Below are 71,388 nucleotides of genomic sequence, written 5' to 3'. Positions count from 1 at the left end.
CACCTACCGTGAACCCCTCCAGTGAAAGTTTCTGTCCCCACTGTCTCACCAGGGCTTGGCACCAGAAAGGGATCATGGGAGCTAGGGTAGAGGAAGCCAATAGGCCTCAGGTACCCTGTCTGGAGGGTGTCTGCAGGGCACCCTGACATTCGAGTCCTCTGTGGGGGCAGAAGCAGGCAGAGCAGTGCCAAGTTCTGGGCCTCCCTTACGGACTCCACAGGGACCTTGACAATATAACCATTAAGTCAGGGAGTGAGATTCAGCCACGCAGAGCCTGTGACTATCATTTCTCTTTCCCCACAGTGATTTCTAAGCAGCTGTACTCACACACAAGAAAACTGATCTCTTCAGTGCCGTTTGAGAAGCCCAACAGGGTCACCGCACCCCACAAAACGTATAGCATTTCCACTATCCGCAATTCCCGCCCCCAGGGCCTTCTATACTCAGTCCGGTTCCCACTCTGGCTCTGACCATGTTGGTCTCTCTGCCCTGCAGTTTACCGCTTTCCACCACGGGAGTTGGTGGTTTCTCTACTGAGGAGCCCTTACAGTTGGGATGGTCCTTCTCTGATCAGGCCACTGTCTCGGCTTGCCAAAAGGGCTGTGGAGGAAATTTTTCCTGGCCAGATTCCCAGATCTGAGCAGGCACCTTCCCCACCCATAGACTCCTGAAGGGTACATTCATTGGCTGTCCCTCGTAGACCTGTCCCCTAGGGCAGGTGGTACCTACTTCTGGACTAGGGGTGACTCAGTGGGTCAGAGCTCGTGCTGCGCAACCATCAGGACCTGAATGCGGATCTCCAGCGCCCATGTAAAATCAGCTGTGGCCACGTGTTCTGTAATCCTGGCGCTGCGGGGCAGAGACAGGAAAGTTTCTGAAGATTTCTGGCCGCAGCCTCACTTAAAAACGTCAAGTTCCAGTCAGGTTCAGTGACTTGTGTCTCAAGGAAATGAGGTGGAGGGTGACAGATACCCAGAGTCCTCCTCTGGCTCTGCATGTATGAGCAGGGGTTCATGAACCTCACACACGTACAGAAAACACATGTGCGTGTGCATGCACGCACTTCATGGGTTCCCTGAGCTAGGCCTGCTCATCTTGTGGGCCAGTGGACAAAGTAAGCAGGCTGTCAGCTGAGCCTCCACCAGGGGCTCCTACTTGCCCAGACGGGAGGGAGATGCTATGAGATGACAACAGGGACAGAGATGATGGTGATGGGGGCCTGTTTCACTGCGCACCTGGCCACCGGTGGGCTACAGAGTGAACTGGAGCTTTCTGCAAAACATTGCATGTCAGAGCTGCACTGTCTCTGGAGGCTCCTCACCTCCTGTGCTTTCACCACCTCTGGGGACCCCTCACCCCCTGTGCCTGCACCAATTCTGGGGGCCCCTCACCCCTATGCCTGCACCTCTGGAGACCCTTCACCCCCTGTGCCTGTACCACCTCTGGGGGCTCCTCGTCTCTCTGTGCCTGCCTGTGGAATGGTTTGTCTTCAAGAAGGAAGTAAGGCCTCTGTGATCAAAGGAACTCTGTTCTGTGTTCTAAAAGTTAAACACTCAAGGGACAAAAGACGGTCCTGAATGCTTTGCCCCCCTCAGAGGCTCTCTGCTTTTGTCCTCAGGCTTCCTTCCTTCTCAGATGTATTTCTGAATTTCCTTTTAAATGCCTTCAGGTAATAGTATGTTTATTTTCAAGATAGGAATTCAGTGTGTTTTTCTTTCTTTTTTGATTTAACTATGGAATGTTTCCCATGTCTGTCTGCTGTCCTCTGCCGAGGCCAAGCTAATTTCTGTATTGTTCTGACTTGGTATGTGTGCAGCCAAGGCTTCCAATACAGCTTTTCACATGGGTAAAGCCCATTTGCTTGGAGTAAAGGCCTCCCTCCCTTGGGAATCCCAAAGCAGTCTCTGCAAAGCTGGTGAGAGTGGGCTCCTGGGTGAGACCCTGTTAAATGGGTGTGCTGAAGATGTGAGCAGAGAGCTCTCCGTGCCTGTGAATGCCACGGCTGTGCCTGTGTACAAGAGTCTTTCATCTCAGGATCCCTGTGTCTGGGGACTCTGTGGCAGGCCGGGGGCCAGCAGGTAGGAGAGAGAATCTTTCTTCATTGGCACTGTCTGGGAATGCCTTTCAGGTATTTATTTCCTCTCTCTCTACGTCACGTCACTTCACACAAGACAAGCCCAAAGCTGGAACACTAGCCATCCTGAGAAACAAAGATAAGACTGAGATGGAAGGGCTTGGGAGAACTCTGAACTCCAGAATCCTTGATCACTGTGGGAACCCATGTAGGAATGAACGGTGGTATTGTAAGACCCAGTGTTAACCTGTAAGCCCCGCCCAGGCATCTTCCTGGACTGCTGGGAGTTGCAGTTCTCAGAGAATAACAGCTAAGCCCCAACACCTGTCTGGGGCCACTCTGCTGGGAATTCCAGGAAGTGGACTTGGCCAGAGTCCATCTACCTGAACAGTATTTAATATTTGATAAAAAGCTTGCTTCAACCGGGAATGGTGGCACACCTATAATCCCAGCACTTGGGAGGCAGAGGCAGATGAATCTCTGAGTTCGAGGCCAGCTTGGTCTACAGAGTGAGTTCCAGGATAACCAGGGCTGTTGTATAGAGAAACCCCATCTCAAAGACAAAACAAAACACAAACAAACAAAAGCTTGCTTCAAATTTGGCTCATATGATGGAACTGGTTTTCCTCCAGCAAACCTCAGGACTACCAGCGTCTCACCATTTGGCCTTATATTGTCCACTTGATGCCTTTATACCATGGTTAATTTTCTTAATCATGTTAGTGGGTTCTAATCCAGAAACTTTTCTATATGGTGTGTATGTGTGTGTGTGCACGCACACACATACTCACACAGGTGCTTTGATAATAAGCATCAATTGAGAATCAACAGCTACCATCAAGACATTAATTCCCAAATCTTCCTCTTACCCCTTGTTAATTGCTCTTGTGGCCATGTGGCATTGCCTACTCCAGGGCAATATAGAGCTTTCTGTCACTATAGACGAGCACTGTTGTTGCCAAAGTCCAGGGAGACTGGTTTCTTATAACACCGAGGGAAGAGTGAAAACCAGGCAAGACGGCCATCCACAAGCCTAGGAGAGAGGCCTCTGGGGAAGCCACCCCGCCCTGAGGCTGTGAGGAAACACACATTTGCTGCTCAAGAAGCCTCCTGGGACGTTGTATTTGCTGTGGCCTGCAGGTGAAGGTCACCTACAGCCTCTGGCCTTCCTCTTTGGCCTGTCCTCACGCTGTCTTAGGCTGCCTCAGAACTGACAGCAGCAGGCATGTATGTGCACACTGGGCTTAGGGTTTCTCCAGCACTGACAGGCCAGAGTTCTGAGCAGAACTCTTCACCCAAGAGACACTGTCTGAGGGACCCCTGAATGTGCCGCTCTGTCGGGCTACCTTCCTGCCCTCAGTCCCGGGTGCTGCCATCCAGGTCCCTCTGTGGCTCCCTAGGCTCAGTGTGGGACATGCCTGGGTGCCCACCTGAGGTGCAGTGCAAGCTGGGGCTGCACCGAGGCTGTAACATTGGGTGCTGATCTGCCGCTCCCATTCCTGGTCGATGGCTTCTGTGCTTCAACTCTGCCGTGAGGAGAGCTCACCTTCCAGGGCTGCTGCTGCTGCGTGAGGCCACACATTCAAAGGTTGGGCAGAGCAGAGATGGTCAGCTTTCTTCTCTTCCCTGTTTTACCACATAAAACTAAACCTCAGAGACGGCGCAGGATCTGCCCCAGGTCACCCAGCTGTACAGAGGTCAGAATGAATCCAGAACATGAGGTTTCTGGGGCAGGGCAAATCCTGAGCTTGTCCCGACAGACACTTTCTGAGTTCTACAGCCAGTGGAGTCCCTGGCTTTTCTGCCTAAGAGCTGAAAGAACATTTGGAGCAGGCTGTGGTTCTTTTTGTTTTCCCCAATGTCACAAGCACTTCAGTAGCTTACTTATGAGAGCAAAATCTAGTTCACATCATTGTTATTAAAACTGTGATTTAACAAAGAGCTTTTATTACAGAAATAAATTTCACTAATAACCGCTCAGCCAGACGCTCGCCAATTAAAAATAACGCTCCGTGGTGAAGAGAACGCCATTTCACACCGTACTCTGTCGTTCTCGCTCCTCCTCCCGCCCGTGCTCAACAGTATTGTCACGGGATTGCATTGGCATTGGCATTAGTCTCTTTAATCCTGATCTGGGTTTCAAATAATTGGCCAATTCCATATTTTTAGCTCAGGACCAGTTCTGTCGGATAGATGTGTGTGTCTTTCAGTCCTCAACAATCACCTCTGCCAGGATCCGGCCACTCGGATGTGTCCGCTCAGTGCAGTGGCCGTGTTTGATCTTGTCACTGTTTAAGATGAAAGCCCACAGTGAGAGAATCTCATCGAGGTACTAGGCATGGCAGGCCGCCATGACCAAACACCACAAAGACGGAGTCGCCGAACAATAGACCTGTGTCTTTGCACTGTTCTGAAGGCTGGACGCCCAGGACCAGCATGGTTGGGCTCTGGTAAGGGACCTGGTTGAGGGATCTCTCTTAGGCTGCAGATGGCTGACTCTCAATATTTCCTAACTGGCAGAGAGGGGGAGGAAATGGGTGGAGAAAAGAGACAGAGACAGAGACAGAGAGAGACACAGAGAGAGACAGAGAGAGGAAACCGAGACTCTTTAGTTGGTTGCTTTTGGTTTTTTGAGACAGATTCTCACTAGGTAGCCCAGACTAGAACTCCCAATCCTCCTGCCTCAGCCTCTGAAGCACCAGATGACAGCTGTGCACCATCACTTTCTTCTTAGAAGAGGGAACCTCGCAGTTCCAGCCCTCGCGGCTTTATCTAAGTACCCCCAGAGGTCCCCATCTCCCAACACCTTCAGATTGGAGTTAGCGCTTCAGCAGTGGGTCGGGAGACAGTTCAAGCCCCTCAGTACCCGCAGCCTAAGCTTTCTGCCTGGCTATTCACATAGTACTTGAGTATAAACTTGCAATTGGGGCCGTATTCATAGGGCTTGTTTATTCTTTTGGGTCTACTATGGAAAAGGAAGGAGCTGTTTTCAAGTCCCATTAGTGAACAATGCGTGGAATAGCTGTTGTCAAAGCTCTTTGTAGCTACAGAGGACCCAATAGTGGCAGTAGGAGCTCCCCGGGGCCTCTAAAATTGCCCCTCATTATTGCCGTATTAGTTCCTCCTTGCAGCTCCCAGGTGAAAGAGCTTTTTAACAAGTGAAGAAATTAGTCAAATGCCTTTGGTTGTAAGTGTGGATAATACAAGCCCCACAGACTCTTTTGTGGGATTTTTCTATACATATTGACACAGCTAATCTTTGCTTCTGTGGCACGCACATAAATATTACCCAAGATGACTGGCATATGGTACAGTTATGTGTCTTTTAAAAAAATATCCAGCCAAATCCAGTATTTCCCATGTGGCACCTGATACGCTGTGGACGTGAGGTATTCATAGAGCGATGATAATAATATTTGGAATCTGTAATGTCTAAGGCTCCGTCTTTCCTGCAGATTCCATCGAGAAGGCTGCATTTTGCAGACCTAAGCTCTTGCCAGTCGTGTTTGTAGTCTGGGTTGCTAAGTGCTATCAGCTTCCCAAAATGGCTGTGCTAAGTATTACTTCCTCCGAGCCCTGTAGAGGGAAAGCCACCTCTTCTCAGTTGGTGGGAATCTCCCGCCGGCGAGGACCCCTGCATCACCTGGCTGTCTAACCTTGGTCTTTTGGCCTGAAATAGAATTAGGATTTTGATGTGTTCTTTTTCTTAACAGTCTTGGGAGACCTGCAGGCTCTTTGTGGTAATTCAGTCTCACTGTAGAGCAGCAGTCTTAGGGAGTTCCCTGAACCAGGAATGAACTTAGTTTCCATTTTGAACAAACTCTTCACCCTGCATGTGCTGGATAAGTTTTATGTCAGCTTGACACAAGCTCGGGTTGTCTGATAGGAGGAAGCCTCAATAGAGAAAATGTCTCCATAAGATCTTAATTGGTGATTAATGTGGGCTGCTGGACTTGAACAAGCCATGGTGAGCTCCTGCCTCCTGGTTCCTACCCTGTTCTGCCCTGTTTGAGATCCTGTCCTGACTTCCTTCAGTGATGTGGACATGGAAGCTGAATAAACCCTTTCCTCCCCAGCCTGTTTTGGGGGTCATGGAGTTTTATCACAGCAATAGAAACCTTAACTAAGACACTCCACACACAATTTTTTTTTTTGCCAGCGAGGATAGAGGAAGAACTGGGAACTTGGGGATTTTCTGTGTCTACCGCAGTGCTTGGTCTGCTCTTGGTTTATTTCTGTAACGAGTGCAATAGCTGGTCTTCTTGGATTCAGTCCTAACCTGTTTAAATTAGTTCATGCTACCAAGAGGCCCTCTGTATATAGCTCCACGTTCAAAGGTCTGCTCTACACAGTTTTTATCAGACTCCCAGAAGGTGGGCACAATCACTCTATTTTACACACAGGGAACCAAGGCCTAGCGAGGTCCGTTGTCTTGTCCAAAGACCCATAACATCTAAGTGATCAAGTCAGGGTTAGAACCTGCAACCATCTGACCCTGTATCCCAGGCTCCTGCCCTCAGTACTGGCGAGGAGAAGATGGAATCAGAGACTAGTTCTTCCATACAAACAGGAAGTGCCCTTCTGGGGCTGGGCTGGAATATGGGCACCAGGTACACATTGTAGCCCTCTTTGATCATGTGCCAAACCTACCTGGGACCAAAGGGTCTTGAGAACATTCTGGCTGTGCAGATATGTGAGCAAACAGCAGCACCATGTGATGCCAACTGGGCAGAAGGGCAATGAGAGGCTGTAATCTCAACTCTAGAGACGGAGCGTAGCTGCTCCCTGGGGAGGGGAGGAGGCACAGGAGCTGGTAGAGAAGATGGAGAAGCTTTGGGCAGCTGGGAGGCAGCCAGATCTTCCAGGCTGAGAGACCCCCATGTTTAGGAGAGGGCTCAAGGAAGCCGGGTGGCCAGTGTGGGATAGCAGATCGCAAAGCTCATGGAGGCACAGCTAAAGCCTGGGTAGAGCCCACCTAGGAGACTAGGGAATCCTGAGCATCACAGGAGGGGAGGAGATTCTGGTCCAAGACTGAGAACCAGTTCAAGGTAGAGGAAAGCCCTGGGGAGGAGGCACAGTAAGGCCACATGTTTATAGGGGCTGGTACAGAAATCTTGTCTGTCTGCGCCTGTGGTCTGATCAAGGATGGTTCAGCCATGGGGACAGAAGAGAACAGGAAGCCTCAGAGGGAGGGAGAGGAAGATGACAAGCCAGGTCAGGAGGGTGGCAAGGCTGGAGGCAGCTCAGCCAGGAACAGTTGACCAGCGGTGGAGAACTCCTGGAGACAGCAGGTACCAGGGGAAGATTGAATGGGGATGGAGATGTGAGATACAGGGCCTGGACCCTGTGGTCCCATCTGCCTGGAAGGATGGATGATGATGATGTGGCCGCAGCTGATCTAAAGGACTTGTGGCGGAGGGCAGGTATATGGGTCAGTCTCATCAAATTGGGGTTAAAGTCCCAGGGCTTTGCAGAGCAATGGGGGTAAAGGGAGGCCAGGGGAGCAAGGGGGTGTCCAACAGTGGTGTGGACTCAATAGGGCTAAGAGGTGGGCAAAGGCTGTTGCCCTGTCCTGTCCTGCACTGAGCTTGCAGATATTTGAGGAGATGGGGGTAGGGAACAGGTGTGCCCAGGAGTCTGAGCTGGATGAGGAAAGTGGGTGGAACACGTTTGCAGGCCATGAACTCAGGCAGGGCTTAAGAAGGTCACACGTGTGGCTCGTGATCTTCCAGTCCCCTAACAGTTTACTCAGCAACCTATCCCCAAGCTTCCTGGCCTTCTCAGCTACCAAGGCAACCCCAAGTGACCTGCTTTTAAAGGACGAACCCCCGTGGGAGCCTGTTCTCTGTGTGTTTGCCAGGCTCAAGGCCGCCCGACCATTTTCTCAGCAAGGCGGCTGTGCTGGTGGCATCAGGAGGAGTCCCAGGATGACAGCGTTCCTAGATGCCCACACCGGCACTCATGCAGGTTGGTGGCGGTGGGGAGGGAGGGGATGAGTGCTGGCCCTGGAGTCTGGGAATGTCATCCACAGCCCTAGGCTTAGCTTTGTTTTGTCTTCAACTTGACATAAGTTAGAGCCGTCTGGTAAGAGGGAACATCAATTGACTGCCTCCATTAGGCCGCCCTTCGGGCAAGCCTGTGGGGCATTTTCTTGATTGGGGGCAGGGACCCAGGCCATTGTGGGCAGTGCCAACCCCAGGCAGGTGGTCCTGAGTTGTATAAGGAAACAGGCTGAGCAGGCCATGGGGAGCAAGCCAGTAAGCAGCACTCCTCCATGCTTTCTGTTTCAGTTCTTGCCTCCAGGGTCCTGCCTTGAGTTCCTACCCTGGCTTCCCTCCATGGTGGACTAAGTCAAGCAAACCCTCTCCTCCCCCAAGCTGCTTTTGGTCGTAGTGTTTAGCATAGTGGCAGAGAGTAAGGTAGGACTCAGAGCCGTACATTCTCCGTCTGTAGTCACAGGCCACCTGTAGTCCCTTCTTTGACATCACCAGACTCACTCTGAAAGGGACATCACCAAGGAGAGGTCCTAAGAGAAGGTCCCTTGAAGGTGGGTGGGTTCAGCATCTCTCCAGTCAAGTAGAGTCTATACATAGTGTTATGAGCCTGGAGTTCACGGAAGGAAGTGGGAAAGTCTTCTTCCTTGGTGGGTCTCTGGATCCGATCTTCACTAGTCTCCCAAATGCCCCATGGCCTTTTAGATATAGTCACAAAGAGAACCCAGGTGCTGGTGTGAGCCATTCCCGCATTTAAAGTAAGCCCTGTGGGGCTGGCCAGATGGCTCCATGAGTAAAGGCAGGAAACCTGATGATCATCTCCAGGAACCACGCGGTGGAAGGAGAGAACGGACTCCCACAGTTATCTGCTGACCTCTGCGTGTGTGCTGTGGCGTGCTCTCACACACATGATAAATAAGTAAAAAGTAGCCTGGCTGCTCTTCCAGAGGACATGGGTTCAATTCTCTGCACCCGGTGGCAGCTCACAACTGTCTGTAACTCCAGTTCCAAAGGGTCCAACACCCTCACACAGGTGTGCATGCCATGTGCACAGGCAAAACACCAATGCAAGTAAAATAAAAATAGTGTTGGAAAATTCTGAAAAGTTGTTCATAACCACCTTTCAACTCTTCCTTTGTTTCAAAGGTTGTTATGACTACATTATGACCGCCTTGTAATCATGTCTTTGTTTAAGGAGGTCATTGGGACCAACTTATTCTGCTTATGTTTTGTTCCTGCAGCCCCATGTATCCCTCCCATTCGGAAATCCTCTACCCCTGAGCTACGAAAATCCTGTCTTTCTCAAGTCCAGTGCTGACCTCTTGAACCCCACCTTAGGGGGAGGCAGTCCATGTACACAAATACAAAAAGCTTGCTTTAACTAATTTGGGTGGGTGGTTCCTCTCCCCTCAAATCTTTGGAATTAACATTACATTCACTCATAGGCACACATCCACACATGTATACTTAATCTTAAAATGAAGTAGATTTTAACATTTTTTAAAAAGTGAATGTCATCATCCCACCCTACCAGGGGGACAGAAACCTGGAGGAATGGGAAAGCCTTCCTTGAAGGCTGGCCTGAAATCTGAATCTGAAACAGTCTGGCCCTGGATCCATGGCGCCAAGCAGGCAGCCCTGGATCCTTCAAAAACCCCAGCCAGACACAAAACTACCCCTGCTGCTACTATTGAGGGGCGTGGAGGTTCAGTGGATACACTAGTTGCAGCATTAGGCCCTGCCATAAAGCATGTTAGGTGTTCTTAGGATTGAACTTACCTACCCTGAAAGGACTTGCCGTCTGAGATGCACCCTGCTTCTCAGGCAGGAACTGAGAGGTTTTCAGAGAACTGAACTCATGGGGTGTAGACCCTAGAAAGGTGTGCCCCCAAAACAGCATAGGTCCAGCTTTTTAGCTGCTGATAGACTCTTCCTCCCTTCCCGCAGTGAAGAAACAGTCCCAATAGGAGCCCAGCTTTGGGCAGCATCTCTCTCCCGGGAGTCCTGGTGGAGGGAGCCCCCATGTCTGGGAAGAAATGCAGACTTCACAGTAGGGTTGCCTCCCCTCTGCCCACCAGCCTGTGCAGCGGGCATTCTTGGCCATCTGTGTCAGTGGCTTCGCCTCTCTCCTAATGCAGCCTGGCAGGTGCTTTGGCTGAGGGGCAGCAGGACGCAGGTCGGGAGGAAATGCCAGTCGCTTTCTGTGGCAGGAGATGTTGGCATGTGATGCATGTGCCCTGGCAGGCAGGCTGCAGGAAAGGACCAAGCTGCTGGGGACGGATTCAGTCACTCTGACTTAGGAAAAGGTGTTTTAAGGTTTGGATTCAGTCGCTCTGACTTAGGAAAAGGTGTTTTGAGGTTTTCTGTTCCTTTTTACATCACTCCTGAAATCTTAAGACTTCTCATTCAAAACAGGTTTATTTTCAAAACATTGCCCATGGCTGTTGTGGTTCTCATTCAGAGTTGAGTTTTGAGGGTTTGCCAGGTACTGCCTGGGAGACTTTAGTCTGCTGGAGAGGTAGCACGCCCCATACCAGGCATTGTGTCTTTAGAAGGATGAGTTCAATTCACAGCTATGCCTGCTACAATTATGGATAATTATCATGGCATACTGAGAAATTTCCATGGGGTCTGAGCTAAGCAGAAGACAACTAGCAGACTTGGTTCCCTCCTGCTTCGGAGAGTCCCAATCTAAATTGGCTTGCTTAGATTTCAGAGGTGGGTGGGACAGGAAGAATTTGCTCATGCTGTGCGTGCATGTGTGTCTGTGTGTGTGTGTGTGTGTGTGTGTGTGTGTGCACACGCATGCGTGTGTGCCTGTATGCACATCACTAAAACTAATTTGAAAGGAAAAAACCACTTTGCAACAGGGTAAATAGAAACGTGTACCCAGGAATTCCAAAGGAGGTGAGGAGAAGAGCGAACGGTTTTAAAAGGGACCTCAATTTAGGTTTCGTTATACTATGTTCACATAAACAACGCTGCCCTTGCCAGGGTGAAGGGCCATTTCTGGATCCTACTCTTTAGTTTGGCAAGTATTGATTATGTTCCCATGTATTAAGTTCCAGACATACCTGTCTTCATCTTAAAATTGTTAGTACATTTATTTATCGTATGTGTCAGTTACAGAGAAACCTGGGAAGGTTGGGTTTTTCCTCCTACCATGTGGGTCCCAGGGATCTCAAGTCCTCACACTCAGTGGAGACACCTTTACCCCCTGAGCCAACTCCCCAGTGTCCCACCCCCATCTTTCTTTAATTTTTAAATATTTCTTTTATGTATATGACTGTTCTTCCTGTATGTATATATGTTCACCATGTTCATACCTCATGCTCACATAGGTCAGGAGAAGGCACTGGATTCATAGACGGTTGTGAGCTACCTTGTGCCTGCTGGGACTTGAACCCAGATCCTCTGCAAGAGCAGTAAGTGCTCTAAACCAGGGACCATGACAAAGACAGCACTTAACATATAGGTAGGGAACTTTTCATGTACATGTTCTTGGTGAATGGCTGATGTGGGAGGGGCATTCTCTGTGGGCAGTGTGACCCCTGGGCCGGTGGTCCAGGGCTATGTGAGAAAGCAAGCTGGGCAAGCCAGTGAGCAGCGCTTACCCGCGGCCTCTGCTTCTGTCCTTGCCTCTGGGTTTGCCTTAGTGTCCCTGGATGAGGGACAGTCAGCTGTAAGATGAAACCAACCATTTTCCTCCCCAATAGGCTTTCATCAGTGTTTTATCCTGGCAACCGAAACCAAACTACTAGGATATTGTCTGTGTGTTTCCATGTGAGCTGCCTACTTTGGAAGACAGAGTAAAATCAGGGAGGGCCTGCAGAAACAGAACGAGAGGACTTGACAGGGATAGGAGCTGCCAGGAACACGCATGGGGCAAGGCCAATGGCTCCGGAATCAAACCCAAGTAGGCGCCTGACAAGGGAAGAGGTTCCAGGTAGGGGCACAGATGCAATGACTGGAGGTGAGAACTGTTGACGGGAGGTGAGATCTCCACGCAGTGCCCAGTGCTCTGCAGGCACTGGCCTCGCTCCTGTGTGAGCCTCTCTAGTGAAGACCTCTGTGTGACCTCAGCTTTGCTGCTCAGTTTCTTTGTGGCTCGGTTTCTGATGTATAGCCTTGCTGTGATAAGTCAAGCCATGAGATGAGGGGCTTCCAGGCTTGCTGAGAGGACTTGAGTTGACTCACTGAAGCGCCTGGCACGGCACTCGGTGTTGGGGTCCTGTCTTGCGGCACAGTGGGTACTTTCTAGCTCAGATCTCATCCACCTTTGTCGGTCCCAGTGGGAGACAAAGCAGAAAGGAGGCCTGTGATTTAAACCCGGGGAATAAGACCTGGGCTGAGCTCACCTCTAGAGCTGACTCCAAAGCTGCCGGCCTACCTCACCAGGATGAGCCGAGCTCTGGCGTGGGGCCTCCAGACTGTCCCTGTGGTGACTTCCCATAACTCATTGCGTCTCCTCCTTGAATCCCACTCACCCTGTTAATTCCGTTCTTCCTGCATTCACCAAAGCCTCACTGCTGGGTGAGAGCTGATCTGCACAGAACCAGGCTTTGATGCTCTTGTCAAACTCCGTTGTCCTGACAGACCAAAGAGAGAGGAAACACTCAGGTCTGCCACAAGACAGAGGGAGAACCTCAGAGCTGCCCAGCAAGATTCCCTAAAAGGGGCCATGGGGCATATTCCTGGAGGGTAAGACCTGAAGAAGCCATGTACAAGGTAGCTTTGAACCGGGAGATGGCAGGGGCAGTGAGGCAAGGGGCGGGGAAGGTGAACAAACATTTACCCAGAAACTTCAGACTTAATCCGCACCATCATTTTCTGCCAAGCGCTTGCCTTGTAGCGGGATGTGTTTATTAGCTTGTTGCAAATTACATGGTAAACACTGATCCCCCCGTTGAGGAAGTTACCAAGCCCCTTTGTTAGATTAATAAGATTACAAAATCTGGGCAGACTTTCAAGTGTTTATCTTCAGAGAGGGTAGGAGCAGCAAGAGGCTCCACTGGATTCCTGATCTCTCTTCTCTTCAGAGTGCGAAAGAAAGAAAAGGAATTCCGATCCCTGGCCTCAGACAGATTACAGTCATGAGTCGTGTCCCTGGCTTCCTAATCAATCTAATGTTTATGGTTGCCCCCACAAGGCCTTTTCAACCTTGTTCCAGATTATAAATGATTTTGACAGCTACCTTCGCGATGGCTGGCTTCCTGCACGACTCCGCAGCGTGTGGCCGAATGTCTGTCCTTTGGCATGGACCTGGAGTCACTTCATTCAGGCTTACTGAATGACATCCTGTAACCCAAAACACATCTTCTTGTTGGCTCAGTTATGTTATGTTTTAAACTGTGTACTCCCTAGCAAATACAAGCCACTTTCATATGAACTGGCTCTATTCACACCTGGAGGAGGGGTGGTAGCAGCAGGCTGGACTAAGGACCTGGGACCTAAGGGACAGTGTGAGATGTGGGAAGAGATTGGGAAGTGACCAAAGCCATTGGTCAGGAGGGCCCAGAGCAGGGCTCATGTTCTAGGGTTAAGGCACTTGGTTTTGTCTGAGTGGTTCCCATGTGGTTGGGGGTGGACACTGTAGAGGCTTAAGGTACTCTGGCTCAGTGGAGGAAGAAGCTGGAAGCAAGTTGACTGGTCACAAGTTATGATAGTTATCTGGTCAAGCCATAGGTGACTGAACATGAGTCATGAGTCATAGAATAGACATTTTTGTTGTTGTTGTTTTGTTTTGACACAGGGTTTCTCCTAGAACTTGCTTTGAAGACCAGGCTGGCCTTGAACTCATGAGATTCTCTTGCCTCTGCCTCCTGAGTGCTGGGATTAAAGGTGTGCAACACAACGCCCTGCTTGGATGAGAAATCTTAAAAGAAACTCCCTGCCCTCTATTTTTAGGCCAAAGAAATTTCTCAACTGGAAGAACTTCTCAGCCTTGGCTGCTCAGGCCCCCAGTCCTTCTTGCTCATTGTCTCCTCCATCTCCAGGGCTCCTTTCCGCACACCTACCCACCTATCGGGATTACATCTGCTCAGTTTCCAAATCTTTGTGAGCATCCAAGCATCTCTCCAGGGCTGCCAGTGTGGTAGACTGCCCGGCCACACCTGTGCGCACCTTCCACTACAGCAGCAGCAGCGCCAGGCTGTGCATCTGCCTCTTCTGGTAGACACTGAACTCCTCGATAACTGAGAATATTTTCATCTTTGTGTTCCTGCGCCGAAGGCAATCCCCAACACACAGCAAGCTGGAAGTCAAGTGAATGAATGCACGCATGAATAAATGCATAGATGAATGCATGCACGGACCAACGAAGGCACACATGAATGAGTACGTGAACAAATGTCCTTGTGAAGATGCTCGTTTTCTCTTTTCCAGCCACCGAGGGCATGGCAGCTTTATATTCGTTATCCTGGCTTTCAGATTGTGCGCTCTGTCCTGAGAATGCTTTTAAAGGAAGCTTCGTTTTTGGAAAAATTAATGAGCATCTCATTTGGCAAGGTGGCAAGTTTGAAACACCCCAAATGAGCAAAAAAAAATATTTGAGAGTAAGGGAAAGGAAAGAATAGGAAAAGGCATGTGACCTGGGGCTTGCAGCAGCTGGTCTCTTGAGTATAATTGTGGACAAAAATAATTCCAAGCCTTGGAGACCAGGGGCCCTGTCACAAATGACCTTGGAATACATTTTTATTTCACCTCCTCTCATGAGAGGAGCCAGTGAGGAAAGGCTTTGGAATTGGTAAGGAACAGCAGGAAAGAGACATACTATTATTCTGCCTGGATGATAAAATATTGCCTTGAGAATTCAGAGCTAGCTCCACCTGCGCTATTCTAATATGACGTGTGTTCCTTTCACGAAGTAAGGACTACATTAATTAGGAAACATTTTCCGAAATGCAAAATTAAGTCTCTGAGTAAGCACAATTCTTTGCAGGAAGTGGGAAGCACACGAGTCAAGCAGCCCCTACCCTCAGATGTGAAGCCATCTGTGATTTCAGAACAAGCGGTTTTGCTAGCTGGAGGTGGCACGTTGTCGTGAAATGCTAAATTAAATACCACGACACATTATTATGGCTTCAAAAAGTAGTTACAGGCTTCAATAAGCACACTTTTATCACAAGAACACACAACCTAAAGCCAAAATAGTTCAGTTTAGCTTGCCAAAAACCTGCTCACCCCATACATTGTTAGAAAGAGCAGTAGGGAAAGGCATCCGGAATTTGCTACCATTTCACTCGATGGTAGCCAACATCCCCTATCTTCTTTGGCAAGGAGGCCATTTTTTCTATGCTGTATTTTGCACACAGAAATCTGCATACGGCGATTTGCATACCAAAACCACATTTGTAAAAGAAATGGTTTGCAGGAAGCCAGAGGGAGATGGGGTTGCCATCATTGACTTCTGTGCCCAGCAACCCCGGGTAGCTTGCTTTTCATTCTCTTCTAGGCTGAATCCCCACAAAGGGTTATGTACTTTATGAGGCGTTAGAAATCAAGGCAAAAATATCCCGTGTATTTCCACAAACCTCCCTTACAGTAACAATGCAGGGGAATTGTTCCTGCCATCAGCCTGACCATTGCTTACTAAAAGGCTTCTAATGGTAGCTCTAAGCACCACAATACATTGAGATTTTATTATATATTATATTTTAAATAAAGTCTGCCTTCAGGACAGCTGCTGTAGTATCCTGTTTTACATAGGGGGAGACTGAGGCATTGTGAAATAAGGTACCTTGCCAAAACCATACACGCCAGGAGTAGTATAGCCAGGTTTGGAGGTCTGGTCTGAGTGCTCAGGCCCTTGTGGCCACACTTATCTCCGCTGTCAACCATTGCTCCCCAGCCGCACTTTAGCTGGTTCTACCAGTCTGAAGTGGGGCTCCATGCTGGGAGAAGGGTGCCGCTTTGCTTTCCCAGCAGGTTTTTTTTCTCCGGACCAGAGCCTGAAATTATAATTCCCAGACCCTAAGGCTCAGTGAGGGTGGCTCCTAAGTTAATGCAGGGACACACTGGGGTAAATGGACCAGTGACTTATGATGCTGACAACAGTGTCAAGGGGCCAGGATTGGTGACTGCACAGAGGCCACACTTGGCCACTGAGATGCGATGGAGGTCTTCTGCCCCGTGTACATGTGCTCCGTGCCAGCCCAGCTGTGTACTTGGAAACATAGCGTGGTCTGTGCGTGCTTCATTGAAATGCTCCTTACAGAGACCTTATCGGTAGCAAGTCAGACGCTCTGTGCTCTTCGTAAGGGACAATGTCAGCAGTAGCCCTTTAAACTGGCTTGTCTGATGAGTGCTTTGGACTTTTCCAGTACACAGCATTTGAAAGAAATTAGCCTTTTCTGGAATGAAAAGGCCATGGATGCTTGGGTAAAAGAGGATTATAAACTTTTGCTTTTTTAAAGATGTCCCTTTGCTCTTGTGCTTTTCTCTCTCAGTCTCCATTTTCAGGCATAAAACTAAAGTATTCCTTCCATCGTATCCATGTTTAATCAGGTCAGCACTGTCGGAGGGCTGCTGGTGCCGAGATCTTCCAACGCACTAGCTGCGGTTAGAGATCCATCTTCCTGATGCCTTCGGTATTAAAGTTCCATCCGATGCACTCTGGAACAGCGCAGCCTGTTGGCAAATTCCAGCCTGGACAAGGTAGCGGACTGAAGGGCTTCTGAAGCTGTCCCATCAGGAGAAGCTTGAGCGTGACCTTAGTTAATCTCGTAACCTCAGTTCCCTCATCTGTCAAGTAAGGTAACAGCACAGCTGACTCCGGTTGCCTGCCCAGTGACCATTTCTCTCTCGCTCCTGTTAAGAACGAGGATAAACAGAATCCTAGTTTTTTTCAGGTTGGCAGATGGGTGTCACACTGAGCTAGGGACTGACTCCTACTGGTGGTGGTGACGCTACAGGAAGTCATGTGACAATGGTTTCTTATTGTTCGTAGTAAAAAAAAAAAATCCAGTCCTAATTTAGATTTAGATGGACACCAACCTCACGTGATGATGGTTAAACTATGCTAAAGAACTGATCAAAAAAATGTCTAGCATAGCAAATAGCTGCAATAAATATCCGTAATGACATTCATTAGACATAGGCAATGATTTAAAAGGAAATTTCAAAACGTAACATAGGACCTAGTTTTAACTAGACTAATGGGACCTAGTTTTAATGACACGAAAGCTTTCTGTTCTTAGTGGAGGGGGAAGACACTGTGGCAGAGACCGTTACTGCAGAGACATATCATCCTTTGTGGGAAGACGTGAAACTGCAGCCAGGACACAAGGTGCCAAAAACGAAAAGACTATAGTCCTCTGCCACGTTTACACCCACACTCTCGCCAATCACACGACCACCAACAGCTTCCCCCCACCTCTCACCCTTCACACGACCACCACCAACAGTCTCCCACCCCCTCTCGCCAATCACACGACCACCATCAACAGCTTCCCCCCACCTCTCACCCTTCACACGACCACCACCAACAGTCTCCCACCCCCCTCTCGCCAATCACACGACCACCACCAACAGTCTCCCACTACCTCTCACCCTTCACACGACCACCACCAACAGTCTCCCACCCCCTCTCGCCAATCACACGACCACCACCAACAGCTTCCCCCCACCTCTCACCCTTCACACGACCACCACCAACAGCTTCCCCCCACCTCTCACCCTTCACACGACCACCACCAACAGTCTCCCACCCCCCTCTCGCCAATCACACGACCTCCCACCAACTGTTTTCCCCCCATCCTCCTCTTACCAATCACATGACCACCACTAACAGTCTCCCACCCATCAACAACCTCCACCCTCTCACCCTTCACATGACCACCCAGATTTGTAGCTTGCCAACCACCTGTGTGTACTATCAGCCTGCTGAGGTGCAGAGTTTGCCACCCAGAAATTAAGACTAGAGGAACAGGGTTGTGCTCGGTAGCTCATGCCAACAATCCCAGAACCCAGGAAACTGAGGCAGAAGGATTGCTGTGAGTTTGAAGTCAACCTCGGCTACACAGTAAGTTTCAGAGCAGCCCGGGGTACAGAGTGAGAACTTGTCTCAAAACACAAAGGAGGTGGGGAGACATCTCAGAGTGCTTGCTGTGTATGCATGGGGGGCTGGATTCTGCCTGCAGTACCACGTAAAAGGCCAGGTGTGGTGGCATGAATGTGGAAACCCAGTGCGGGGCATCAGAGACAGAATCTGTGGGGCTCACTGGCTACATAGACAGTAGGTGGGAGACTGTTGGTGGTGGTCGTGTGAAGGGTGAGAGGTGGGGGGAAGCTGTTGGTGGTGGAGGATATGTCCTGGCAAGACCTCTGTAATTCATGTGTATATGCACACACATACACACACACACACACACACGCTCTCTCTCTCACACACACACAGGTATGCACACGCATAAAGAAGGAAAAGTCTAAGAATGGGGGCATAACTCAGTGTTAAAACACGTGCTTAGCTTGTGAGAGGCTCTGAATTCAATCCTCAGTAACCGACTGGGGTAAAGGGGAGGAAAAGAAGAATGTAATTTACTTAGACATAGCCTACCATTGTGGACTACACTGGTGATTTACAAGACTCTGGATACATATGAAACACTGATGTTTTGTTTTCGAGGAAGGGTTTCTCTGTGTAACTCCTTCTGTAGACCAGGCTGGCCTCAAACTCACAGAAATCCACCTGCCTCTGCTTCCCGAGTGCCGGGATTAAAGGCATGCGCCCATCAAAACTCTGAGTCCACTCAGACACAAAGCAGAACACTGTAAGGTATCATGAGCTTTGCACAGCAGGGACAATGCCATAGAGTCAGTATATCAGCCGGTCTTTGCAGCTGTGATGAAACACCATGGCCAAAAGCAACCCATGGGAAAAGGGTTTCTCTTGCCCTTGGGTTCCAGAGGGAGAGTCCATAGTGGCAGGGCATGCAGTGGCCAGGGCAGGAAGCTGAGACCACAAACATTGAACAGAAGGGGAACTAGAAGTGGGGCAAGACTGTAACCCCCAAAGCCCACCCCGAGTGACATACTTCCTCCTGCAAGACTGCATCTCCTGAATTTACAAAATCCCCCAAACATGCCACCAAATGGGGATTAGATGTTCAAATGCTTGAGTATATGGGAGACATTCCTTATTTACACTTCCACAGCAGATTCTCAACAAATCATCTTAATGTAAACCAGACTTTTGTCTTCACTTTAGTGATGAGGCCAGTGACAAACCACTCTGAGTGCTAAGCGTACGAGCACACTCAATGTCTATGTCCACTCACGTCTAGGGGCAGCCAGATTAGGGTTAGGGTTAGCACATCCTGCTGTAGGAAAGCCTTGCATCTCCATGGCTACAGATCTATATGCTGAGCACTGGCTCTTGTGATAGCCTTGGGCCTTACCTATCTCTGAGTTAAGAGCCATAGTTAGCACATCTATTATTTAAAAAGAAGCGATACAAACGAACCAAGCACTGTGATAACAAACAAGGAGAACTTCTGGCTACCTTGTAGTCAACTGAACACACCACCAACTCTTAACACTTGGGTTAACTCATATTTTACTGTATTCTATCGGCACCCCTGCTTTGTTTCAAATTCATCTGCTTCTCTTTCCTCTTTTACAAAAAAAGGGAGAAATTAGTGGTAGCTTAAATTCCCACTGTGAAGTGATCCTCCAAACTGACGATCTCTGCAGAGTAGAGACATGACACCCTTCCTTCCCGAGAGACAATTCCCACCCTTACAGCATGTGCATTTTAAAGCTGATTGCGTGGCATTTAGTGCCACTCCGTCGCAGTCAGCAGTTAGCTTTGTGCAGCTGTGGGCTTAACTTGATTGAGGAACAGAGGTGAGAGTTGCAGTAGATTTCGCTACACCCACAACAGTTTGCATCATCAATTCCAGAACACTCTCATCCTCCCACCCCAAGAAACCCTGTGCCTACTGGCTGTCACCCTCCGTCCCTCCTTCCTTCCCTCCCTCCCTCCCTCCCTCCCTCCCTCCCACTCCTACCCCTCACGCCTGCTTCCCGAGCCATGTATTTTCCATCTCCATGGCTTTCCCTAGTCAGGATATTTGCCTTAAAAGGAATCAAGCAACACTCACTATGCCTTACTTAGCATAATGATTTTCAGGTCCACCCATGGGCTGGTAGGTGCTTTATTTATTTATATTTAAGAAGATAATGTTTTGTTTCTTCAACACTCCACTGTTTAATGGATTAGTTGGTAGATGTGTAGGTGTTCTTTGGGGATACTGTGAGCAAAGTGTCTTGTGGTATCTTAAGATGGTCATATTGAAGCGGACAAGTAAGGACACTGTATTCACAATGTCCTTCAAAGTACTGTCTTCTACGTTTGTCTCAGTCACTGTTCTGTTGCTGTGAAGGGACACCATGGCAAATCTTACAAAGGAAAATATTTAATTGGGGCTGTCTTATACTTCAGAGGCTTAGTCCACTGTCGTCATGGCAGGAAACATGGTGGCATGCGGGCAGACATGGTACTGGAGAAGTAGCTGAGAGTTCTATATCCAGCTCAACAGGCAGTAGGAAGAGAGGGACACTGAGTCTGGCTTAAACTTTTGAAGCCCCAGAGCCCAACCCCAGTAACACACTTCCTTCAACAAGGCCATGCCCACTCCAACAAGGCCACACCCACTCCAAGAAGGCCACACCCACTCCAACAAGGCCACACCTCCTACTCCTGTCAAGTATCACCACTCCCTAATGACCAAGTGTTCAAATAGATGAGCCTATGGGGGTGGGCATTCCTAGCCAAACCACCACAACTTTCAAAGGTTAAAAAAAATCACCTTGGCTATGGTGGCATATTCCTTCAATCCAAGTGCTCAGGGGGCAGAGGCAGACAGATATCTGATTTCTTAGTCAATCTGGTCTATATAGTGAGTCCAGGACAGCCAGGGCTACATAGTGAGATCCTGTCACATAAATAAATAAAAACTTTGGAATAATATCCCACGTCCATTAAACAATCTATCTCGGTGCCCCCAATCCCTGTTGCCTCTCTGGGTTTGCCGATTTCTTTATTCATCTCGTAGAAATAGTTATACAAAGTATAAGCTGGGCCTGGTGATGCAGACCTATAATCCAAGCTATGTGGGAGGCTAGGGCAGGAAGGTCACAAGTTCAAGACCTTCCAGAACAACTTAGTACTGACTTTCTCAAAATAGAAAGTAGACAGCGGGCTGGGGACGTGGCTCCATGACCTAACACCAAGGCCTAGTTCCCAGATTGGCAAGGGGGCGGGGCGTGACCTCTTTGACCGTTAGCATCTGGCTTCTCTTTTCTACAGGATGTTTCTTAGGTTCATCCACATCATGGTTTCAGTACATGGTTCCCTTTCATACATGAACATCTGGCTGTGTGTCTACTTCACGCTTAGTTTGCATGTTGACGGACAGGCAGCTTGGTTCTGTGTTTTGTTTCCTTGAAACTCTTTTTTTTTTTTTTATTTTCGAGATAGGGTTTCTCTGTGTAGTCCTGACTGTCCTGGAACTCTCTCTGAAGACCAGGCTGGCCTCAAACTCACAGAGATCCGCCTGCCTCTCCTCCCGAGTGCTGGGAATAGAGGTGTGGGTCACCACTGCCTGGTTCACAGCCACTTTTTCATCTGTTGTTTTGCTTTTGAACAAGGCCTTGCTCTGCAGCCCACTCTGGTCCGAAACGCACTGTGTGCCCGGGCCAGCCTAATAGCACAGTTGTCCTTCCTCAGCCTCTCGAGTGCTGGACTGACAGGCATGTGCCACCATGCTAGTGTCTTCTCACAGTAACCTGAATGTTTGTGAGCTTCTGTATTTACAGCCCTTGTCAGGGTCCGAGAGAAGCCCCCAAAGAAGACCATCAGCCACGTATGCAATAACAAGAGTGCTTTACTAATTCCAATGCTGGATGGCACTTGGCAACCCCCACAGAAGGCCACAAGCTCCTTTTAAGAGGAATTAGGGAGATTCCAGAGAGGAGGGGTTAATCTGGGGTTGACTGGTGGAGGAAAGATTAGTCTGTGAGCTGATGGATGAAAACTAACTAGTGGGTGGCCTAGTGGTTAGGTACTTTCCTGTGACAGGGTAGGGGAAGCTATTTTTAGCTTGTGGAAGTCTGGGGACGTCTACTGAGATAGCGGAGGGGCTTTGGGGGGCATCTTCTGAGCCAGTAGAAGAGCTCTGGGGGCCTGCTGAGCCAGCAGAAGGGCTTGTGGGGGTGCTTGCTGATGGTCACCCATAAGCTGTGGTTTTCCTGAGACCTGCTTTCTCTGCTCTGTTCCATTCTAGTGAACTCAAACTAAGGCTTAGCTTTTTGTCAGGCTACTAGGAGAGCTGGTCTGCTCCCCGCCCCCTCAGATCTCTCACCCTTTAGCGATTTTTCCCCCTTTAGTTCTAAGAGTATTCTGAGAAGTCTTAGAAAAAAAAACAAAACACCAAAACACCAAGCCTGGGACTCCTCCCGGGTACATTTCCCATCAATTTCCCATCATCCTCTCTGTGGTGTATCGGCTCAGCCACAGGCTCCTTGGGATTCTTGGGTTGTTTTCTCTCCCTTTAGGGCAGGTATCCCAGCTGCGGCCACTGTCACATCATCCCTGACAGTGGCATGCCTGTCCTCCTCTGTCTCATTGTAAGCATCACACGGGGCTGCAATCTTACAACACTTTATTTCTTTGCAGCACAATGCACAGCTTGCACATTGCAATGTTTTCCCCATATTCTATAAGAGCAAGGTCATGTATTATGTTCCTCACAAAAGCCCTTTAACCTAGCCAATGCTTGGCGTATAGATATTGGTCAGTGGTGTTGTAGATAGGACATGGGCATAACTACCAAAAGGATCCTAAAAATTTAAGGCTGTAATAGTTCTTGAGATACGGTAACCAAAGCAGTCATAAACACACACGCACACACATGCACACACACGCACACACATGCACACACACACACACAAACCTATACTCACATCGTTACCAACCTCCCTATGTACGCACCCACCACCCATATCACGGGAGTCAGGAAAAGTGAGTCTTCTAAATGCTATTACAGTTCGAATCTCCATCACACAGTTAGTTCTTTGCCTATAATGTAAAAAGGAACTGATCTTTAAGGCCACAAAAAAAACCCAAGCAAGTTGTAATCTAACGGTGGCGTGCAAAACATGGTCTTGACTGCGGTGATTATTCTTGGCTTTGAAAAAACTCCAAAGAAATGCTTTCTGAAGAGCCTCTTGTGCAAAGGAAAGATCTCCACACCACGAACACTTTGATCCATCCCAATTTTTACCATGTGGTATTAGAATATAAATATGGCCTTTGTTTTTGAGATTTTGCCTCCTCCTTTTATGTACTTCTCAAAGGATAGATCAGGGGGTGAGATTACAGCTTTCTATCATGAAATTAATTTTGTACACTTGAGAAAGAGACTTTAATCACCACCTGGGGGAAAGATAAATAGCAGAAGCCAGCTTCCCTAGATGTAAGAACCAAAGCCTAGCAGAGGAAAAAAAGAGAATGTGACAGAATAAAGCCTCTTGTGAAACTGTGCACGCACACACATATGCACATACACACACATGCACACACACACGCACACAGGCACTAAAAGTACTGTGTTTATTATCAGTCCCTTCAAAGTTAGGATTCAGGTACCAAACAGGCATGAAAATAAAAGTTACATTAAGTAGCTTGCAGTTTGATTACGTGTGTGTGAATGTGTGTGGTGTATGTGTGTGCACGCACACGCACACACTTGAATGCGCTAGGCAAGCACTCTACCCCTAAGCCTCCTCCCTCGCCCTCTTTCTATTTTCTGGAAGGATTTCATTACATCGCCCAGGCTGGCTTGAAATTCACTCTGGAGCCTATGCAGCGTTCACATTTGCAGTCTTCTTGCCTCCGCCTCCTAAGCAGCGCAGTTCGTCAGTGCGACCACTTCCATGTCATTTGTCCGTAGGCTTTCCAAACTTGGAGATCTTTCAGTTGGTACAAGATGAGGGAAGTCCCACACTGTACACAAATAGAAATCATTTTGAGACTGACATCTTATTTTCATTTGGGGTTGTGATAAACATTCAGACGCAGGGAGAATGGGGTTATCTCTGTGTTCAGTTTCTTCTTCTTCTTCTTCTTCTTCTTCTTCTTCTTCTTCTTCTTCTTCTTCTTCTTCTTCTTCTTCTCCTCCTCCTCCTCCTCCTCCTCCTCCTTCTCCTTCTCCTTCTCCTGTAGCCCAGGACCCCAACCCAGGGGATGATGCTGTTCGCTTTTAGGCTGGGTTCCCCACAGTGATTGACATGATCAAGATGATCCCTATAGTCATCCTCAAGCTAGGCTGTTGGAGAAGGGCTGCTCATTGGTTCCCAGCTGCCCAGCTAGCTTAGACCTGAAATCATCACACAGAAACTGTATTAATTAAATCACATCTTGGTCCATTAGTTTTAGCTTCTTATTGGCTAACCCTTATATTAATTTAAGTCATTTCTATTAATCTGTATATCTCCATGTGGCTGTGGCTTACCAGGTAAAGTTCCCAGCATCTGTCTCCAGCTGCTCCATGGCTTCTCTCTGACTCCATCCTTCTTTCTCCCAGCATTCATCTTAGTTTTCCCTGCCTAGCTAAGTTCTGCCCTGTTATAGGTCCAAAGCAGTTTTTTTTTATTCATTAATGGTAATCACAGCATACAGAGGGAAATCCCACATCACTAGGCTATCCCTCACTGTGAATCTCTTCTCCAGGGATTCTCAACCATGCCAAGTGGGCAGCGGAAACTGAGGAGAGGGCTCAGTGGGTGACGCGCTCGCCATGTATGTATGAAGAACCAGGTTTAGATCCCATGTACCTGTGCAAAAAGTCAGATGTGTTGACATGTGCTTAGAAACCCCGTGTTGGTGAAGTAGAAACAGGAAGATTGCTGGGGTATGTTGGCCAGCCAGTCTAACCAAAATAGCAACAGGTTCATTGACAGCTTTATCTCTAAAAAATAGAGGTTGAAATCCGGGCAGTGGTGCAAGCCTTTAATCCCAGCACTTGGGAGGCAGAGGCAGGTGCATCTGAGTTCAAGGCCAGCCTGGTCTACAGAGTGACTTTCGGGTCAGCCAGGGCTACACAGTGAAACCCTCTCTCGAAAAACAAAACAACACAAAAATGAGGTTGAAAGTAGTAGAGGAAGACACCCAACACACAAGCACTTGCACAAACATGTGTTTGCATAGAAACATATACACATGCACAAGTAAATAATTTTGGGTACGATAAAAATAAATTGTGTAAAGTATGCCATTGGTTATAATAATGTGATACATTAGAGTACTGAAGAAAATGTGGACTTCCACTTAGACTATGCCACCAAAAGCTACCCAGTCTTAGTTGTGTGCGAGTGTGTGTGTGTGCAAGGACTACTGTGAGAGTAGTTGTGTCCACACGAGGAAATAAATATCAACTCGTACCAAAACCATATGTATACTATGGCTGCTATAATCCAGTAATACACAACTTTTCAGAACGTGCAGTGGCCGGAATAGAAGAACAATTCCATAGGTTTTTAGTTGCGATGGTTATCTATCATAGGAAAAGCAGATTAAAATAAGCTGGGTCTGGTAACACAGCCCTGTAATCCCAGCTACACAGGAGGCTGAAGCAGAAAGCTTGCAAACTCAAGGCCTTCCTGGCTACAGGGTGAGAGCCAAGTAAGCCTGGGCACCTAAGAAAGATCTCGCCTCAAGATGAAAAGTACACAAAGAGCTGGAGATAGCTCGATGGTAGGACACTGAGTTGGTCCCCAGTGCTGGGGAAAGTGTAATTATTAACACATACATTCCAGGAGTTGGAGATAGCTCGACGGTAGGACACTGAGTCAGTCCCCAGTGCTGGGGAAAGTGTAATTATTAACACATACATTCCAGGAGCTGGAGATAGCTCGATGGTAGGACACTGAGTCGGTCCCCAGTGCTGGGGAAAGTGTAATTATTAACACATACATTCCAGGAGTTGGAGATAGCTTGATGGTAGGACACTGAGTCAGTCCCCAGTGCTGGGGAAAGAGGTAATTATTAACACATACATTCCAGGAGCTGGAGATAGCTCAATGGTAGGACACTGAGTCGGTCCCCAGTGCTGGGGAAAGAGTAATTATTAACACATACATTCCAGGAGCTGGAGAGATGGCTCAGCTGCTAAGAGCCCTGGCTGCTCTTCCAGAGGACCCAGGTTCAATTCCCAGCACCTGCATGGCAGCACACAACTGTCTGTAACTCCAGGTCCAGGGGAGCTGATGCTCCCACACAGACATGCGTGCAGGCAGAACACAAATGCATATAAAATAAAAATAAATAAATAAATATCATTTTTAAAAACAAACATATTTCACATATGCACAGGGGATGAGAAAAGCCCAGACGCCAAGGCTTCCCTTACATCTTCAACAAAGAATTACAGATTTTTAGAGAACATTTAGGAATCTGAATCTTTTAGGAGACACCCCAGTAGAGAACGGCTACAGGTAGATCTGTCACCATCTCTAGGTCGGCAGGTGTAAATGCCTCTCTTGGTAACGCTTCCCTCCAGCGGAAGGAGAAGCAAGGTCTTTTGTCTCAGTTGATATATACTTTGCCTTTCACAGACAGAGGAGGCGGGGACCATGCCTAGATTTTCTGCTTGGTTACGTTTAGTGCAACAATCCTTCATATTTTGGGATGTCATATTCTCGTTTGCCACATAGGTAAAACATTGATGGGAAACTTAAATTGTTCCCGAGGAACACATCTTCCCAATCTGAGCTCCTGTTGTCTTTACACGACTCTGTTCTTCATTGCCAGCTGTCCAGGCCCTCTCTCAACAGGCATTGCAAAGCACCAACTAAAACTACAACTAGAATGTCATGAGCTCAGTATGAAAACCCCTGACCCAAACCAGAAAGCCGTCCTGTTGGCCACCTTCAGAACAGCTAGTACCACATCATACATGCCTTCTTAGATGACATGCCTGCAGACATACACCATGCACGGAACAGCAATGAGCGCCCCCCCTCCGCTACCTAAAGAACAATCACAGAACCCCACAACTCACAAGTGTTGCCAACCATACATTTTAGAGCTATCTCTCAAATCATATTACTGGTAGAGACATCCTTTAATAATAAAGATTGACCAAATAAGCTTCATGCAAACACTTTATTAGACAACACCGGACACTGTGTGCATTGCAAAGTTGAGTGTGTGTGATTAATCTTCACTACATGTATTGCTCGTTACCGACTTGTCCACTAGCCCCCTAGGAGATGCTACCGTGCCCTACCAACAGACTGGGGGCCTCCTTAGCACGTACAACAGAAGCTCTAACTCACAAAAACCGTCTGTGTTGCCCACTTTTCCTCCCAGGTTCTGTGCTGTCCAAACAGCACAGACAAATTGAGATGCCTTTTTGGGTGTGATTCCAGCATGGTGACCCTAGGCATGCTGGGACACACTCTGTCAACCGAGCTACAAACCCAGCTTACACGGCTAACTACTTTCAACCATGAATTTACTATTGTACAGTTAAAACATTAACACAATCAGAGTCTGTATTCTAATACAAGCTCACAACAACCATGTAACATTGTGGTAAGTAGAATAAAATATCAGGTTGGCGTTTATTCCTTATTCACATGTCCAAACATCTCTAATTTAAACACTTGTTGATTTTACAATTTTCTCTTCCAGAGCCGTGAAGGTTACAAAGAACCGGAAGTGTCTGGTATCTTCAATACATCTAATAAATCTCGACCATGAGATCTCCAAGACCTCTATCAAATTAATAGTACTACATTCAAAATAATGGCTTCCTTCCAAGTCACCCGAACCATTCTTCAATATTTAACAAAAAAAAAATTGTTGACATTTTTATTTAAGATGTCGGTGGTATGCCTGCCGCCTTTGGACGCCGGACTGCTGAAAGCTGTGGCCCACAGAGGGGTCCCTGGAGAGCGGAGGCTTTGCTCTACATAGTTATTCCCAGAGCTCGCCCCTCATCTCTTTGTGCTTTCCAGATTGATCCAATTTGGGAGCTTCCTGGAGGGTGCTGGGTTCTAATCAGCACCATCAGGAAGAGTCGGAACAAAGCGAGATGAGAAAACGCAGAGCCCCTGGTGCCCCCGGAGCAGCGAGTGAAACCCGCTAGCCTAGCGGACAAAGACACTCCAGCCGATCATCCGTAATCTTTCCCTAGGCAGAAGCAAACAAGAAATAGTGGGCGCATCCTTCATCTACTCCTCAGGTACAGCTTCTGAGAGGACGCAGTCCGGAATTTCACTTTGTTCCCGTCCCCAGCACTAGAGCTGACCTCCACACTTCGTTTGTGACTAACCCCTGGGTAAGCTACAGAAACGACGACACAGATGCTAGGTTTCCTAACCTTGCTTTCCTCTTAAGGTTCCCCACCCCTCCCTTTTATGAGCAGGCTAAAGGTTTATTCCCCTCCCAAAATTCGACTCAGCCCCCAAATGAAACACTTGTACCTCTTGGACAGCCAAAAAGAAGCCAGTATTTATTTCTTCATCATTATTATTATTTTTACATTTTTTGGAGAATTTCATACATGAATACTGTATGTATATAATTTCCACTCCCTCTCTCCTGGCTCTTTCTCCTCCTGCGTTCCCCATACTCTCTCCCAAGAGTACTCACAACTGCCTACAAACACATTTCTATTGGAGGCGTTGGCAGACAATCCCCCACTTAACGGAATCCAGAATGGCGTGGCAGACAGCAGGAGTCCACACATCCACGCCTACTTCTGCTTCTTCAGAAACCTGGGCACTTGAGCAACTTCAGAGCGAGGCAGCTTGAAATATATACACAATGACTGAGTAGATGGGTCACTGCAGGGCTCTTGGGGTGCCGTTCCAGAGGATGAAGGTCTTTCCATGGGCCCGCCAGCCAGAAGTGACCAGGTACAGGGCACGGAGGCCAGGCACGGGTGGAGGCAGCCTGGCCTAGGCCAGTCCTGCCCTTGTCGGGGCAAAGCATGTTCTGAAGACCCTGCAAAAGCCAAACTCGAAGTCTAGAGACATTGTCCACCTGTAGACAACCTGCAGCAACCATCTGACCAGGCCTGTCCCTGCCCCTGGGCTTGGTCACTCTGTTAGGGCACACAGTGCCTTTCTGACGAAGCCCTGAACTACTAGCCCTCAGGAGCCTGCCACAGCGGGGTGGGGTGGGGTTTTGCAGTGAGTCTATCAGGTTTACATTGGCCAGCATCATCCTGCTCTTCCCCTCAGGACGGCCTCCTTCCAGCCAGGCCTGCCTCCGTTCCTTCACAAGCCCTCTTTATCCTTCCTTGGCCAGTATTAGTTGGGTCTTAGATCTCACCATGGGCAATCAGTAGTAGGGCTTTCTGTACCCAAAGAGGCTTTTGTCCAGCTGGCTGCCTAATCTTCTATGAAGATGGTAATAAAACAAACCAACAAATACAAACATGAGTAGACGCAGAAGTAGGCGAGCAGATAGAGGAGGAAGTGGATGACTGGGTGAAGCGACTCCATGTACAGCCTTCCTGAGGGGTTGTTTCGGAAGCTTCGACCAACTCTGCCCCATAGAGTAATGTCATCTCTATAGCAACAGTGTTCTATCAACAGAAGGGTCAGAGAGCTGGGAACGAGGCCTTGGCAGCCCAGGGCTGTGCTTCTAGGTCCCTTCTTATCTGCAGGGAGGGTGTGGGACGCGTGGAAGGTGTACAGGAGGGTGTTCTCCCTCAGTTGGGATGGGTGGGACTGCTAGCTGGTGTCACCCACTGGATATGTTCACTGACTGGTGTCCCTGTCACATAGATGTAGGAAAGCCGTCCTTTTTCGGGAGCTTCCAATCTCACCGGCCTAGACCATAAGAGCTCAGGGACTCGGGAGACCATAGCATGAACCGTTCATTCCTTTGTTCGCTGTGCCAGGCCCTGCACAAAGAACCAGGCACAATCCTGCTTACCTCCTAACAAGATTGACTGGCTATGATCCTGGGCATTGAACCCAGGGCCTTCCCAGTGTTAGGCAAGACTCCTCAGCTGAGCTGTATCCTCAGCCATAAATAAGGATGGTCCCCCTGCAAGTGTTAATATTATAGTGATGTAGCAATCTGATTAGTGTTCTAGATGAACAACAGGAGGTAACTAGCTCCGTCTGATGATGTCAACACACTTCCGAAGAGGAGTTGGAGGCGTCGGTCACATGAGGAAGAAGGAAAAGTAACTCTAGGTGAAGGAAAATGTACATGCACCGCCTGCTGATTGCTGGCGAGTCATTCCATGAGCTGCAAACGGGAAAGAATTGAGTCTGGAAAAAATGAAGTGGGGTCGAATTCAGGAGGGACTTTAATGCCTTCTTCAGGACTTGGACATTTTTCTCCTATTGGTGAACACACCCATCTACTTCAGAATCACCTGGAAAGTTTATTAAAAATCCCAGGTCACAGCCATGTCGGGTGGTGCACACCTTTAATCCCGGCACTCAGGAGGCAGAGGCAGGTGGATCTCTTGTGTTTGAGATGAGCCTGGTCTACATCATGAGTTCCAGGCTAGCCAGGACTACACAGTGAGACCCTGTTTCAAAAAGCTAAAAAATAAAAATTAAATAAAAAATACAAAATCCCAGGGCACACCTCTGACTGAGAATTTCTGGAGGGCAGATCTGAGACTTCAATGCCCTTTGCGGTGGATCTGTCATTAAACGTCAGAGTTCGAAAACGGAGGTCTGTGAGGCGGCGAGGAGATGAAGGAGTCTTTGAAGGCTCTGGGAGGAGGAACTCACTGTTCAGCTAAGGTTTTACTGAGAGGCGTAAATATGAAAAGCAGAGTGGTTTGTGTGTGTGCTAGGCACCAGCGTTGACAAGTGACAAGCCTGTAGGCAGGAGTGCGTTTTGTTGTCTCGTTCACATGATGTTCCCTCTGAACCATTCACATGCTATGTTCCTGTCTGTTTCCGGCTGTTACTGAGGTGGGGTAGTTATAGTGAATGGAAGTTCATTTGACCAGGTTTCTGGACACCCATGAGCCTGGTTCTTCCATCTGACAAGGTCCTGCTTCCTGCGTCCCCACAGCAGAAGACAGGGAACAAAGAACAGAAGCAGCTTTTGGGGAGGGGACAGATTTACTTGTGCAGCGTTTGGCACATAGCACGACCCCACCCTGCAGTCACAACCTTAACTCTCACTGTCCTCTGCTCTTATAGACACGAGGTGACCAGTCAAGCAGGCCTCCCAACAAAGCTAGACTGTCCCCCCCCCCCTTGGTTTATCGAGACAGGGTTTCTCTGTGTAGCCTGGAGCACACCCTACTGTAGACCAGGCTGGCCTTGAACTGTGTAGATCTTCTTGCCTCTGCCTCCCGAGTTCTGAGACTAAAGGTGTGCTCCACCATGCCCGGCTAAGCCAGACTTTCACGTGAAGGGAAGAGAGGGGAATGTATTTGTTCGTTTGCTCAGTAAGTTTTCATTAATGCAGTGAACTTAAGTGGCAATTTAATTCTCCACTGTGACGGCCTATGTTACCGAAATTAAGGTAAAACTTTTTTTAAATATGGAAACACACAAAAGACATTGAACTTAATGAATTTAAGCTCTTAGGAACTTACTGAGGAGGGAACTCTGTACATTGGTACTGGGGTCTATTTTTACTTACTTTCCTTTTCATACGTGTGTTTGTTAAATTCTCTTATTTTTTATGCACATGTATGTACAGGCACACACGCATACATGAGAGGGGAGAGAGAGGGAGACGGAGAGAGAGGTGCCCGGGAGCAGGGCCATGGTGCATAGGAGTAGTGTGTAGGTCTCAGGGATCAAATCAGGTCATCAACTCTTGGCAGCAAACACATCTACTCGCTGAACCATCTTTCTGGGAGCAAATGTGTACCGTTTAAGACTAAGAATCCTGCGGGCTTTGTTCCAACACCAATGTATTAGTTGCTTTTCTCATTTTCTGAAAAAAATATTTGATAGAAACAACTTAGGGGAAAGGGGATATTTTTGGACTCATGGTTTGAGAAGGATGCTGTCCGGCATGGCAGGAGGCAAGGTGGCAGGAGCGTGAGGTGACTGGTCACATTGCATCTATAGTCAGGAAGCAGAGAGAAATGAAGGCTGCTGGCTACAGTTATTTTAGATTTGGCAGTAGTTTACGTGTAAGAAAGGGTGTTTTGCCTGAGTGTATGTCTGTGCACTGCATGCAAGCAGTATCCTCTGCGGCCAGAAGAGGGCAGAAATCCTCCGGAACTGAAGCTATCAGGTCCTCCAGCAGTGCTCTTGACTGCTGAACCTTCCAGTCACGTGATGTTTACTTCCCTCATCTTGATAGTCTAGATCAGGGTGGCCTCTAGGTATGTTGGGGGTGTCTTGATCACCTTAATTGATGCGGGAAGACTCACCCACTATGGGCAGCGCCATTCCCTGCGTTTGAGTCCTGCACTGTACAAAAGTGGAAAAGGGGAGCGGGGCGGCAAGCTCACAAGCTTTCGTTCTCCCTACTTCGGACTGGATTTAACCAGCCTGCTTCAGGTTCCTGCTATCTTGAGTTCCCTGTAACGACACACTGCAGCTTGGAATTGTAAGCCAAATAGTGGAGTGTTTTTATCACTGTAACAGAAACTAAACTAACACAGCGACTTCATTTTTTTTCCCAGACAGGGCTGCTCTGTGTGTACCTCTTACTGTCCTGGAACTCGCTCTGTAGACCAGGCTGTCCTCAAACTCAGAGATCTGCCTGCCTCTGCCTCTGGAGCACTGGGAATAAACACTTGGGGCCACCACTGCCTAGCTGGGTTACTAGATTTTTTTAAATGAAGATTTTTGTGTGTGTGTGTGTGTGTGTGTGTGTGTGTGTGTGTGTGTGTTGCTGTTTTTGTCTTTTGGGTGGGATTATGCTGCAAAGTTTGGTGCTTCCCTTCTCTGAGAATGAATGAACTTCAATCCATTCTTTGTCACAAGCCCAGCAAACTGTCAAACTGTGGCTCCTCATAATATCTGTAGCTTCTGGGTGTAGATGCCATCTGGGAGGTGCCAGTCACCCCTCGCTAGGTCTGCACACACTTTGCTGTGTGCCCCACCCTGGATCAGCAGATATCTCAGGAGGGAAGAATCTTTTTTGGGGAGAGGGTTGGGTTTTTGGTTTTCCAAGACAGGGTTTCTCTGTGTAGCCATGGCTGTGCTAGAGCTCACTCTGTAGTCCAGGCTGGCCGCCAACTCATAGAGATCTGCCTCAGCGTTCCAAGTGCTGCTGACTTGAGGAAGACTCTTGAAGATGTTTATTGTTACTGCCTTCTTTCCTGAAAGAAGCACGCATGCTCCATCAATGTTGTAATTGCAGTGACTTCATTTTACCCCCTTTTCAAATTCATCCTGAGACCACAAACCAAGGGATATGTCACCTACATTCAGGGAGTCCTCCGTCAATTAATCCTCTGTGGAAACTCAAAGAAACTTCCATAACTGTGTTTCCTGGTGATTTCAAGACCAGTTTAATGGGCAATGATGATGCTAGGAACGGGTCTAAAAACTCTTACCCCAACATCACATCCAATGTTTTTTTTTTTTTTCGAGACAGGGTTTCTCCATAGCTTTTGGTTCCTGTCCTAGAACTAGCTCTTGTAGACCAGGCTGGCCTCGAACTCACAGAGATCCGCCTGCCTCTGCCTCCCGAGTGCTGGGATTAAAGGCATGTGCCACCACCGCCCAGCCACATCCAATGTTTTAAAATACTGTTTAAGATTTATCTTTATGTATATACATGTTTTTTCTGCATGCATATATGTGAGCCACAGATATGCCTGTGGATGCCCAAACCTGCGTCCTCTGACTAGTTCCGAACAGGTGAGCTGCCTCTCCAGCCTCGAGACACTCAATGTGTTAATCCTATTTGATACTAGTTACTTGGGGTCAGTATTAGACCCTATAGGTTAAAGGCTTTTTCCTAAGTTTCCTAAGACTGTACCCATTTCAGCTACCAGCCACTAGGGCCAGACCTCTTAATACTTCTGGCCTACTGATTATGTCAGGGCTTTTTACCACCCCCTTCTCGCTTGGGATTAAGGCCAAATATAGTGAAAGATGCTCCTATCATCATATTCCTCAAAAAAAGTGTTCTGGGCTGGGGAGATGTCTCCATGGTTAATAGTACATTCTGCTCTTGCAGAGAACCTGAGTTTGGTTTCTGGCACCCATGCCAGGTGGCTTAGAGCCATGCTATAGTTCCAGCTATAGGGGGAATCTGCTGCCTCCTCCGTGGGCATCTGCACTCACAAGTCTATAGCCACACACGTGTATGCAACGAAAATTAAGGAAATCTTTAAAAAGCGGGGGGCTTTAGAGACCCTGTTCCAGGAGCCAGGAAGGTGGTCAGATGTGTATCACTTCAGAATGTCGCAGTCAGACACTATGATATAATGGAAAAAGTCACACGGCTTCGGACAGAAATTGAGTCCCACATTTTTGTTTTTCTATCTGTGTAGCCGTAGACATGTTGTTTAGCATCTTTCTGGGTTTGTTTATCTTTTTTCTTCTTTAGACCTGTAATTTGTGTTCACAATCGCTACCTTTTAGAGCTGTTACAAGGAGGGAGTGTGTGCAGGCGTGCGAGACGCCCCGCCCTGCGCGTTAGCAAGCACTCTGCGAGCTTCGGCTTGGCTGCCTCTGCTGCCTCTTCCTCACCCTCCTTCCGGAGAAAGCCTGCGTTCCCGTGATGCTCCAGGCTCAGCTCTTCCACTAGAGTGGGAAGTCCGGTTAGCTAAATTCCTAGTGACTGACAGTCTGGGGCAGGAACTGAGGAATTCATACTGGTGGAGGTGTCAACTTCTTTGACAAGGCCCCAGGATGTCTCAAGACATAAGACAAGGGGGGTAGCGATGGCTTCCTCGTGACGGCTGCCTGGAAACAGAGGACAGGGCAGACAGCGGGGCATCCTCTTATTCCTCAACGAGAACCTTCCACCCCGATGCTTTGTTCAGCTGGGGTCCAGCAACAGTTATCCGCTCTCCAGTTTACTCCAAAGGTGCCCAGGGTCCTCCAAACCCTCTTGGTCCAGGCAGATCGGGACAGTTGGACATCATATTTTTGGGGGTCTTTGCGCTGGGTTTCTGACTACTGGCAGTTTGCTTCAGTAAATGTCATCTCCGCTCCCATTGCAGCTGCCAGGATAGCTCAGTTGGGAGAGCGTGAGGCCGAAGAAGCCCATTCCTAGGTCTGAACCATGGGTGGTTTCCCTTCTAGCATCGGAAAAGATTATCTGTCTTAAACCTGGTTTTCTTCATCTGTGAAAACACATCGTATTCTTCCCTGAATTCGTAACGAACTTCATTTTTATTAGATTAAAAATGTGCACACGATGCCCGCAGTGTTGTAGGATGTCAGTGAGCAGACTTTCCTTGGGGTACTGTGTCTCTAAGCACCCTGGAACTTCGGTTCGGTGAAGGAAGGCGGCTCATGGACAGTAGGGGGCGCTGTCGCCATCGTTTTGGGGAAGGAAAGTGGTTCATGGGCAGTAGGGGGCGCTGTCGCCATCATTTCGGGGAAGGAAAGTGGTTCATGGACAGTAGGGGGCGCTGTTGCCACCAGTCCGGTCCTCTTACCCGCTTCCCTGCATCCCACACTGCCCTTCACACCAAAGTGATACAGCGATACAGCGTTAGTAAGCCATGAGGAAAGGCAGCAAACCCTAAGCCCCCCTCTCTGGCTTATCTAATGTGTCCCATATACCCCCCAGGATGTTAACTGTATCTGGGCCATTCTCTGTCCTGGACGCTTCATTTATAATCCTTCTCACTCCAGGGGGTTCCTAAGGTACCAGGGGCCCAAATGTTTATTCTTGGAATTATTCAGCCCCAATCAACTAATTACTCTGATGAACTGTATACATCTCTACCCCCATTTGCTTAACGAGGTTGGAAACAATGATAGACATTCATCTTGGATTTATTTGTAACGGCTCAGACAGATTGAGAATTACAGAGTTCCTTAAACTGTGTCTTAGAATTAAATATTTCTGATTTAACCAGAGAGTTAAAGAGGCAAAAGCAACACCCGCCCCCCCCACTCCACTGATCAACTAAGTTGGGGGCATGTTTAGAGAAAAGGGTGAGGGAGGTCATAGCTGCTATGTGCTCTGAAGAGAACTGTTTCTAGCACATCTTCCCGCCCGTCTGTGGAAGGGATTGTTTGTGAAGAGAAGTTTGAGTGTTCCTGGTGGGAGTCACTGTTTACCTGCAGTGGGTTCAGGGAGAAAGAGCACATTAGTCAAATAATTCTGAAATTAAATTTCCAGAGTTCTTAACGGTGTCAAATGTCCCAGAGACTCCTTTTATCAAACAGCATGGACAGAATGACCTCATGCCTCCCGGTGGGGCTCCTGGACCAGTCCGATGGGTTGTGTATCACAGGCATGCTATAACTCGGTATATAACGATAGCCTTATATCTTTTTTTGGTGTACACAGTTTTTATTGGCCTTTTATACTTAATAAAATAAATATGAAACTCTTCCAGTAAAATAGCATCATTGTGTATGAGGTTTCAAAACGCAAATGAGTTTTATTAGATTCTCATAGTCGGCATGTTCTAATAGGTAAATATTTCTTGTTCGAGGGCATGAGACAGTGTATAGAACCCATTTAAAAGGCCTGGGGGCTGGGGAGGTGGCACAGTCAGGAAAGAGCCTGCCACGTAAGCATGAGGACCTGAGTTCGAATCCCAGAACCCATGTACCTGCAGTCTCTTTAGGGAAATCAGAGACAGGAGGATCCTTGGAGCTTTCTGTCCAGCCTCCAGCCAGTCTAGTGGATGCGTGGGTTCCCGGTTCAGTGAGACTGACTCAAAAATAATATGGAGACGGATAAAGATAGGCACCTACGGTCAATCTCTGTTCTCTATATACAGGTGCACACATACACATGTAGACAAAAAAAAAATTAAACCCTAAATAGCCAAGACAGAGGTCTGCACCAGTGTGACCCAGCCATGGAACAGAGGGGTGTGTGGCACTCTGTGCTCCACACCAGGGTGACCCAGCCACGGGACAGAGGGGTGTGTGGCACTCTGTGCTCCACACCAGGGTGACCCAGCCACGGGACAGAGGGGTGTGTGGCACTCTGTGCTCCACACCAGGGTGACCCAGCCACGGGACAGAGGGGTGTGTGGCACTCTGTGCTCCACACCAGTGTGACCCAGCCACGGGACAGAGGGGTGTGTGGCACTCTGTGCTCCACACCAGGGTGACCCAGCCATGGAACAGAGGGGTGTGTGGCACTCTGTGCTCCACATAAAGGTTCTGGAACAACTTGGATCTGAACTGCTGTTGAAATCTGGTCTTTGGTAGGCAGAGGACTGAACAGACAGGAACAGCTCTGCTCAGTGGAAGAATGCAGGAGACACATGTAATTTCAGGTTCTCTGGCAGCCACACGAAAACAGTGAAGAGCCACAACAAAAGGTGACTTAACCATTTCAATATGTATTCTATGCAAAATTTTGGAGCTATCTGCATTCTTCTCTTTTTTCATACAGTGTCTGTGATATCTGGTATGTATTTTATATTTTCAGCACATCACAGTTTAAACTGTGAGCCTATACAGAGCTCATAGGTCCCAAGGGGGGATAGGGACACAGATGGCAACTTGGCAGAATCCTGATGGCCCTTGGAAAACCAGTATGGCCCGTTGCAGTCCTGGGATTGGAGGTGAGAGCAATGACTTCCTCCTCACCTCCCTTCCCTTGACCCCCCCCATGATACCATGCAAGGGATGCTGGCCCCACACCAAGTGCCAGATACCATGGTGGGCATTCCAAAGGCATTATCTCTGCATTGTAAGAACCACGGACCTCAGCTCATAGTCCATGCAAATGAAATGAGTAAATGGGACGATAGAGAACAGACTTGGAGGTGACTCACACTGCTCCTGTAAACCTTGGGGAGGATTGTCTTAGTGATTGCTCCAGTGCTCATTGTCAAATGGACAAGAAGAGGCACTTCCCATAAAGATACAGGATATGACATACACAGAACCATCCATGCAAAGAGACAAGCATTCATTAACATTCATGTCACTGTGGGATAAATGTGGAGCAGTGTAGGATTTGTATACATTATGCAAGACTATGACTGCGGCTCAGAGAAGTGACTTGGCCTAGGCAGCACAGTTCACACCCACAGACAGATGGGGTCTCGTCTCAAGCCATTGTCTTTAACATTTCTTTCTGTTTGTTTTCTTTGACAATCCAGAGTTAACTCTGTGACATAAAAGGAAATGGACGCTTGAGAGGTACATTCTTTTCAAAACTTTAAAAATTATATATAGTTACTATTTTTGTTTGTGTGTGTGCAAGCTTGGGCAAGTGTGTGACACAGCTCACCGGTGGATGCCAAATGACCCTGTGGAGCTATTTTCTCCTCCCACCTTTACATGGGTTCTGGGGACCAAAGGCAAGCTGTCTTGAGAGAAGAGCTCTTTTTTTCCAAGATTTATCTTATTTATAAAATTATGGGTATGTGTGTATCTGTGTGCGGGTATGATACATAGGTGCAGGTGTTCACAGAGGCCGAAGATGTTGTTGCATGTCCCGCTACTGGAGTTACAGGCAGCTGGGAGTGAACTCATGTGGCTCTCTTACGAGAGCAGTGTGTGCTCTTAACTGCTGAGCCATCTCTCCAGACACGTGTGTGCATGCAGGTGTGTGCTATGTGTATGTTTGGAGGTGTGTGAACGTGTGTGTTGCGTGCAGGTGTGTGATATATGTGTGTACATGTGTGTATTTGCAGTGCCATTACTATTACTAAATTATTAGGGGTAGGAAATGAACTAAAGACAAAACAAAACCCACCAAATCTCATGCCAAATTCTTCTGGTCAGAGGAGTGTTCCTAAAATGGGGTTTCTACTTTGCTAACCACTTGCTAATGTTTGGGGAAAGTTGCTGAAGCCAACAGGATTTCGTACACCAGCGAGGGAGCAGATAACTTTGACATTGGTAGGAGAGGGAAGCAGGATTCAGTCATGCATTTCACAACCATTCTCTGAGTGTCTAGTATTTGCTGGACATAAAGAAAAGACAACCAGAGTCCTTCCCAAAGAGGCTGACAAGGAAAAAAACTCATGAAGGAAGAAGGGAACAGAGGAGGCTGGGAATTGGAGTAGGAGAGGAAGATCCAGTTACATCCAGTGAGTGGGGCCTGGCAGGGGAGATTTTGAGGGCACTGAAGTGCTGAGGCAGGGTTTTAAAGCATCTTCTAGTGATGTAAGCCCTTCCCTCCACCTTCTCAATGAAAATTTCAATAAAGCTCCATTGCTCAGTAGAGAGAGCTTGGCAGGGGGAGGAGAGCGGTATCTGGGTTACGGCTACCTGGGGAAGGATGCTACGGGCGAAAAGCTTCCTGGAAGGAGACGTTCCGAACATGTAACATTTAATGATTATAAACGGTGCCCCTGCGTACTTCATGATGCAAGGTTCTTTACAATGAATATGAGTTAAGTCGTACCAAGAGCAATCATATTAGCCCACGAGAAGCAGCACTAGGAAACTAGGAACCCTGGGAGAAAAGGGGAACATATCTGAAGCTGGGAGTCAGATACAGTGACCCCTTTGTGCTTAATTAGGGGTGTTGCTTCAGCAGCTGGAACTGTCATTTCATAACTGTTTCTGTTGATAAGGCTTTTTTTTTCTTTGATTTTTCAAGACAGGATTTTTCTGTGTAACAGTCCTAGCTGTCCTGGAACTCACTTTGTAGACCAGGCAAACCTCGAACTCACTGAGATCTGCCTGCTTCTGCCTCCCAAGAAGATAGATTTTCTTAAAACAAAAATGTCCTAAGCAGAAGATGAATAGCTACGGCATATGAAGAAGAATGAAAACAATCCCTCCCCCAATAACCAATCAGTAAACAGGCAAACGAATTGGACAGTCCTCAAAAAAATATAATAAATATGTAAAAAAAAATGTTCAACATCTTTATCTATCAGAAAAATGCAAGTCAAAAAGACATTGAGACCTTACTTGATCCCAGTCAGAAGGGCTCTCATGCAGAAAACAAACCAGGGCTTCCCAGATGGCTCAGTAGGAAAAAGCATTTGCTGCAAAGTCTGATTATCCATTTGGCCCACGTGGTAGAAGGGACGAACTACCACAAATGGTCATCTGACCCCCACACATGCTCAGCGATATGTGGACATATGTTTGTTTTTGTGCGCACATGCATGCGCATGCATACAAAACGTAAGGAGTGTTTTGAAAGGAAAAGGCTAAAGAATGTTGGCGAGGGGCTGGAGAGATGGCTCAGAGGTTAAGAGCATTGCCTGCTCTTCCAAAGGTCCTGAGTTCAATTCCCGGCAACCACATGGTGGCTCACAACCATCTGTAATGGGGTCTGGTGCCCTCTTCTGACCTACAGGCATACACACAGACAGAATATTGTATACATAATAAATAAATAAATAATTTATTTATTTAATTAATTAAAAAAAAAAGAATGTTGGCGAGGAGTGGGAGAGCCCTGCACTCTGCGGGTAGGAACGGAACCGAGTGCAGTCACTGTGGGAATGGAGGGGAAGTTTCTTTACAGAGCTGACAGTAGAATAGCCACGTGATCAAGGTACGCTGCTCCCAGATAGAATCCCCCAGGAGCTAAGTCAGCATTCTGCAGAGGTCTCTGTGTGTTAGTGTTTGTTCCAACACTATCCATAACAGTCAGGTGATGGAACCAGCCTAGCTGTCTGGTAACAGACATGTGGATAAAGAAAATTCAGTGTGTGTGTGTGTGTGTGTGTACATGTGCGTGCAAGTGCACACAATGAAGTCCCCCCATTTCCTAGTTAAATTTGTTGAGTCAGCATCCAGAACAATTGGTTTCACTGGCATGTCCACGTGTGCATACCATTGCACTCGGGCTTGACTGTCTTCACCCCCATTGCCCCCCCCCCCCGCTCTCCTCCTCCTGCTCCCTTTCCTCTCCCCAGATCACCCCTGGGCTTTCTTTTTTTGCTGTTTTATTTTACATACTAACCCCAGTTCCCCCTCCCTCCCCTTCTCCTGCTTCCCACCTTCCCCACATCTCCTCAGAGGGGGTAAAGCCTCCCATGAAAGTCAATGAAGTCTGGCATACCAAGTTGAGGTGGGGCCAAGTCCCTCCCCTGCTGTATCAAGGCTGAACAAGGTATCCCACCACAGGGAATGGCTCCAAAAGGCCAGTTCATGTACCCGGGATAAGTCTTGGTCCCATTGCCAGGTGTACCCCCCCCAACAGATCAAACCCCATAACTGTCACCCACATTCAGAGGACCCAGTTCGGTCCCATGCAGGATCCTCAGCTGTCAGTCCATAGTCTGTGAGCTCCCATTAGCTTGGGTCAGCTGTCTCTGTGGCAAAATAAAAACAAAAAAGCAACCAGCACACACACAGGAACAAAACCGAAAACAACTAGGGATGAAAGGGTTTATTTCACCTTACAAATTATAAGTCCATCGCTGAGGGAAGTCAGGACAGAAACTCGGTAGGAACCTGGAGGCAGAGACCATGGAGGAAGCTGCTTCCTGGCTTGCCCTCATGGCTGGTTCATTCTGCTTTCATATTGCACCTTTCCAGGATGGTACCGCCCACAGTGAGCCGGGCTCCCTTACATCAGTCAGAAACCAAGACCACCTTTCCAGGATGGTACCACCCAGAGTGAGCCGAGCCCTTCCACATCAACCAGCAACCAAGAAAATGTACCACAGGCTTGCCCACAGATCGGTTTGGTTTGGGCATTTTCTCAGTTGTTAAGTGGGCAAGTTGACTAGCACAGACCCCTTTCTACTGTCATATCACAGAAATGGATAAAGATTGTCACAAGCAAAATAAGACAGATTCAGACAAATATCACATTTTTCTTATATTCAGAATATATATATATGTATATATATATATATATATATATATATATATATATATATATATGTATATACGACATTCACGAGGCCTCAACACTAGACAGAGAACTACAGGCAACTAAGGAATGCTGAAAACAGGAAAAATAGTCTTCCCTAGGGAGGAGAATGTCAGTTGGTTAGCCAATACCAAGTGACCAAGTGAACACCACACACACACACACACACACACACACACACACACACACACCAACAATTAAAGACAGGCCATTAAAGGAGTCACCACTTTACACCTTTAATCTCAGCACTTGGGAGGCACTGTCTACAGAGTGAGTTCCAGGACAGCCAGGGCTACGCAGAGAAATGCTGTCTCGAAAAAAGCAAAATACAAAACAAAACAAAACCAAGAAAACAAACCAAAACAAAAATAAGGCCATGAATTTGAAAGAGAGCAAGGCTGTGGGGTATACAAAGGACTTGGAGGGAAGAGCAGAAATGCTAACCTCAGAAAACAAAAGTTATCTTAAAAATACGTATGTATGAAAGTATGAGAAGGAGTTTGTCAATGGAGCAAAGGGATGGGGTGGGTGAGACAAGAGACAGCAATGCAGCTGAATATGCGCTACATGTACAACGTGCATGCATGAGGCTGTAATACAACCCATCATTCCGTACAATGAACTACATGTACAACGTGCATACATGAGGCTGTAATACAACCCATCATTCCGTACAATGAACTACATGTACAACGTGCATGCATGAGGCTGTAATACAACCCATCATTCCGTACAATGAACTACATGTACAACGTGCGTGCATGAGGCTGTAATACAACCCATCATTCCGTACAATGAATATATGCTAGTTAAAACTTTCACAAACAGACGAAACTATCAGAGTAGAAGAAAAATGCTGTCTAAATAAATAGGGAGAAGAGTGACCCACCTTGTAGCTACCAACCCCCAACCCATCCCTTTTGACAGCCAATTTCTATTTCCTCCTCCTCCCCCTCCTCCTCCTCTTCCTCCTCCTCCTTCTTCTTCTTGTTTTTGTTTGTTTGTTTGTTTTGTTTTTGTTTTTTGAGACAGGGTTTCTTTGTGTAACAGCCCTGGCTATCCTAGAACTCACTCTGTAGATCAGACTAGCCTCGAACTCACAGAGATCCACCTACCTCTGCCTCCTGAGTGCTGGGATTAAAGGCGTGCGCCGCCACCACTACCGCCCGGCTGTTTCCCTCTTTTATATTGTGTTGATGTCTCTTTAAATAACAAGTTAAAGAAATGTGCTATATCTCTTTTAAAAAGCAGCAGCCCGAAATCCAATCAGCTCTCAACATAGAAACACAAAGCCATCAGTTTGCCTGAATTTCCAAGAAGAGAATAAATAAATCACTGTTGAAATTTACCTACGCAAATTGAGACTTGTGTGTGGGAGTAAACTTCTGAGATCTGTTTATTCTATAACCCCAGGGTTTCTGCATCGTGTCATGTGAGCACTGATTTAAAAGATATACAGTTCTTTATTGATATTTTCAAAGCACTATGCAAATTCCTATCACCTTGGGTATATTTTGCCCTTCTGTCTATGAAGTGAACACAGAATCATTTTGTATTTAACAAGACTAAAATATGTTAACTCAAACAATTTGCTTTGAATAGGATTTTCTTTTAAATTATTAATGAAAACACGAAGAATGCCTGGGTGGTTGGGTGTGAACGCAGGAGTTTAGGCCTGATTGTCACCATCGGTCAGACTTAAATTTCATAATGCAGACTTTAACCTTGCAGTCCATGGTAATGTTAAGCTGTGTAATAATGCAGCCTGTGCTCAGACATTTTTGTTGTTTGTTTTTCAAGACAAGGTTTCTCTGTGTAGCGTTGGCTGTACTGGAACTCCCTCTTGTAGAGCAGGCTGTCCTCAAACTCACAGAGGTCTGCCTGTCTCTGCCTCTGCCTTCCAAGTGCTGGGAATGAAGGCATGTTCCAATCATGCCCAGCTTTTTCTTTTTGGTGGTGGTGGGGCTTGAGTCAGGTCTTTCCACGCAGTTCGGGCTGTCGTGGAAACTGCTATGTAGATTAGGCTGGCCTTGAACTTGAAGCAATCTTCATAATCTGCCACTACACCCAACACAAGGACTTTAATATATATGCAATAAAATAAAATTATTATATATGTAATAAAATACAAATCTATCCATATACCGATACACACACATACATAAATGTATTTTTCTTTTTGGTGGTGGGAACTGAGCCTGGAGCCTCACAGGTGCTAGACAAGCACCCGATGTACCACTGACCCCTGCCCTTTCCCTCAGAATTTTTGAAAACCCCTACTGAAATTATGATATTTAAAAGACTCTTAAAATCTCTTTTTGTTAGGATAGCTAACAATTTTCTGTTAAATATTTTGGGTTATTATTATAGTAAGCGTTTCCACTCTTGAAAAGTCTATTTAAAATATCCCAATCCTTAAGGTGCAGAACTTTAAGAAAAAGTTTGATGTTTTTAACAGGAAAAATAATTCTATAACATGATAAATAGAAACATTTTTTTTCTCAGTCTATTCTGGTGCACACAAATTATTTTATACAGAAAATTATCCTGTCACTTTTTGGCAAACTGAAAGAGAGCTATTCATTTGCATGTTCTGTTCACTGGCAGTGTGGTATTGCCATGCTCACATAGATTATATTATCCGTGTTCTCGTAGAAGGAAATATAGACAGACACACTCTTTTGTTTCCTGGCTTCTCAGACCTGAATAATCACACAGAAACTATATTAATTACAACACTCTTTGGTCAATGGCTCAAGTGTCTTTCTAGCTAGCTCTTATATCTTAAGCTAACCCATTTCTATTCATCTGTGTATCACCATGAGGTAGTGGCCTACTGGTAAGGTAAGGTTCCCTCGGGCATCTTTCTCCTTTGGTAGCTACATGGCATCTCCTTGACTCCGCCTACTTTTTCTCTATATCTCTGTTCAATTTCCCGCCTGGCGTTGTTCTGCTAAGCTATCGGCTGAAACAGCTTTATTTATCAGCCAATAAAGCAACACATATACAGAAGGACATCCCACATCAGGGAAACAAGGTTTTGGAATAGACAAAGCAAAAGAGGTTAGGTCCCAAAGCAACTCCAAAAAGGAATGGTCCAAATCTCCTCCATCAGGATAATCTTGCTGGGGCGGGATGGGGAGGTGATTCAGTCAATAAAGTGCTTGCCATGCAAGCACGAGCCCTGAGTTTGGATGCTCAGCACCCATGTAAAAATCCAAGGGCACATGCTTTGATCCCAATCTCAGGAGACAAAGATGGGAAGACCCTCAGAGCTTGTTGGCCAGAGAGTCTGGCTGAATTAGTGAGCTCCAGGTTCAGCACAAGCCCCTGTCTCAAAAAATAAGGTGAAGAGTGATCGAGGAAGATACCCAATGCCTACCCTACCTCTGACTTCCACACACACGCACACATTCACACACAAACACATACGCACAAAGACGTACATACGTACACATACACATAAATAAAAACATTTTTTAAAAAGTAGCCCTAGGCATTGCCTAGTATTAGAATCAAACCTGTTTCCTGTCCCTTTCCAGAAGCCATGCACATTCAGCATTAGTGACCATGGTGGGGACCAGCTTCCTCCTGTTATTTCTTAAGTCTGCTCTCACCTTTTGCCATGAGCATCAATGCCTAGACTAGCGCTCTGGGCATCGGCTGAAAAGCCAAGTTTCCCCACTCATTCTGTTTGTTTGGGTCTCTGTTTGGCTCTGTAAACAGTGCTTCCACTGTGTCTTTGTGCTGACCGTCACAAGTCCAGTACAAAGCTGCGCTTCCGGCTTTGTCGCCGCCATTCACACCCACTGGGTTGTCCAAACAAACACTCATCTAGCTCAAACTGCCTCGTGCAGCTCCTGCAGCTGATATTCAATGCATTCTGCCTGCTCAGCGGTGTCGCCACTCGGAATTAGCTGAGGCCCATCTTTGCAGCTCCCCTCCATCCGCTGCCATCACTTGAATGAGGAAGACAGATAACGTCATCTCCCTCAAAGTACAATCCACCTGACTCTCTGGGCCCAGTATCACACAGAGCTCTGAAGGCTGTAACTTGCTATAGTCTGGCTAGGGTGGGAGGCGTCTGAATTCCCCCAGCAACTGAACCTAGGGACCAGAAGTTCACGGATCACGCCTGCCACCAGCATGAGTGTTCCCCTAAGCTTTTTCTTTTCCTTTCTTTTTTTGGTCTGGTATGTGAGGATGAGCCCCCCAGGACTAGTGCCTCTACACTGTGAAGGATGCATGGTCCCAGGCATCCAGCCTCGGAGTGCCCTGTCCAGTTCTTGACACCGGAGTACCTGAAACGATGGTTTTTTTAGGTTTCATTTTCACTCAAGATCAGTGAAAAAAAATTAGACAGTTTGAAATTGTGTGGAAGAAAGAGTTGCTGCCCTTTGTCTAAGGGATATGTTTAAAATCTGAGATCAATACAGTGTTAGGGCTGGGCAGACAAACCTAGGCATCTGGACCATGACTCCTCCTTTTTTTTTTTTTCCTTGACTTTTCGAGACAGGGTTTCTCTGTGTAGCTCTGGCTGTCCTGGAACTCAAGCTGCAGACCAGGTTGGCTTTGAACTCAGAGATCTGCCTGCCGCTGCCTCCCAACTGCTGGGATTAAAGGCATGTGCTGCCTCCTCCTGGCTAAAACCTAGACTCTTTAAATGATGCCTACTACCTGCTAAATTTCTGGAGTGACTAATAACCCAAGGAACATGCTCTTGTGGACTTACAACGATGAAAAATGCTTTTTTTTTTTCTGAACGAGCAAAGATTTTTATGAATCCCCATTCAGCTCTCTGGAGTCCAAGGAGCACAGAACCGCAACAACTTTTTACCCCCAGGCAGGGGGGAGAAATGCTACATAGTGTTGCAATCTGAGACTCAGGAAAATCTAGGCCGTCTGCATCACCAGAAAGATTTCAGAACAGGGGAATGAAAATTACATAGAAGTTATCTAACTAGCAAGCACAAATATCTCCTTAAATAGAGATAGATGATCCTACCAAAAGCTCCAGACGACACCCAGCAAGAGTGCCCAAGATTTTTACCAAAACAAATTATGAATAATTTAGCGTCTCTGATGGATGCTTGTAGCTGGACCTGGCTGTAATCAAAACTACAGGGGAGCTTAAGTCAGCTGGATTGGAGTTCAGGGCCTAGCTGGGCTACTGAGCCAGCTCCAGGGCAGCCTGAGTGATTTCTCTAGAGTCTACCTGAGGAAAGAAGGAAGAAGAGAGGGAGCCAGGGAAAAAAGGAAGAGAAAGGAAAAGGAAAAGGCGGGACTATAACTGGAAATTTTGCCAGGTGTGCAGGAGCCCTGCTTCCATTTCCCGCGTTTGTGCCGGCCTTTCCAAGATCCGAATTGCTTTACAGAGATAGCTGAATTCATGAGCGTTAAAACAGTCCAGACTCGCCCGGCGGTGGTGGCGCACACCTTTAGTTCCAGCACTTCGGAGGCAGAGCAGGCGGATCTCTATGAGTTTGATGCCAGCCTGGTTTACAGAGCAAGTTCCAGAAGAATCAGGACTATACAGAGAAACCCTGTCTCGGAAAAAACAAACAAACAAACAAAAAACCCAAATGAACAAACCCAAAGTAAAAACAGCCCAGACTTCACATCGGGAGGCTCTGGCCACTTTGTGCCAGGTCTTTCTCTACCTGGGTCAGGGACTCGTCAGATTCTCCGGCTCAGCCGTGGCCACCACATCGGATAAAGTCATCCTTTTCTGAGACATGCTAAGTTTCTACACCAGTGGGTGGTCTCTGGGGTAGATATTCTAAAACCGACAGGTCTTTGAAGTGGTGGTTGTAAAAAAAGACAGTTATCTTGCAGCTTTGGTATTTGCACCTTCCAGAACGTGGGCGACACCGAGCGCGCTTTAACTGGGGGGAGGGGGGAACACCGGAAGTGTGCAGACGAGCAGTAAATTGAAGTCGCCCTCCATGGCAAGCTGTCTAACCACCGATCCCACGGCAAAGGGACCTCTGCCAGGAGCCTGAGCTTTTGTTCATAGGGTCACAGCGGTGCGTTCTCCAGAGGGCAAGTGGGCAGAGGCTGCCCAAGTCCCAGAGGGATTTCTGCAGAGGTTCCAGACTACAGCAGCCGGAGTCAGGATGGCCACTGCGGGACCGCAGTTGGGATATTTCCTATAGTCAATGCTTCGGACACGGAGTAAAAATTATGGCTCAAAAAATTTAAGGCTTTGGGGAAGCTCTAGGAAATCTGCACTGTGTAGTGACATATATTCCCACGTTTTGGTCATTTATCTTGATCTTGTCAACACAGTCAGTCTGCTTCTGACTCTCTGAGTTGGCCTGATTACCATTTAAAGCACTGCCTGTCTTTAGGTTTTGAAAACCTTTTGAAAGACACCATAGAAGATATTTCTTAAAAAAAAAAAAAATAAAGCCAAAGCCCGGGTGTAATGGCAGGTGCCTTTAATCCCAGCGTTCTGTCGGTGGAGTCTTCAGATCTATGTGAGTTCAAGACCAACCTGGTCTACATAGTGAGTTCCTGGACAGCCAGAGCTATATAGCAAGACGCTTTCTCAAGCAAACAAACAAAAACCCCTAAGTTTTTTTTTTTGTTTTTTTTTTTGTTTTTTTGGTTTTTCGAGACAGGGTTTCTCTGTGGCTTTGGAGCCTGTCCTGGAACTAGCTCTTGTAGACCAGGCTGGTCTCGAACTCACAGAGATCCACCTGCCTCTGCCTCCCGAGTGCTGGGATTAAAGGCGTGCGCCACCACCGCCCGGCCCTAAGTTTTTTTTGTTTGTTTTGTTTTTTAAATGACAGCTTGTGTGGGTTTGGGTTATTAGAGATTTTAAAATGGAAATATTGTGTGTGTATATGTGTGCGTGCGCGTGCGTGTATGCATGCGCATGCGCACGCTGCTGTTTTTGTCTTTTGGGTGGGATTATTCTGAAAAGTTTGGCACTTCCCTTTGCTGAGACCGAATGGACTGGAGTCCATTCTTTGTCACAAGCCCAGCAAACTGTCAATCTGCGACTCCTCATAATATCTGTATTTTCTGGGTGTAGATGCCATCTGGGAGGTGCCAGTCACCCCTCGCTAGGTCTGTGCACACCTTGCTGTGTGCACCACCCTGGATCAGCAGATATCTCAGGAAGGCTCTTGAAGATGTTTATTTATATTGTCCCTTTTTCTGAAAGAAGTATGTACCATGTGAAACAGAAAACACATACATGTACACAGGCACACACTAAATTCAAACTAGCGCCAGAATATCTTGTTTCATTTACTTTAGACCTTTTTTTTGCTTTTTTTTTTTTCAAAGACAGCATTTCTCTGTGTAACAGCCATGGTTATCCAGGAACTCAAAGAGATCTGCCTGCCTCTGCCTCCCGGGTGCTGAAATTAATGTCGTGAGGCTGCATCACCATGCCCCGCTATTCTAGAACATTATTTCGCACATATTTCAGATACGGGTGCTTCATATGAACAGGACTCAAAACATCAGAATTTCTGTAAGGCCATGCCTGTAAGCATCCACCACACTGCACTAAGTTCCAAAGAATATTCTGAAAGCATGGCTGCTCCTTTTTCTGCAGAGGAGACGAGAGCCGAAGCAGACACTTCAGGGAGAGAAACCTAGCGTCCCCTGGAATTTCATGTGGAATGGGTTCATTATAACAGCTCTGTTTCTCGTGAGTTTTAAAAGCCTGGACCGTTGAGTAGTCCGCCTTTTTTCAAAAAAAAAAAATTCAAACTATTGTCCAGTTACATTTTGGCGGGAACAGAAAGTTTGAAAATTTAAGCGCCAAAGACTTCAAATAACGCACACGACATACATGCAGTAAGTATTCCATTTTTAATTTATTCAGTACCCCACTACCCGATAAATACATAAATACACAGAAATATTGGACTTTTGCACCCCTCCAAAAGAGGGGAAAATGCAAGAGTCCTATTGCAGTTCCGGGGACACTCTGCGAGCTGTTTTGTTACAAGTGTATCCAATGTCCCCAGCACCAGGGACTTGTGGGACACCGCTCACTGCCGCTTCACTCGCTCTGCAGCTTTCCGAGGTGGTGGTCGTGTTTGGAAGCTGAGTTCGCCAGGCTGGACGACAAGATGTTTCGCACCCCCAAGTGCTCACGGTGCCGGAACCATGGCTATCTGGTGCCAGTCAAGGGCCACGCGGGCAAGTGTCGCTGGAAGCAGTGCATCTGCGATAAGTGCTACCTGATCACCGAGCGCCAGAAGATCATGGCTGCCCACAAGGTGCTCAAGACCCAAGCTGCCGAGGAGCAGGAGGTGACCACGGGCACCCAGGGGCCCCAGCTGCCTCCCGGGGCTCCTGTGGCGGCGGCCACGACAGCCGCCTCCTCGAGCTCGAGCATTTGCCCACTGCCCAGGGTGGCTCCGGGAGGCTCCCGGCCAGGCCCCGTGGTCACCTGCTTCCTTGAGAGGCCCCCGCCGGTCCGCAGCCCGGGTCTGAGCGCCTTCCAGCGGGTCCCAGGCGGCCGCCCGGGCCCCAGCACCTTCCAGTCTGGCCTGGGGGTTCCCGGGGGACCACACGACCGTCCCTCGGCATGGCTGCCCCAGGGCAGCCCGCAGGTGCCTAGGCCCGAGCCCTATGGCCCCGAGCAGCGCCTGCCACTGCGGCCCGTGCCCCGACTGCCGTTCACCGACTACGGTAAGCCCGGCCTCGTGCAGCCGACGGTTCCTCGGGCTTGCTTCGGGTCTGCAGCCTCCGGGTCTAAGCTGGCGTCCCAGACTGATGCCGGGGTGGGGAGGGCGCCTTCCCCAGGTAAGCCCGCTTTGAGGACAAGGATCTGGGTGGGTGGCTTCTGATGACAACAGGGAAAGGCTGTTGGGAAAGTGTAGACGGTGGTTATGTCGAGATGCAGTTTTCTGCCCTTTGTGCTTTTGCAAGTAAAGATGGCAGCTGGGCAGCGTAGGCTGTGGCGCCTTTCTCTGTCCGCTCTGGGGAAGACAGGGCCTCCTGCGCTTGCATGTCATCCCCTCCCCCTCCCAAGCTTAGCCCTCTTGCACCTGCGTGCGTGTGTCCCGTCCCCCCCCCTCCCGCCCGCCTGCCATTTTCTCCTACTGTAGACTCTTTTTGTACTTGTTTCTGGACTGCGCTTGCGCCCCTCCTTTCGCCTGGCGGAGCCTCAAAGTTTCTCCTAACCTAATGCACCTGTACCCACTTTTTCCGTTTCACCAGATATGCTTGAGCATTAAGCATTTTTTGCAAATGGCGAGAGGGAAAGGTTGAACTTTAAGAGGTTGTGGCTTAGCCGGGTGGTGGTGGCGCACGCCTTTAATCCCAGCACTCGGGAGGCAGAGGCAGGCGGGTCTCTGTGAATTCGAGGCCAGCCTGGTCTACAAGAGCTAGTTCCAGGACAGGAACCAAAAGCTACGGAGAAACCCTGTCTCGAAAATCCAAAAAAAAAAAAGAAAAGAGGTTGCGGCTTTTTTTCCTCACCTCTCTTTGCCATGTTGCTTTCACAGTTAAAGTACGATATTTTTCTTCTTTTTAAAAATAATTTATTTGTAATGCATTGGTGTTTAGCACGCATGTATGCCTGTGTGAGGGTGTCGGATCCCCTAGAATTACAGATAGTTGTAAGCTGCCCGGGAATCGAGCGCCGGTCCTCTGGAAGAGCAGCCAATGCTCTTAACGGCTGAGCTGTAGTCTCTCCAGCCCCTAAAGTTTCAAGTAATGGAGCTTTTGAAGCGCTTGGGAAATGGTCCTTTAGGATGCAGGTGTGGTTTTGGCACTTCCTGTATGACAGTAGAAAGGGCTCAAAGTGCGAGTCAACCGGTTGCTCGGGTGTAACCGTGGACACCGTTATTCCTTCAGTGCCAGATTCTCAGAAATGGACGCTTTGTTAAGAAATCTGTCTCCCCGGGAACTAGCTGTTTGATGAGGAAGGAGAGGCCCAAAGCAGCAATCCTACAAGAGCATACCTTTGTTCCGCCTCTCAACAAACGCAAATTTAAAGTGTGCTGAACACAAGCGGTCCGAAGAGGTGGGGAGAAGGCGGGCCCTTGTGGCTAATCCCAGCACGTGTGGAGAAGTCAGAGGCCGCTTTGATGAACTGGGATGGAGCTCAGGTTGTCAGGGTTGGTGGCAGGTGACTTTACCTGCTGAGCCCTCTTGCTGGCCCCGGGGATGGGGGAGGAACACCTCTGGGTGCATCTGGGAGGCATTTCCAGAGAGGCTTTACCAAGTGGCAGAGGTGGGTCCTGAATGTGGGTGCCAGCATCTCATAGCCGAGGTCTCTGATAGGGTGAAAGATGGTCAAGAGAAAGAATGTTAGCGGTCCTTCTCCTTGATGCTTCCTGGGTGAAGTGAGCTGGGCAGCAGTGGCTTCACCACAGCCTCGTACCAGGATGTCCTGCCTCACAGGGAGTCACAGACGGTGGTGCCAACAGCCCCGGACTATGAGTCGAAACCAGCCACCCCTTCTTTAAACTGCCCTGGGTATCTGGCATGCTGACTAGGACCCCTTCCTTGCCTCCTGAAATCCTGTCCTGGGGAAGGGATAATGCTCTCTGAAGGATCCTATTGGTCAGTGTAGGGAGCTCTAGTAGCTGGTGGGTCAGCTGGATCCAACCAAGGTCTGTAGATGGGTGGTGATAGGAGTGTGGAAGAGTAGTCAAGGACAGTGGGGTTAAAAAGGAATAGGAGAGGGCTGGAGAGATGGCTCAGAGGTTAAGAGCACTGGCTGCTCTTCCCGAGGTCCTGAATTCAATTCCCAGCAACCACACGGTGGCTCACAACCATCTGTAATGAGATCTGGTGCCCTCTTCTGGCGTGCAGGCATACTGAGATCTGGTGCCCTCTTCTGGCGTGCAGGCACACTGAGATCTGGTGCCCTCTTCTGGCCTGCAGGCATACTGAGATCTGGTGCCCTCTTCTGGCCTGCAGGCATACTGAGATCTGGTGTCCTCTTCTGGCCTGCAGGCATACTGAGATCTGGTGCCCTCTTCTGGCGTGCAGGCATACTGAGATCTGGTGCCCTCTTCTGGCGTGCAGGCATAAATGTAGACAGAGCACTATATACTGAATAAGTAAATAAATCTTTTGGGAAAAAACCGAATAGGAGAGAGGCAGTGTCTGCGGTGGGAGCTCCTGGGGTGTGCTGTTCACACCCGCACTATAGGAGCAGAAATTGAAGCAGAGTCCAGTGATGAGTGGGAACCACCATACAATGACTCGGACCGGCCCAGTGGTGCAGACCAAAGCCGGATGCCCCTCCCCCCCACAATGTCAAACCAAGGAGGGAATGGAGGATTCCACTGCTCCTCCCAGCACAGGTGTCCGGAGCTCCTCTGGAAGATGAGTGTCACTGTTAGTGCTGGGTGGCAGATACTGTAGACTCAACGTGCCGAGCACAGGTGATGGCTGAGGGCTCAGTTCTAGATGGGACCCCTCTGTCACCTCCACCAGATCCCAGGGAATATCGTGAAGAGGAGCTGGAACCGCGAGCCTGGGGAAGGGGCGGGCACGGAGGGCATCACTTGGCTTAGTTCTCACTAATGTACGGCCGCCAACTTTACAAGATGAGGTTCATGCAAACCTCTCACCCTGCTCTTCTGAGGATCTCTGTGCAAGTGCTCGTTGCTGAGCAAGGGAGAGACACTTTTTAATTCAGTGGTGTGGCCTCCCATGCTCCTGTAAGTCACCCTAGTTAATCTTACTGGTTTGCACGCAGTAAAGAGACATTGAAGTAGAAAGGGGACAGATGGCAAAAGGATTCGTGAGAATGACAGGGATTGAGAGGACGTGGGGATGAGCATGATCCAAATATGTCATATACACATGTATAAAGGTATAATGAAGGCCAGTGTGGCGGGTAACGCGAGATGCCTTTAGTTGGTTACGCCCATCTTGTGATTACCCTGGAGACAGCAATGCACTGCTTGGTTCCTCGGATTTGTGTTAACATGTCTCTCTTTGTCTTCTTAGGGCATCCTCTGAGATTCAGCCCTGATCACGTGGTGGGAACCGGGTACCCTGAGAGAGAGCCTTTCAACCAGTGCCCTGCCTGTGTCCCCATGCCATCCTACCAGCCCTTCCCACTGGATGGCCAGGATGCATCCTCAGCTGTGGGGATCCCGCAGCATAGAAGCTTCCGTCATGTCTCCTGTAGCCCCTACCATGGAGGCAGCTTGGTAAATTGGAGCCCAAATCCTTTCCGAGTTCACCCTTATCCCAGGTGCCCTCGCCACTTTCACTGGTCCTCAGTCCCAGAGAGCCAGTTGTCATAAGGGAGGGCTCACACAGGTGGACCTGCACCACGAGGCTGGGGCTGTGGTGTCTGCTTCTCAGAGCTGGAGACCAAAAGGCACTGGGATCTCAGGGTAACCATGAACTTTAGCTCACGCGGTCCAGCTGCTAGAAAGACCTTTGTTCTGCTGAGCATCGGTGCCACAGATCTCGTGAATGAGACTTGGGGATTCAGGACCCTTAGCTGGTCGGTATGGCCTCAGAGATGCCCAGCTTCAAGCCCAGGTATTTTCTGCTATCCCGAGTGTGTCCCAGAGGTAGAGAAAAACCTGGCTCTTGACTCTGATGGCACATTTACTGCCCAGCCTGAAAGGTGTGGGTGCTCCCTTTGCCCCCTGTTACAATCCAGGAGAGCAGGTGCCCACCAGCCTACAGACAAAGAGAGGCTGTGAGTGACCAAGGGGAGCCTAGAGAACACCGTCTGCTCACAAGGAAGCCTCAACTTGGCATCCAGGGCAGGGTTCTGACTGGACACTTTTGTTAAGTGTGCTATTCCAGTCTGTATTTGGGGCTGAGCTGTCCCACTGGCCCCAGGCAGAAGCTGTGTTCCAAGGGGAGGCTTGGCAGAGAGATTGGAATTAGAGTGCTGACAATTCTCTTCCCACCCCTGTCACGTCTGGGTCAAACCTAAGAGCCAGTAGGTTATTTCCACTCATGTGCTGTCACCCTCGACACATCCCAGGGACATCCCTTTGCCCTTGCCTGCACACTGCGGCCATGCCCCCTCTTCCCAAGAGATCCTAGCCACTGGAGTTGGACAAGCCTAGGGAGCAAGTCCTGCACCCTGAGGAGTTATGCTCTCTAAAATCCCTTAGGGAAAGCCCCCAGGCACAGCTAAGATGTGGCCGCATTCCTGCTTGCCTGCATTAGAGAAACAAAAGATGTGCTGCCCAGCCGGCCTGGCTCACTGCCTCCCTCTCTGCCCCCCCTGTGTGTCCATGCAGGTGTCAGAACCAGCCCGAGACCTCCAGCCAACCTACTGCTCACCACCGCCACCGCCGCTCCCACCTGCACCGTCGCAGCCACAGCAGCCCCCAGTCCTCCCACGTAACTACCTCTCTGCCCTCCACTTCCTGCCGCCGCCACCGCCACCGCCTTCTCCACCGTCCTTCTCACTGACCATCCTGTATGACACAGACACGGAGAATACCAGTAAGAGACCAATATTCCTGCCTTCAGATGAGCTGGGAAGACGTTGTGGAGAAGAGGTCGCCGGAAGTGGGGGTGGAGAACAGAGGTCTTGAGCTGAGCTCTTTCCCATAGCCCTCTGGTAGTCTGAAAGCACGCACACAGGGAGGTTTGAGTGATTAGAAGGGGCTTCCGTCTGACCTCATGGGTAGGTGTTGTATGGAGGTGGCTTGTTTGTTCCTGGCTGCTCAGACCCGAAATAACCACACAGAAATGATATTATTTGCAATACTGTTTGGTCAGTAGCTTAAGTGTATTTCTGGCTACGTCTTATATCCTAAACTAACCCATCTCCATTAATCTGTGTATTGCCATATGGCTATGGCTTACTGGCAAAGTTTTGGCATGTCTGTCTCTGGCAGAGGCTCCATGACTTCTCTCTGACTCTGCCTTCTTTCTCCCAGCACACAGCCTAGCTTTCCCCACCTAGTTCTGTTCTGCCCTACCATAGGCTCAAAGAAGTTCTTTATTAATCAGTGGTAATCACAGCACACAGAGGGGAATCCCACATCAGGTAGGACTAACTCTTTCCCCTCAACAGTGAGGTGAGGTGTGCTCCCGGTGTGCTCAGTAGATCAGAGGCCTCCAGACTTTTGATCAAGGAGGGACTGACAGCCATAGCAGGAGCCACTCTGGAGATACCACTGCTGTCATCCCCCAGTGGGACAACGGGAGCTAGAGAGTCTGCCATTGCTGCCTGGGAGACCTGAGCACAGAACCTCAGGCGACCCCCCCATAGCACTGCCCACCCTCAGGGTCAGCAGGCCTTCGGGATTTAGAAGTACTTTGTAATTTCTTTTAGAAAATTGATAATTTTTTTTGCACATGAACCTGTATGTTTGTATACGGGGGGGAGGGGTGAACATCCACATACATGAGTAGAGGAGAACCTTGGCCATTACCTTCAGGAACAGTCCATCTCCTTTGAGACGGGGTGTCTCATTGTCACTGTCCTGGAGCTCACCAATAAGGTTAGAGTGGCTGCAGGGAGCTGGGAGATTCCTGGCCACTGTGCTTCTCAGGGCTTCCAGGGAGCAGGCTCGAGTTCTCTTGCTGGGAGGCAGGCACTTCAGCGACTGAGCCATCTCCCCAGCCCTGCACAGTTTTTCTTCCTTTTAAAAATTTAACTTTAAAAGCTTATTTCTTGTGAATGTGTGACTGCAGGTGGACATGAGTCCTCTCACTGACGCACCATTTCTTTATTTTGTTTCTGGCTTTTTTTTGTTGGGGGGGGGGCTTTTGGCTTTAATGCTTCTTTTTATTTTCTTTTTAGATTTTTTTAAATTTATGTGTATGAATGTGTTTGCTGCATGTGTACAGGTGCCTGTAGTGGCCAGCAGAGGGCGTCAGGTCCTCTGGAGCTGGAGTTGCAGGCAGTTAGTGGTCCCACATAGATGCTGGGCACTGAACTCAGATCCTCCACGAGAGCAGCAAACGCTCTTAACCCCTGAGCCACCTCTCCAGCCCAGCTTCAAACTCTCTAAGGCTTCATTCCTTTCCGGAATGAAAGGATGCAGGAGTGGTCTCTGAATCTTTTGTTGGGTTTTGGGATCCTATTCCTCACACAGGAGGAATGAGGCCTCCTGTGCTTTGGGAAAAAAAGTTGCCAGATTCAAAGAGCTCTTTAATATAAATATCAAAACTGTCCAATGAGCTGGGTGAGCCTGGTGCTATGCAGTTTTACTGAAAAGGAAGCTGAGGCCCATGGCACACTTGCCTTGTGGTTGGTATAGGATGGCTCGAAGCTCGCTGGCTGGTGGCCTGAGCATCCACTTTGTTCTGGCGTGTACTGTTTATGGGACCTTAGACGAACTCTTCTGTGGCTCTTCAGGTCCAGCACCTGCCAAAGAGGACAGGTAGTGGCCTCTGCCTCGTGAGACTCTTCTGAGGGTAAACTACAGGCAGAAGGCAGGCAGCGAGGCGCTCATGAAACTCGCCGCCCCTTGCTGCTTGCCCATTGTCTCGTCACAGAAGGGCAAGTGGAGGTTCATAGCTGGGATTCAGCAGCAATGAGGAGCCAGGCTGGATGGAGGACTCAAGGCTGTTCGTGTGGCCAAGGCTAGCAGTCAGTCTATACGACAGACAGCAAAGGATAGAGCCACTGTCCACAGGGGCCTTGTAGAAAATCTGCATCTGGCAACTGGTGACTCAGCTTCATTCTAAACCCCCCACTTTCCTTGTCCTTTACAGATAACCAGGACGCAGAGGCAGACGTGCCCAGCCAGTCCAGCCAGCACTCCTCCCAGGAGCACTCTTCCTAGGAGCAGTCCAGCTAAACCACAGGCCACCTCAAGGGCCACTTGGGCGGGGAGGGGCATATATGGCAGGAATTATTTTTTTTCACTTGCGTTCGTGTTATATAGCGAGAAAGGATATGGATAGGTGTAAAATGGCAGCAGCTAATTCCGATTCCAAGGTGGGAGGATGCATGCGGTTTCCAAGGTTCTCTGGCTCCTGTGTGGATGTTGAAGTGGTGTACGAGGGGAGAGAGTGTCCGGGTGGAGCAGGACCTTTGAAGAGTGGGGGCTGGTGAAACACAAGTTTAGGAATGAATTTAACCATCCTGGGCCATGCCACTTATGAAATTCACCTCTACAGGTGGCCTCTGATTTCCCCAGGCCTCACGCAGGGCAGAAGGCACCATCCATTTCAGCTTTCTGCCCGCTTTGCCTGATCCCCGGGGCTGGGTACCACAGACATGCACGGCGGGTGTCAGGGACTGGGATGTTGACAGCAGGTTCTGCAGCATCCCGGACCTTTGCTCAGCCAGCGCCCCTTGTCTTTATCCAGCTAGTGAACATCCTGACAACTGGGCCACTTCACGTCCCTGTGAAGCTTAAGCAACAATAAGCATCCTTTCTCACTGAAAAATTTAGGTTTTAGCGTTGGATGTTTTCATGGTAGGGAACTCATAGGCACTTAAGCGGTTCTCAGAGCATAAATTTGTAGCTTGTTCTCTGAGGACAGTTGAGCATTGAATAAAGTGAGCATTACAAATCTTGTGGAAGGCTTCTCTGTTTAATTCTCACAGAAGGCTTGTCAGCACGAGCCTGGCTGGGGAGCTTGGGATACCTGGGTTCCGGGTTTGCTAGTGCTGAGGCAAATCTCCCTGGCCTGCCTTTCTTGCCCTTGACCTTAGGAGTCAAGCGAGATGGTCTGAGGCAGGCTACCTTTCTCTAGTCTCACTATGTGCCCCAGCATAGCCTCAAACCTGGGATCCTCCAGCCTCAGGCTCCCCACTGCTGTCATGATTTTAAGCAGGGAGAGCTTAAGGAGTAGATGTAAATGCTTTTGAAATGTCTATGGTGTCTTCCCCGACTCTACCTCCTTTTACGGTCTCTGCAGAGGAACACGGTTTTTAAAAACAGAACTTGATCCTATTCTGATGCTTAAGGATCCTGAGCCGTCTTCCTCGCTCGACTCTTGTTCCTTCATCGCAAAGCAACCCTGTTGCAGACTGAAGATAAAACTTGGTTGTAGATGGAGGCTTCCTGGCCGCCCAGACCCAAATAATCACACAGAAACTACATTAATTACAACACTGTTTGGCCAATGACTCAGCCATATTTCCAGCTAGCTCTTACATCCTAAATTAACCCATTTCTATTAGTCTATGCATCACCACGAGGCTGTGATCTACCTACCCACATTCACAAACCACATACTGTTTTATCTGCATCCAAAAATCCACAAGAGTCCAAACATTTTCCAGGACCAAGGTCAGGAACAGCAGGGTCCATGAGAAATGATGCCCAGTTCTTCCAACAAGTACAATGGTGAGAGCTGAGAGCCAGGGTCTGTCTTGGTCGAAGGTTCTAGAGCAGGCACTTTTTGATGAGTCATTCATTCAGTTACTGCTTTACAAAGTGTTCTCTGGGGCAAAGCAGACAGTGTAAAAGCAGTCTGAGGCCTCAGGACTGACTTCAGCCTGACCCAGTGCTGCAATGAGTCTGTACCAGGCTGGCCCATGAACCAAACTGTCAGGTTCCCTACCCTGTGCTGGCCCTACTCTCCCAGGCCACAGCGTTACAGGACCTGGGGCTACAGAGAAGACCTGCTTCTCCCCTTAGCCCTATTTACCCTGCCTCCACAGGACCTCCGGCTGTCAGTACAGCAACATGGACTTCAGTCGGTGCCCCTTTTATTACATTGTTTCTCATGACTGGCCAGCACAAATGTACTAGACAGAACACCTGAACTGCACCTGGACCCACATCCAGACTACTGCGCGGACGAGACACTGGCTTAGGTGGTGGAGTTTGTGGGGGAAGGGATTAGCTTTCTTCGAAAGCCCTTTCTGTAGGGATTCCAGCCCACAGGGGCCCAGGAATTTGGGAGGGTTTCTCAGTTAACTGGGTCTGTTACTCTATGATCCAGAGAGGGCTCAACATCTTTTGGTTTTGGGGTACCAAGTGAGGTGGGCAACCTGTTGCGATGCTACCCCCTCACTGGTTTCAGGTAGGAGACTTGCCTTCCTCCCGTGTGACGGCCCCAAGTTGTCAGTCTGAAACTGCCCTCTATTGTTCTGTGAGGCCTGTCACGGTCATGGCTCTCTTGAAGTGGGGGATGCATGCACCCTGCAGCCTTCTGGGCGGTACAATGTATGTCCCTCTACAGTCCGTGTCGCTGTCTTCCTCAAGAGCTAGCCTGGCTCCCAACCACTCTGAGTAAGAACTGATGTCTCACTCGGACCTGCTGCCCACCTGGCTAGCTTTCCCCTCCTTCCTACCCAGCCAGCACAGGTGCTGGAATGAGTAGAACAGGCCAGACTTAACCAGAAAAGGGTGGAAAGAGAGCTGGGTCTGGCGGCTGGACTGCCAACCAGTTTTAACTCTAAGCTACAAGAATATATGCCCGCCCACCCGACTTCCCGGGCGTCGGATGCAGCGGCGGGATGCTGCCACGAGAGGGCGAGACGGGTCGAAATTGAGGCGGGCTTGTTGCCTAGCGAATCGCCTCTGACTAGGTGGTGCAGCTCACAGCGGCTTCACTGTTGTAGCTCAAAGAATTGGGATATCCTGGGGCGCGACTGCTGAAGCAGCCCTCGGAGATAAGCGATTTCACTGAAAAATCAAGCTATGAGCCCCTGTGATCTATGCGATCTCTAGCCTCCCAGCCATTCATCCTTTGTCTTCAAACACCTCCCTTCGTATTCCCGCGGTGTTCCGCGTCTTCTACGCTTTTGCGCATGCGAGCCACCCAGTCATCCTCTATTGGTATTCTCGAAGACAGGGCCTGCAGCCCGGGCCTAGAACCTCTGAGTCCCATTAGGGGGCTCTGGAGGACCAGTGACTTCCCTCGCCAGACTTTGCTCTTACCGGAGGCCAGGACTAGACCTCATTAGTCCCTGTGCGGCACTGGTTAGGCCAGCAGTTGTGGGCCTGTTGTGAATGAGTGAATTCCAGGGCTTCTTGTGGACTCCGGGGTGGAGAGGAGGTGAATCACCCTGCTTTGGTCGTCCGCTGTCCTACATTTTTGCTCTGCTGGAGCCTCTCATGGGTCAGAGGAGGAGAGTCCGTTCTCCTTAAAACCCCACACCGAGTCAAGAAATTGCACTCCTTCCCACGCTGCACCCTCACCACAGCCGTGGCGTTATCCCTACTGTGGAAAGGTAAGCGAAGAGAGAGCCATTTATCCACATCACAGTTTGTTAGAGGCAGAGCCCCAAGCAGAAGTTGAGGTGGAGCACACATCTCCAGGTACCAGCTGTAGAGTTGAATGCCCATGTTGTACTGTTTGTTGCCTTGAGAACGCTGGGCACAGAACACATGCTTGCACCCTTGTCCCCTCTAACAGAGTGACCTAAGAACATCTGCCTCCATGGTTCACTGCCCACACCACTCACCACGACAGAGGGCCTGAGAGAATCCTAGAATAGGTATCCTAAAGTAAGCATCCTGGGGAAACCAATGCAGGAAGAAACCTCGGGGTTCCAGGTGAATGCCCACTAGTCAGAAGGTGTCAGCATCTCCTGTTGTCTGACTATCCGTGTTCTTGTGGCTAGGATGGAGCAGTCCTGAGCAGGAGACATAGCTTCCTGCACTCCTAAATACTGTTTTGATGGACTAGAGATTTAGACCTCCCTTACAGGGAACTACATAGAGACCCAGAATGCACCATGGTTGTCTTCCTCCCTTAAGCCGATCAGCTTCCCACCCACAGTATCGTGGAGCAATACCACACCGACACTGGTGTGCATGGGCCAGTGTGCTCACGGGCAGCTTCACACTTCATGTTCCAGCTCATTTAGCTGAAGCGAAAGGTTCAGTTCGGGGTGTATGGATGTCTAATTAGTTTCTTCCATGGCATTTCACACCTTTGCAGTATATTTCAGAGAGCCTGTCTGGGGTTCTGTGTTCTGTCCCAGGCATGTTTATCCGTAATAGCCCTCTAACTCCCCTCTCCTCTCTTTCTCGCTCACTTTTGAGACCTCAAAGTCTCTAACCAAAGATGACCTTGGATTCCTGGTTTCCTGGTCCCCCCGCCTCCATCTCCATAGTTCTGGGGTTGCAAGTGTCTAGCACCACGCCCAGCTGGGATCTGCTTCTTAATCGTGCATGGCAGCAAATGATTGACACTGATCTTGCCTGCTGCTGTGTTTCTGTGTCATGGACCTCTGTCAGTTGGTGAAGCCATCGACGAAGCCCCTCTCGCAGCAGCCCTTGTGGGGGAAAAAGTCACCCATGAGGTTACAGAGGAAACCAATGATATTCATACACCGGTCACAATAGAGACGTGCCTACATGTACTTCTGAATTACACACGAAGTAGCAAGATTTAGCCGTGGCTCGCTGTCAATAGCTTAAAAGTATTTGACTGCAACTGCTCTCTTCCGATACTTGCAGCAGTGTAAGGTAATCTGAGACCGTCTATGACTTCTGTCCGTGACCAGGTCACACTTGATTCATCTTGCACTTATGACCTCCTTGCATCATTGAGGGAAGCAGCGGATTGCGGGTAGAAGTTGGTGGCAGCCAAGACAAGCTTCTCTCCTGGATCCCAGCCGTTACCGTCTGTATCAGAGCACAGGGAACTGCATAGTTTCCTCATGCTTGTCATCTGTGTAGTGTTTTATAGAACGGAAGTTTCTCAGTGTATACAACCAGTCTACTTGTTTCTAATCTTTCGGTTTTGCTGATAACTTAATCTCCTAAAGGTTTCTCCTGGAAGGGCCACTGTGCTGACCCCTTTCGCCTCCAGTAACCCCTGGCCCGTGCTGGGTAGCCAGCCAGTCTGGTCCACAGAGGGATTCTGGCAAGCCCCAGGCCCAGCTTTCCTTCTTGGGACCTCCCACGCCCTTCCCACAGCCTGACCGGGCCCAGCCCTGGGTTCCAGGGCTGCACTGTGGAGCCAGCCGTGGAGTAGGTGGCCTGCAGCGGCTTCCCCAAGCTGTGCAGCATCCTGCTAGCAGATGGCAAACTCCTCTGCGCCTTTGTTCTACACTTTATTAACAGCAGATCACAGGATGCGAACATTTTATCATGTCAGCTTTTGCATTTGAGCTAGCGCAGGCACGGCCTGTGAACAATTAACTGCTGGGTGATGCGTTTTCTTCATCTTTTTCCTTTAAAAATGAGAATCAGAAAATCTGTTTGCTGCTTCTCTCTCTCTTTTCCTCCCTCCTTTCTCTCCTCCTTCTCCACCCCTCCATTCATTTAGCCTCCACTTCTATCTCTTTCTGTCTTCTCTCTCTCTCTATTTCGTCTTGGTAGCAGATCCGTCGATGGGACACTCAATGTGGACCTGGCTGTTTTCCCCACACTCACTGACCATCATTTTCAGGTACAGTCTGGTCACCCGGCAAGTGCTGACTTGTCCTCCAGTGCTGTCCAGCACTTCCTGCCACCGCTGCCCTCAAGGAAAAGAGAGATCATGGCACCTCGTTCTGATGTGTGAAGTGTACCTGGCTTCGGAACTTGCCACTCCAGTTGCCAGCCACTAATTAAGTCAGTGTTTTTCTACATCTGGCTCTTAGACATTTTTTTTTCCCCACACCAATTCGGAGTGAAGTTTTTACTACCGTGGCATATTCACATCAGTCATGGAGTGAAGTCAGCCACCATCTGCAACATCAGACAGGGCCTCTGTTCCATCTACAACGTCAGTACATTTATTGGGCGTCTACAATGTGTCAGGCCTTGTGCTGGGCTCTCAAGACAAGATGGATGCTTCTCACCCACGCCAGCTTCCTGTTACCTAGGACTGAGCTATTCCTCCCCCCCCCCCCGCATAAAACATTTTCCCTTTCTCTACTCCCATGCTGGCCTGCAAACTTAGCCTGTCTAGCTGACCGCTCCAGGTGTCCTCTGCCACTTGGCCTGTGTGGTACTAGCCCCCAGGCCTAGCTCTTAGACCCATGGCCCTCCCCTCGGCCTCTTCTCAGGACCCAACCTCTCTCTCCTGCTGTCAGGCTACCTTGAATGTCTCTCCCCAAGACATGTTTGTGCCTCGCCTTGGGCTCCGAGCAGGTAAAGGTTACATCTCCCCTGTGCACTTTATGGTTACCGACAACTCGTTCTGCGTCTTGTGTTTTCTCGTTTGTACACATTTATCTAGGCCAGCGATTCTTAGTCTGTGGATCGCAACCCCGTTTTGGGGGGAAGGTCGAATGACTCTTTCACAGGGGTCACCTAAGACTATCGGAAAATATAGATATTTATGTTATGATTCATAACAGTAGCAAGACTACAGTTATGAAGTAGCAATAGAAATAATTTCATGTTTGGGGGTCACGACGTGAGGAACTGTATGAAAGGGTTGCAGCATTAGGAAGATCGAGAAGCACTGATCTAGGCCTCCAGCTGACACAGTTCTCAGTGATTTCTCCCTTGGACCTGCTCTGCCTTCCCTTGGGTGTGGGCATCACATTGGATTCTAGACTCCCCCTCCTTGTAGCTGATGTTCATTCTCTGGGCAGCTCATTCAGATCCATGTCCTTATTTCTTGTCTTAGTGTCCTGGCTAGTTTTATGTCAACTTGATATAAGCTAGAGGCACCTGAACAGAGGGCATCTCAGTTGAGAAAATGCCTTTCCAAGATCTAGCTGTAGGGCATTTTCTTAATGAGTGATTGATGAGGGAGGGCTGGGCCCAGCCCGTGGTGGGTGGTGCCGTCCCTGAGCAGGTGATCCAGGGTTCTAAAAGAAAGCAGGCTGAGCAAGTCAGTAAGCTGCTCTCCTCCATGGCCTCCGCGTCGCTCCTGCCTCCAGGTTCCAGCCCTGCTTTGAGTTCCCGGCCTGACTTCCTTCAGCGATGGGCTATGATGTGGAAGTGTAAGTCAAACAAACCCTTTCCTCCCCAGCTTGCTTTTGACCGTGTTGTTTCATCACAGCAATGATAAGACAGCGTCAGCTGTCAGTCAACACAATCTAGGGTCAGCAGGAAGAGGGAACCTCAGTTGAAGAACTGCCTCTATCAGGAGGGCCTTTGGGCATATCCGTCTGTAGGGTATTTTCCCGGTACCGTGGACAATACTGGTGGGTCTGGGTTGTTTAAGAAAGCTGAGTATGAGCTGTGAGCGAGCCAGTGAGCTGTATCCTCCATGGTGTCTGCTTCAGTTCTTGCCTAAGTTCCGGCCCTGACTTCCCTCAGCAGTGGGTTCTGACCTGGAAATGTTAAGCCAGACAGGCCCTTTCCTCCCAGGGCTGCTTTTGGCCAGAGTGCATCAACACAGCAGTAGAAAGGAAACCAGACCCGTCCGCACCTAGCACAGGAGAACGAGCCTGGACTGTACCCTGCCGCAAGTCTGAAAGACATCCAGGCATCTCCCAAATGTTTAGATATCGGGCCACAAAGCCCATGTGCATGGTGTCATTTTAGGGCGATATCCCTTCAGTGATTTTTCCCCGCTCGGAGCCTAATCTAGAGCCTGATCAGATGGCAGGGGTTGGAGAGAGATGGATTCACCTGGGAGCAGGTATATTGGCTACATATGGTCACCACGTCTGTAGCTAATGGACAGGAAGGAGTTAGTTACCATTACTTTCGTCTTCTGGAAGTCTCCAAGCCCCTCAGCTGGGGTAGTTCTGCGCTCACAGGTGCCAGGCCCGAGAGCACCCCATCTTTGCTGCTCGCTACGGTCTTCATTGGGTACTATTATCTGGTGTGAGAACCCCTCTCCCTGACCTCACAGAGCCCAGCTTCATGAAGAGTTCTTTTTTCCCTAGTGACCAGGTTCATTCACCTAGCCCCCGGGTCTGCTCCTTGCCCATCAGTAAGTAGCCTGAGGAGCTGAGCACAGGTGGAATGTAGCCTTCAGTCCTGATTCAGTGGAACCGCAGCTGTTCTTCCGTGCAAGCCTTTTAGGACTAAGCCCTCCAAACCTACTGCTCACCCAGTGAGGGTTTCTATTGCTGTGAAGAGACACCCTGGCCACGGCGAGTCTTATAAAGGGAAACACTTCCTTAGACCTGGCTTACGGTTCAGAGGTTCAGTCCATTTTCATCATGGTGGCATGCAGGCAGACATGGTGCTGGAGAAGGAGCTGAGAGTGCTGCATCTTGATCCACAGGCAGCAGAAGAAACTCTGACAGTGGGCATAGCTTGAGCACAGGAGACCTAAAAGCCCATCCCTACGGTGACACACACCGCCTCCAGCAAGTCCACACCTTCTAATAGTGCCACCCTCTGTGGGGACCATTTTCTTTCAAACCACACCTACTGAACCCAAGGTTATTATTGCCTTAGGTTGGTCCTCAAAAGCAACCCCGAGGTGAGGTCTCATGTACAAGTGATATGTTGAGGATATGGTTGTGGCAGGAGCAGGGAAGGGCAAGAAGTCAAGGAGGTCTTGGTCTCTGCCTGAGTGAACAGAGGAAATTCTGCACCTGCTGAGCCCATGGCCCAGCAGGCTCTGGAAGTCCAAGGGACGCTATCTGAAGCGTGTTCAGATAGGACTGTGGGAAGCAAAAACACAAAATGCAGGAGTGCTCCAAAGACGGCACTGGGATATCTGGGCCGGGTTCCAGCGAAACCTGCCATGCCGCAGAATGGGGAAACAGAATCCGTACGTAGATTACTAGAAAAAGAAAGGCTGGGCTGTGGTGACGGCTACCCAACTGTGTGACTGCACCAAGAGCAGGGGATTACGTAGGGATTATATATACGAGGTGAGTTAGTGCCTGGGGTTGTGAGAATAGTGTGGGCCACACCGTACTGGACTTCTGTTTATCACCTGCCTGTCTTACCAGGAAGTCCCCTATGGCACAGGGGCTGTCCCCCAGCTAGTGGCTAGAGTCACTTTCAACAGCATGCCGCCATCCTCCTTGGCTCATCGCCAGGTGCAGCCCCACTTTGCTCACTATTAATTGAGTTCTGGGTTGGAGGCCTTACAGTTGAATGATAGACAAGGTATCCTGCAGGGCTCCAGATGGCCACATTGGCAGAACTCTCAGGCCCAGGGGAATCTCTGTCCAGAGTCCAAGAGAGCTAATTGCTGCCCCCTTGTGATGGGAAGCTCGCGGTGTAATCAACTGGCTGTCACTACGGTTTCCGGAGAGCCCTTGGCAGCATTGTGGCAGCCTGTGTGATTGGTACAAGGGCATCGGCAGCAGTAGGCAAATCAGCTGTTGGTGAGAGCAAGTCCATGTCATTGAGCCTGTGGGAAGTCTCAGTCTTGGAAATTCAGACCAAATGCTGGTGTCCCCTAAGATTGTGTGCGAAAGCTCTGGTTCTCAGTGGATATACTCGGAGATGGGGTCAGGTAGAAGCTAAGGAAGTGCCTAAGGCTATACGAGGTCATAACAGCAGGCCCAAATCTAGCAGAATCAATGCCTTTATAAAACAAGACACTAGAAGGGACCTTTCTCCTTCTACTATTCTTCCTCCTCATTTCCTCTCCCTGTGGCCCCTTTCTTTGTGTCCCCCTCCGTTATGCACAAAGGGGTCATGAGAACCAGGAATGGTGGAACGCACCTTAAATCCCAGCACTTAGGAAACAGAAGCAGGTGGATCTCTGAGTTCAAGGTTAGCCTGAGCTACGTAGTGAGTTCCAGGCCAGTCAGGACTACATAGTGAGACCCTGTCTCACAAAATAAAAACCAAAACAAAGATATCATGAGAATCCACAGTAAGACAGAGGCCACCAAGGAACAAGAGACTTTTGAATGAGGCTGACACGTTACATCATCCAATGTGTAGCATTTTGTTACAGCAACCTATGAAGAAGGAGCCCCCTCACTTGCTGTCGAGGGTACTCTTGAGTCCAGAAGTGGAGAGGACTAGCAGGGAGGGATTGACTGACATCCAGCAGAATTGTTGTTCTTAATTGCCAATTAGTTTCCAATAGTTTCCTCTACAAGGGGACTTGAGACCGGAGGATCCTCTTGAACTGTGCCCCGTGGGGAGGTCAACCCATAGCCTACCATCTGCCGCCAGCTTTCCAATCTCATCTTTCCCAAGTACCATGAATCAGTCTCCTCCCACTGAAGTGGACCTTCAGGTGAAGCTCTGCTCAGGGAGGGAGCTGCGCTCTTCTTCCTCTTTCTGACCCTGAGGCCCTGAGGGGAGCCCTCTTGGCAAGTTCTGGCATTGCATCCAGATCCACAGTAGCCAGTCTTCCAGTGGATTTTCTTCTGTTAACTGGCTGAAGGAAACTCCTTGGAAGAGACCGGAAAGCAGCTCCAGGGGAGTCCAGGCCGAGCAGCCTCACAGTTGGCCTGTGCCTTTTGGTCTCATTTTAAATGCAGGAGATGGCGTCCACTGACTTGGTAGTAGATAGGGTACCGACAGCAGTTGGCAGGGTGGATGCTGAGATTTGAAGGAGCAGATTAAACCCAGTGTATTAGCCACTGTTGCTGCTTAACAAATAACTACCAGCATGGTGACTTAAACCAATGCTGTATTAGCTCAGTCTCTTTTTATTATCAGAAACTGGGTGAAAGTCGGCCTGGATTCATTGTCCTGGGTCTTAACTTAGCCCAAACCAAGATGTCAGCTAAGCATCTGTCTCAGTAAGGATGGGCATCCTTTTCCAAATCCATTGTTGATGGCTAATCCTCATAGCCTAGCAGGAAGTCCCGGTTGATTTCCTGCTGGCAGCCAGCTGGGAGTCTTTCCCAGCTCCTAGAGGCTACTGTCTGGTCCTTGCCTGGTGGCCTCCTCACAGCAGCTGTGTCTTCAAAGCCAGCCATCCAGATGATCTCTCTCTCGCCTGCCATGATAGTCTGACAAAATCATTGAAGTGGGTGTTCCATCACCCTGGGACTCAAGGCTCTAGGGGAGGAGTACACTGGGGCCACGTACTGGGAACCACTTTGGTCCTCTGTTTACGTCCTGCTAGGTCCCAGCAGGAGCTGTGGAATACAGTCAAATTAAGCCACTTGCATGGAGGTTAGTCAAAGAACTAATAAAAAGACCTAGCAGGGAGGAGAAAACTCACAGGAAGGGCACAGTGTCCAGAGCCCCAGCAGGCTGGTTATACAGAGGTAGCTATGCGGCAGCGACTTTGCAGGAAGAGGGTTGGAGGAAGAGATGCTGTCCCTGCCACCTCCAGTCTCTAGCAATGGCTCTGCATGCTGAGCCTCCCTGGCAACCGGGGCCTAAGGAGTCCCTGGACATGGTCATGGGGTAGGTAAGCAACAAGAACTCATAGGTTCTCTAGACAGATATTAGTCTGTGGCACGGCCAAGTGGCCAGCTGGGTAGTTTTTCAAGGCAGAAGAGCCCAGGCTGGGCTCCAGAGCCTCAGAGATCCGTGCCTCCACTCTGAGGGAAACGCCCCAGGTCCCACTTTAATCTTCTTCTCAGATACTTTCCACTGGATTGGGTCCTCTATAAAACTCAGAACAGGGCAGCTGGCATCATAGTCTGGACCTAACGTGAGTTCACTGAAAACTAGTGGCTTTATCAGTCACCTGGGGTGACCCAGGGTTGTACTAGGCTTGGTATATGCAGCATCTAAGACCTAAAGAGGCCCTTAGCATCCATTGTGCCTCTTACTTAGTGGCAGTTGGTATTGGTACAGCCATGGATCTGCCTTAGAGGGGACAATCCAAATTGGTCTCGTGTCTTCTAATGGACACAGAGAGAGACAGACGGTCATGATGTCTCTGGGGATCAGAGGCATAGGACACTGTGGTGAATGGCTGTGTGTGTGTGAGGCAAAGGTAGGGTCAGCAGCCCCCAAGTCAGCATGGCAAGACAGAGCTCTTATCCCCACCTCCACCGACCTCATTCTCCATGTAGTCAAGGTGGCCTTAAATGGATCAAACACCCGCCATGGTGCCAGCTGTCCTCCATATAACCCCCAGCCTGCTCTCTGGGTTCTGAACCTTCTGAACTGTCAGGTTGGTGCGCAGACACTCTTGTCATTGATCCAAACATGGCTCCCTTCTCCTGCTCTTTACTACATGGCAAGCACATCAGGCTAAAGCTACAGATGATGCCTGGTCCTTGGCAGTGACCTCCCTGTGGCTCTCTGTCCAGCTCTCACTTCTGGATCCAGGCCGTCCAGCACCCTGACTCTGGGAGCCTCGTGCACTTGCTTGCTTTTGTAGATTTCTGCACATCTGCTCATATTCCTAAAGGGTCTTTTAAAAGTTGTTTTGGGCTCTAGTCTTTGGAGCCAGCACTTCCTTAGAAGGGGATGCTGCTTACATGCTGTGTGGGTGGCAACCCACTTCCTGTCGAGCACCCCAGAGTTCTCACACTCTTTCACCAGCACGCCTACAGTGTGCAGGCTTGGCTGTGTGTGTGTGTGTGTGTGTGTGTGTGTGTGTGTGCGCGCGCGCGCACATGCTCATACTATCCCTGTCATCCCACCCCTCCCTTGTCTTCCCCTCCTCTCCACTGTACAGGCCACTGAGGCCTTTTCTGCACCTTCCCAGCCCCTCCCCTGGCAGGACCTCTGTGCCTGCTCTTTCCTGTTTTCCCCCCTTCTTATCATCCCAATTTCAGCATAACGTCATCTTCTCAGACACCTTTTCTACCCCACATGGTCCTGCAGCTTCTAGGAGCAGGCCTAGTGAGCCCAAACTCCGGGTCTGGTGTCAGAAAGGGGTGTGAAGAGCTCTAGGAGGGGGTGAGAGGGTGCATGAGTGATGATACTTTAGGACATCCATGGGAATGCCCTGCTGAGAGTCTGTAGGTCAAAGAGGTCTCTAGCACACTGGAGGATGCTGAGGAGATGGTGCTACCACAGGGGGTTGGCTATAAGATGAATGGTTCCCCTATCCCTCAGAGCACAGGGGCTATGACATATTGGAGGTTTTACTGTGTGTAATGAGACTCTTGTTTCCTCAGCCTAAAACTCAGGTCTGACTGGGGAATGTCTTGGCTTGGACTAAACCACCTGAACTGCCCTGAATATATCTGGACACTCATGAGACAGGCGGAGGAGAGCCTCTAGAGGGCCCAGCCCTTCAGAATGGGGTGGTCTGATGACTTGGGGTGCCTGGAGTGTGCTATTTGCTTGGAAACATGAGGGCTTTGAATTTCAGGGCCCATCCCCTTGTTCTGTAGAGGGGAAACTGAGGCCTGGGAGATGAGTAAACTCCCAAGGCTCAGAGTTAAGCTGGGAATGGAGCGCTCTGGCTTCCAGGAGACCCGGGCTCATTCAGGACAGTGGGCAGGCCCAAGGGGCTGGGGCTTTGACCTGAAAAGCTCAGATGATGAAAGTGAGGACCCTAGCTTTGGAGTTGAGACCGGAGCTCAAGTTCCCAGCAGCTTGGCCTTCGGACACCTCCCCCTGCACACCTGTTTCCTTCTCTCCTCACGGTCACACCACCCCATTCCCTCAGATCAGGTAAGGTCTGGCTTCTGCAGAGTTGTGAGGATGGGGTCCAGGGCTGTGAAAGGGACACCGAGGTGGAGACAACTTCTTCCGGAGGTGGCCTTTGGTGCAGCAAGATGCGAACTTCACAGGGAAGGACAGAGCCTGGGGCCACAGTGGGCGGGGGCTGTGTGGCTGCCCCGTGCACTCATAGCCCTGCTTCAGTGGGCCAAGTGACACTCAGTATGGGAA

At 48.9% G+C, this 71,388-nt stretch overlaps 1 protein-coding gene across 1 annotated transcript; it reads left to right on the top strand.

The window, feature by feature from the left end:
• Positions 1-50,073: 50,073 nt before the first annotated feature.
• Dmrtb1 (DMRT like family B with proline rich C-terminal 1) lies at positions 50,074-58,423 on the top strand. Its single transcript, XM_075945917.1, has 4 exons — positions 50,074-50,638; positions 53,921-54,126; positions 55,186-55,393; positions 57,620-58,423. Exons 1-4 carry the CDS (start codon positions 50,074-50,076, stop codon positions 57,688-57,690), a joined length of 1,050 nt encoding a protein of 349 aa, XP_075802032.1. The 3' UTR covers positions 57,691-58,423.
• Positions 58,424-71,388: the final 12,965 nt, after the last annotated feature.

This window comes from Microtus pennsylvanicus, chromosome 13, assembly GCF_037038515.1.
Source record: "Microtus pennsylvanicus isolate mMicPen1 chromosome 13, mMicPen1.hap1, whole genome shotgun sequence".
NCBI classification, from domain to species: Eukaryota; Metazoa; Chordata; class Mammalia; order Rodentia; family Cricetidae; genus Microtus; species Microtus pennsylvanicus.
The sequence above is the reverse complement of the archived record's forward strand: the minus strand, read 5'-3'. Positions and strand labels throughout refer to the sequence as shown.

What these genes read in the sequence shown, in the direction of transcription:
- Dmrtb1 (XM_075945917.1), top strand. Translation starts at nt 50,074, where the DNA reads ATGTTTCGCACCCCCAAGTGCTCACGGTGCCGGAACCATGGCTATCTG. An exon ending in ACTGCCGTTCACCGACTACG is followed by an intron (nt 50,639 to 53,920) that starts GTAAGCCCGGCC and finishes TTGTCTTCTTAG; the next exon opens with GGCATCCTCTGAGATTCAGC. An exon ending in CACAGACACGGAGAATACCA is followed by an intron (nt 55,394 to 57,619) that starts GTAAGAGACCAA and finishes TGTCCTTTACAG; the next exon opens with ATAACCAGGACGCAGAGGCA.